The sequence below is a fragment of the Nomascus leucogenys genome, chromosome 9 (assembly GCF_006542625.1).
Source record: "Nomascus leucogenys isolate Asia chromosome 9, Asia_NLE_v1, whole genome shotgun sequence".
NCBI lineage: Eukaryota > Metazoa > Chordata > Mammalia > Primates > Hylobatidae > Nomascus > Nomascus leucogenys.
The window spans coordinates 8,589,833-8,661,921 of record NC_044389.1 but is presented as its reverse complement, the minus strand read 5'-3'; the positions used below and the strand labels follow the sequence as shown (position 1 = coordinate 8,661,921).

General features: G+C 41.7%; 2 pseudogenes; one reads left to right on the top strand and one right to left on the bottom strand.

Annotated features, from left to right (window-relative positions):
- Positions 1–28,733: 28,733 nt before the first annotated feature.
- On the bottom strand, positions 28,734–39,432 carry LOC100595418 (annotated as a pseudogene).
- A 3,072-nt stretch (positions 39,433–42,504) lies between these two features.
- On the top strand, positions 42,505–43,670 carry LOC100598699 (annotated as a pseudogene).
- Positions 43,671–72,089: the final 28,419 nt, after the last annotated feature.

Sequence of the window (72,089 nt, the reverse complement as noted above, 5' to 3'; positions counted from 1 at the left end):
AGAGAAAGCTAAGCCTTTCTGTAAAATTGCCTACTTGTCAATTTCACCTGTGTGTCCCATGGCCCTCCCAAATCCACAGGGTGGAAACCGAAACCCCCTGGAACCTGAACAACCATCTGCATCCCGTACTCTTCCTCCACCACCTCCTGCTCAGGCCCGGCACTGTAATTGACCTCATAGCCTCAGCCAGCTGTCTGCAAGCCCAGTACCAGTGGATAGACAGGACACATAATATATCCTCAACAAGTATTTGTTGTATGAGTGATTTTATGAGTGAATGAGTGAGTGGGGGTAGGCATCTTCGACTCTCCCTCACCCTTAACCAGAAGATTAATTGGTCATAAAATCCTGCTGTTTCTACATCATAAATCTCTCTCAAATCCTTTCCCCGTTTTTAATCCCCACCTTGCCTCCCTTGCTGGATTGTGTCAAAGCTAAAATGAGATTAATACACATAAAAGTGTTTTGCAAAGAATAAACCTCTGGGAAAAAAAGAAAGGATAAATCCCTCTGGAATCTGTTACTAAACTTACCAGCCCCAGTTTGCCTATTCCTTTCAAGCTATGATTTTTTTTTTTTCCGTCCTTCTGACCTTGTTGTTGTCTCTGCCATGGCTTCCAGAGGCTCATCACTCAGTTTGTACGAAAATACCACTGGTCTCTATGCTCTGGCGTAGCGGCACGGTTCCATTTCCTTTTATGTTGCTTGCTTCTGGTTATTTCTCAGAGTAAGATCTAACTCACGAGGAGGCTATGAAGTTCCTCATGAAAAGAAGCTGTTACATGGCTTTTGTAGCCTCCACAGCATCTCGCACAATCTTGAGGGATATAGTAAGTGCTTAATAAACACTTACTAATTGAGAGATCAATTCTCCTCCAGCCCACCTCAATCAGCCCAGTATCCTGAGTTTCTCTCCAAATTCTATTCTTTATTCTTCAAAATGTATTGTGTATATCAGGAACATCTCTTCCTAAGACGTTTGAGAAAAGAAGACAGTCTAGCCAATAGATGGTTTTTTACAAGTTGCTCATTCTTTTAAATGTACTAAGTGAACCAGAGTGGAGGAGCCAGACCTTATTACTCACCACACTGAAGTAATATGGTTTCATACATACACAGTGCTTATACACACACACCTAAAACCAAGTATAATGCTAATTAAAGATACCTGAAATGCTGCCAGTAATAATCACAGAACTAAAGAAAAACAGGGCGTCAATGTTTTCCTTTTTCCTTTTCGTTATCCACTACAGCCCATCAGTCACCAAATGATACGGTTTGGATATTGGTTCTCTCCAAATTTCATGTTGAAATGTCATCCCCAACGCTGGAGGCGGGGCCTGGTGGGAGGTGTTTGGGCCATGGGGGTGGATCCCTCATGAATGGTTTGGTGCCCTCCCTGAGGTAATGAGTGAGAGCTGGTTGTTTAAAGGAGCCTGGCACCTCCTCATCTCTCTCTTGCTCTATCTTGCCATGTGATGTGCCTGCTCCCTCTTCACCTTCTTCCATGAGTGAAAGCTTCCTGAGACTGAGCAGATGCTGGTGCCATGCTTTGCATACAGCCTGTGGAATTGTGAGCCAAATAAACCTCTTTTCTTTATAAATTACCAGCCTCAGGCATTCCTTTATGGCAATGGAGAACAGACTAATACACCAAGTCTTCTTGCTTCTCTCTGTGAAATATCTATTGAACGTAGTTTTTCCTTTTGGGATTTTGGCACCACCTTAGGCTGGGCCTTGCGTGTCCCATCTACCTTCCTTGCCCTGGCTTCTTATCTGGGCTCTCGGCCTTTGGTTTCTCCTTACTCTAGTGCAGTTTACCTGCAGGCCCCAAACATTGATTTCATCAAGCTGTCCCACTGCCCCAAACCCACACCTCTAGAGGTTCCCTACTATTCAGAGGACAAGGCATAATCTCCTTAGCTACATCTTCAAGGCCTTTTCAACCTCAGCCTACCCTCCCAGTCTAACCTCTCTGATTCTTCTTTGTGGGGGCAACTGTGGCCTACCCTTTAAGAGCTAAAGTTGTCACCTGAGATGCACCTGATTAAATCCACACACCATAGACATAATTGGGCCAGGCATGGTGACTCATGCCTGTAATCCTAGCACTTGGGGAGGCTGAGGCAGGAGGATCACTTGAGCTCGGGAGTTCGAGACCAGACTAGGCAACATAGTGAGAGCTTGTCTCTGAATATAAAAAAAAAAAGATTAATTGGCAAGAGTAAATCAAGAGGATGCCTGCTCTGTAAATGAGTGACTGAGGAGCTCAAGGTAACCCGAAACTCCAATCAAAATCTGGGAGTAATATCAGGGAAGTAGGATTTGAAAGTGATTGTAATTTAGGGAGCAGAGGCAAACACTGAACACGCTTAGGGGAGGAATGTGACTAGAAGGGTCAGAAAAGGGAGCCCAAGGAGTGAAAAGCAGGCAACACCCATCTGTTAAGTCAATGAGAATGTCTACCCATGTCTCCTGAAGAATGAATGTGACAGTTCAGGCTCTGATGCGTGAACACTGAAATCACCTAACAATGCCCTTCACTATTTTGATTCCACAGCAATCCTGAAGCAGCTTATTTTTCATGGCATGGGCCCTGATCAGACAGACAGGCTGCCAGTTGCAGATCCCCCTGCAGACCAAATGCATTGGCCTTCAGCTGCATACGTATGTGTGGATAATCAGTTTTGATGAGCTTGGCTAAAGTAAGGCCACTGCTGAGAAATGGAGCCGCTTCCACTCAGTAATAATAATGATAATTAACAAATAAATCACATGTCTGAGCCTGAGGAACAGCTCCAGGACCACGGTAAACTGACCAAGGTAAATGTGCTCTAAGGGGCCTCTGTGTGGACAGTCCATGCACCTTTTGAGCCAGTCTCCTGCATCCCTCAATACTGAGTGCACCATTATAAAACCACATGACTAGGGCCGGGCATGGTGGCTCACGCCTGTAATCCCAGCACTTTGGGAGGCCAAGGTAGGTGAATCATTTGAGGTCAGGAATTCAAGACCAGCCTGGCCAACATGGTGAAACCCCATCTCTAATACAAATACAAAAATTAGCCAGGTGTGATGGTGGGCACCTGTAGTCCCAGCTACTTAGGAGGCTGAGGCAGGAGAATTGCTTGAACCTGGGAGGCAGAGGTTGTAGTGAGCTGAGATCACACCACTGCACTGCACTCCAGCCTGGGCATCAGAGTGAGACTGCATCTCAAAAACAAAAACAAAAACAAAAACAAAAACCAAAAACCCAAAAAACCCCACATGACTGAATGACACGATTTTAACCTGGATTCCGTTTTCTCTCTGGCCACCCCAGCTTTTGGCTCTTTAGTCACTTTTCACGTGGTCTGTAGAAGGTCTCTTCAATTTTTCCCTCCTGGTTTTACTCTCATCTGCCTGGAGTTCTCTGCTTCAGGAAGTCACCCCACGTGAATGCTCTCATTGTATGCTAGGCATGTGCTCACTGTAACACCAAAACATCTGCACAGGTGTGAGTTTACATCTTCTCCATGGCACGATCTGTATCTTCATCTCTGTATTCCTAGGGCCTAACATAAGGTAGTGGGAACTTAAATACAACAGCGCTGAAATCATTCCAGAGCACTGAGATTCCAAAAATCTGCCTCTCAGGGCAGACTTCTCTGCTGAGCCTCAGGCCTGTATGTCCAAGTTTCTACTGGTCATCTCTACTTGGATGTAATACAGATAACTCAACCTTAATTTGGCCAATGCCAAGTTTTCTTGACCCACTCTCTTGATAACTAATCCACTCTCATGATAACCCATTAATCCATGTATGGATTAACCCATTCACAAGGCTTCTCATGATCCAATCACCTCCCAAAGGCCCCACTTCTCAATACTGTTACACTGGGGATCAAGTTTCAACATGAGTTTTGGAGGTGACAAACATTCAAACCATGGCAATACTACACATTTAGCGAGTCACCAGATTTCTTTTTTTCTTTGTAGAAATGGGGTCTATGGGGTCTCTCTATGTTGCCTAGGCTGGTCTCAAACTCCTGGCCTCAAGTGATCCTCTCGCCTTAGGCTCCCAAAGTGCTGGGATTACAGGTGTGAACCACTGCATCTGGCCTTCCCAAATTTCATCCATCCACTGTCTCTTCATATGGTCCACCTCTCACCTAAGGCCCTTGATAGCTCTCATCTGGACTGTTATGGAAGTCATCTAACTGGTTCTTATCTATAAAATGGGAGTAATTTTAGGATTTTTGTAATGATTGAATGAGGATGGACATTACCTCATGATAATAATAGCAATGGCTAGCATTGATTGAGTTATAAACCCCTAGTACTGAGCTGTACTGAGCTGTACTAGGGGTTCAGAGCTCAATCAATGCTAGCCATTGCTATTATTATCCCTCAGGGTCTAGTTCAATCTTTTTTTTTTTTTTTTTTAAGAGATAGGGTCTCACTATGTTACCCAGATTGGACTCAAACTCCTGGGCTCAAGTGATCCTCCCACCTCAGCCTCCCATGTAGTTAGGACTACAGGCATGTGCCACTGTACCTGGCAATTTTTAAAAACTCTATGTGTCCTTTCTAATCAATCTTTTTCCATTGATTATCACCTTTTTATAAACGACTGCAGCACTGATTGTAGTATTCGTTTTAAGTTGTACATTCTGGTCATATTTGTATATCTATTTCTCACTTTTTGTTTAGTTTTTTTTTTTGAGAGAGGGTCTGGCTATGTTGCTCAGGCTGGAGTACAGTAGCTATTCATCAGCACCATCATAGCTCACTGCAGCCTCAAACTCCTGGGCTCAAGCCATCCTCCCGCCTCAGACTCCCAAGTAGCTGGGACTATAGGTGTGTGTCACAATGCCTGACTATCATCTTTTAACTGTTAAACTTGGGAGTACTGGGATGTGTATTACACTTTGTGGTAGGCAGAACTCTAAGATGATCCTCGATGACCTCCCCTAAGCCTCATCTTTAGAGAATCCTTTCTCCTTTGAACACAGGCAGAATAAATGAGTATGAGTATGACGAGAGTTGACTCCCATGATTAGGGTGCATTAGATGGCACAGCTGAAGTTAATGCTACAGGAGATTACCCAGGTGGGCCTGACCCTCATCATACTAAATTGTTAAAAGCAGAGAGCTGGAGGCAGATGGGGGATCAGAGATTCAAAGCACAAGAAGACTAGGACCCGCCCTTGCTGGCTTGAAGGTGTTGGGGGTCACAGGAAAAGGACCTGAAAGCAGCTTTTAGAACCAGACAGCAGTGCCCTACTATGAATCAGCAAGAAAGTGGGACCTCAGTTATAGAGCCACAAGGAAGTGGATTCTGCCAACAGAACCTGAATGAGCTTGGAAGTGGATGTGAGCTCACTTTGGCCAACACCGTGATTTGGGCTTGTGTTCCCTCGAGCAGAGAACCTGACTATGCCAAACTGAACTTCTGACCTACAGAACTGTGTGCTAATACGTGGGTGCTGTTTGAAGCCTCTGTTTGTGATCATTTTTGTCATGCAACAATAGAAGACTAATAGTACTCTTCGGTGCCTTCACTATTGAACAAAACGTAATATAACATTACATTCAATAAATACTCGCTGAGAAAACATTAATAATTGAAATAACTTTATCTTATCGCCAGTAAGGTCATAATGCCAGCTGGCCTTTTCTGCCTATTATCAACATTAAAAACAATTTTAACAAAGATTTTAATTTGAACAATATCTGTCATGCTCATTTTATATTTATTGGATTGCTAAAAAAAAAAACCCACATTATTCTAGAAGGGATGTTTTTAGAAAACATGAAAGGAATTATTTAAACCAGAGATGTACCTCGAAACATTTAATACACCCAGGGGCTACATTGTAGTTTCAGGACACCAAAAACAAGCTAGTAGAATATTTTACAAACTAAGGTAATCATCAAAAGGGTTTACAGGTAAAATTTCTTTGCATGAATTACCATTACAAAGAAAGATTCTGTATAACAAATCTACTTCCGAGGTCCTTAGAAACAATGGTTTGTTGGTTTCTAAAAAGTTTTATTTAAAAAAGTCTGGCAAGTGCTATGTACAACACTCCGCCTTCCCCCCACGCCCCCAGAGATTTACAGTCCATATTACCGTATTAAAAACTCTATGGAGTCATGAAGTGAATCTACCCATTTAATTTTTTTAATACAGCATCTCCCAAACATACTTACAACAGAATCTTTCTTTGAGAAATAATTTTTGACCTCTTGCAGAAATGCAATTTGGGAAATGCTGGCCTGGACAAATTCCTCCCTCCTGACCAAGTATTAAATCAAAATAGCAGGACTACAAGGAATATTTCAGAAGTTAAATTGATTCAAGATATTCAAGAGCTGGTAAAGTGTCTTCCTTCTTGCCTTATGGACTATAGTAACTTTTCACTAATTTTTTTTTACTTGAGTCAATAAATTTGAAAAGTGATTTTTAACAACTGTATTAATTTTAACAAAATATCCATACAGCAAAGTAAATTTCCAAGGAATTTTCTAGAATAGTTTCAGCCATACCAGATATCTATTTGTGCATTATCACAGTGAATTTTTTTTTACATAAGAGTTTGTTTTGTCATCGAATACTTTATAATTTAATGCAGAAAACACTTAAAACTGACAAACTTTTAAATATATTTTTAGTCGATGTTAAGAAGGAGGTAGAAAAATAGGATCAGGGCTGGGCATAGTGCCTCATGCCTGTAATCCCAGAACTTTGGGAGGCCGAGGCAGGAGGATTGCCTGAGTCTATGAGTTTGAGACTAGCCTGACACCATAGTGAGACCCTGTCTATACAAAAGATAAAAAATTAGCCAGGAGTGGCGGTATACTCCTGTAGTCCCAGCTACTTGGAAGTCTAAGGTGAGAGGATCACTTGGGACTGGGAGATCAAGGCTGCAGTGAACTGTGATCACACCACTGCCCTCCAGCCTGGGTGACAGAACGAGACCCAGTCTCAAAATAATAATAATAAGGTTCAGAATTTTAGGCTAGGGTTCTTGTGCTTTTAAATACATAAATGCTAAAAAAAGTTCCAAGTATATAAAACATGAAAATAAGCATTTTGAATGTGGAGAAATTGAATTTGAAATAGAGCTGTGATGTACTTCCAAAAAGAAGGAATGACCTTAGAATCCTATCCAAATTCTTGGTCTAGTTCAGTGGTTCTCAAACTTTAGCAGGTTTTAGAACCTCCTGGAAGGCTTGGTAAAGCACAGGTTGCTGGGCCCTGCCACCAGAATTTCTGATCCAATGGTCTGGGGTGAGACCCCCAAGTTCCCAGGTGATGTGAAGCTGCTGTCCAGGAAGCCTATTTTGAGAACCACTGAGAATGTAGTTCTTATACCAACCTGCTCTGAGATTCTCATTCAACAGCTGTCTGGGAAAAGCTGCATAGGTGGTTTTAATGTGTACCAATTTCTCAGAGCCTTTTTGTTTGTGTTTTGAGATGGAGTCTCGCTCTGTCACCCAGACTGGAGTGCAGTGGCACAATCTCAGCTCACTGCAACCTCCACCTCCAGGGTTCAAGTGATTCTCCTGCCTCAGCCTCCAGAGTAGCTGGGACTACACCACGCCTGGCTAATTTTTGTATTTTTAGTAGAGATAGGGTCTCACCATGTTGGCCAGGCTCGAACTCCTGACCTCAAATGATCCGCCCGCCTTGGCCTCTCAAAGTATTGGGATTACAGGCATGAGCCACTGTGCCTGGCCTCTGCGAGCCTTCTGCTCTGAAGTTCTGTGATTTGGGATTTTGCTGTAGGTTATGCTTGTTCTGGTTCCGCATCTCAAATCCTCTGTAGTTCTCCCCATGGGTATTTCAGCATACAAAAACCAAAAATCAAAAAACAAAAAAACCCAGAATGGTGGGATAATAAATGTGAAAGAAACTTTATTTTATACCTCACCAGCAGAATTTACAGGAGAACACTGGAAACTATAACTGTAGATTCTCACTTGTGTTTGCTTTGACTTCCATCGAGTAACATGGAAAACCCAGAGCCGGCCAAGTTGACCGTTAGTGTAATCAGAGAAAGACCAGAAGTCTGCAACTCCCTTCTAACTCCTATATCTGGCTGGGTGTGGTGGCTCACGCCTGTAATCCCAACACTTATGGGAGGCTGAGGTAGGAGGATCGCCTTGAGCCTAGGAATTTAAGACCAGCCTGGGCAAGATAGCAAGACTTCATCTCTACTAAAAATAAAAAAAAAAAATAGCTGGGCATGGTGGCACATGCCCATAGTCCCAACTACTTGAGATGCCAGGGCAGGAAGGTTACTTGAGCCCAGGAATTCAAGGCTGCCGTGAGCCGTGTTCGTGCTACTGTACTCCAGCCTGGGCAGCTGAGACCTTGTCTGAAACAAGCAAAACAAGACACTTCTATATCCAACTGTCTTTTCCTATTTCCCTTTGTGTTGAATTGTCTGTGATTTTCAAGACCCAGTTTAGATCAGCCATAAAGGTGTCCTGGCAGAACATAAAGGCCATGATCTTTTGGAGTCAGACAGATCCAGGTCCTATCTCTGTCATGTAGTTGCTGAAGGACTCTGGGAAAGTTATTTAATATTCCTTAACCTCGGTTTCCTCTTCTGTAAAATAGGAGAAATTGTATTATACCTTCTACATATTATTATTGTTAGGTGCCAATGAAAAATGCATGAAGAGCATTTAGCACAGTGCCTGACACACAGGAAGGGAGCAATAGAGAGCACACAGCTCTTAACATTCACAGAAACCTTTTTTTTTTTTTTTTTTTTGATTCAGGGTCTCACTCTCTTGCCTAGGATGGAGCACAGTGTCCACAAGCATGGCTCACTGCAGCCTCAAGTTCCGAGGCTCAAGTGAGCCTCCCACCTCAGCCTCCCAAGTAGCTGGGACCACAAAAAAAAAAAAAAGGTACATGCCACCACACCCAGCTAATTTTTTATTTTATTTTATTTTATTTTTATGTTTATAGAGATGGGGGCTGGTCTTGAATTCCTGGGCTCAAATGATCCTCCTGCCTTGGCCTCCCAAAGGGTTGGGATTATGAGTGTGAGCCACTGCACCCAGCCCAAATAAACATTCTCTAGACAGTCCTGGAATAAGTGTCAACTAATTTCAATGCTTGAGTAGTGAGAATTATCCTATAATAATTTTCAGGCTGGATGCGGTGGCTCATGCCTGTAATCACAGCACTTTGGGAGGCCAAGGCGGGTGGATCATTTGAGGCTAGCAGTTCAAGACCAGCCTGGTCAACATGGTGAAACCCCGTCTCTATTAAAAATACGAAAATTAGGCAGACGTGGTGGCACACATCTGTAGTCCCAGCTACTCGGGAGGCTGAGGCAGGAGAATCACTTGAACCCAGGAGATGGAGGTTGCAGTGAGCCAAGATCACACCACTGCACTCTAGCCTGGGTGACAGAGTGAGACTCTGTCAAAAAAAAAAAAAAAAAAAAAAAAAAAAAGGCCAGGCGCAGTGGTTCATGCCTGTAATCCCAGCACTTTGGGAGGCCGAGGTGGGCAGATCACGAGGTCAGGAGATCGAGACCATCCTGGCTAACACAGTGAAACCCTGTCTCTACTAAAAATACAAAAAAAAAAAAAAAAAAAAAATTAGCCAGGTGTGGTGGCGGGTGCCTGTAGTCCCAGCTACTCGGGAGGCTGAGGCAGGAGAATGGTGTGAACCCAGGAGATGGAGCTTGCAGTGAGCCGAGATCACGCCACTGCACTCCAGCCTGGGCGACAGAGCAAGGCTCCGTCAAAAAAAAAAAAAAAAAAATCAACACAGCAGCTAGAGATGTCACATTGAACTCAGAAAACAGTTCCTGCCACCCTCAAGAACTATCTTTCATAATAAATACTAAATATGATCAAATGTAAGCCCATTGATGCAGCATTATATTATGCAGTCCTTTGAAAGGAAAAATGCTCCTTTAATTAAACTAAACTATGAGATGATGCTTCGTTATCACTTACCATTTTATACTTTTTGAAATTGCTCTTTTAGACTTAGATTTTTAAAATATTTAACACTCTTTTGCATACATAAAAAGGAAAATATAGGCAAAATAAATGGATTTAAAATATCCCTAAATTGTCTTCTTGGCCAGGCACAGTGGCTCATGCCCATAATCCCAGCACTTTGGGAGGGTGAGGCAGGAGGATCACTTGAGCCCAGAAGTTTGAGACCAGCCTGGCCAACATGGTGAAACCCGATCTCTACTAAAAATACAAAAACTAGCTGGGCGTGGTGGCACATGCCTGTAATCCCAGCTACTCTGGAGGCTGAGGCACAAGAATCACTTGAACCTGGGAGGTGGAGGTTGCAGTGAGCCGAGATCGGGCCACTACACTCCAGCCTGGGCAACAGGGTGAGACTCCGTCTCAAAAAAAAATAAAAATAGGCTGGGCACAGTGGTTCACACCTGTAATCCCAGAACATTGGGAGGCCAAGGCGGGCGGCTCACTTGAGGCCAGGAGTTTGGGACCAGCCTGGCCAACATGGTGAAACCCTGTTTCCACTAAAAATACAAAAATTAGTCGGGTGTGGTGGCGTATGCCTGTAATCCCAGCTACTTGGGTGGCTGAGGCACGAGAATCACTTGAACCTGGGAGGCAGAGGTTGCAGTGAGCTGTGATCAGGCCACTGCACTTCAGCCTGGGCCACAGAGTGAGACTCCATCTCAATAAAAAAAAAAAAAAAAATAAAATAAAATAAAATAAATAAAATAAAATAAAATTCCTAAATGGTCTTCTCATTCAGAATCTCAGCCTTGTGAATCACTTGTTTGACTCAGAGTCTGCTTCGCTGCTTATTCCCTCAGTATCGTCCTCTGTGCCACCAAGGGCACTGGTGATGCAGCATTTCTTAAGAGAATCCAACAGTACTAAAAGCTCTTGGGGCTGGGCTCTTTGCTTGCCTATTTTTGATTCCTGCTTCAAGATTATTGCCAAGCACGTGATGATTTATCATTCTCCCCACCTCTTTTCCCATAAACATTTGGTTCCCAGGAAGGAAAGGAGTGCTTCACTCTTCCTTCTGGGATTTTATTCCAGGCAACTGATACCCATTTTCTAAGTTTGGACACTAGTGCTTTTGATGTTCATGGACATGACGACAGTGGCCTGGCAAGCAGATTGTGAGACGTCTTCCATTATAAGATGTGTCCTGAATTTCAGACATGTTGGTAATAGGTTAATCAAGCCCAGAACTGATCTTTGCTGGAGTTCAGTTCCATTTGGTCATTTGCTGAAAACCCAGTATTATTATCAATGGCCTTTGTGTTGCCCTTATTTTTTCCCATAACAGCTTTATTGAAATGAAATTCACATACCATACAATCTACCCAGTTAAAATGAAAAATTAAATGGAGTTTAGTATGTTGAGAATATACTGATAAATCAATTTTAGTACAATTTCATTACCCCAAAAAGAAATCCTGGACCAATTAGTAGTTAGTACCCATTCTCCCCCTGACTCCAAGCCCTTGGCCACCATTAATATACTTTTCATCTCTATAGATTTGCCTATTCTGGATATTTTGTATAAGTGGAATTGCAATATGTGGCTTCCTTTCCTTAGCATAATGTTTTCAAGGTTCATCCATGTTGTAGTATACGAGCACTTCATACCCTTTTATTGTTGAATAATATCAGTTGCATGGATATACCACATTTTATTTATTCACTCATCAGTTGATGGACACATGAGTGGTTTCTGCTTTTGGCTATTAAGAATAATGCTGCCTATAAGCATTCATGTAAAAGGTTTTGTGTAGATACATGTTTTCATGTCTCTTGGGTACATCCCTAGAAGTAGAACTGCTGGATCACAGCGTAAGTCAATATTTACCTGTCTGAGGAACAGCCACCTTGTGTTCCAAAGCAGAAGAACCAATTTACAATCCTACCAGCAATACATGAGGGTTTCAATTTCTCTACATACTTGCCCAACACTTGTTATTATCTGTTTTTGTGATTAGAACCATCATAGTGGGTGTGAACTTATAACTCATTATGGCGTTGCACTTATTTTTAAAGCACTTTCACCTGCATTTTCTCATTTGATCCTCGCAACATCTATCAACATTCCTTATACACAGTCAATGAAACAACCTTTAAGAGTCATTCACTGACTTGCTCAAGATAGCTTAGTGACAGAATGTGAGTTAAAACATAATTATGATACTTTTTTTTTTTTTTTTTTTGGCAAGACAAGGTCTTGCTCTGTCGCCCAGGCTGAAGTGCAGTGGTATAATCATAGCTCACTGCAGTCTTGAACTCTTGGACTCAAGTGATCCTCTCACCTCAGCCTCTTGAGTAGCTGGGACCACAGGTACATGCCACCATGCCCAGCTAACTTCTTTATTTTTTGTAGAGACTGGGCCTTGACATGTTGGTCTCAAACTTTTGGGCTCAAGTGATCCTCCCACCTCAGCCTCTTAAAGTGTTGGGATTACAGGTGTGAGCCACTGTGCCTGGCCATAATCTTGCTTCTAGTTTCTGAGACCATTGCCCTCTTACCCCTCCAGGCTGTTCCAACCCCAGGATAGCTACCTAACCGTGATAGAGTAAGGTCAAGAGTGATGACGAATTAGAGGTAAACTGCGGAGGGGGAGGACTGGGTGCAGAAATGTTGTCAGGACATAGTATGACAACACCACCTTAGGTGATATGGCATGGCTGCTGGCATCTGCAAGACAGCAATAGCTAGTGAAACCATAATTTGGTTTGCAGCAGCTCAGTAAGATGGATCTGATATTGGGAAAAGGCTCAGTTACAGCTTGGGTTATGGAGGCAAACAAGTCTAAAAGTCTTCTTTTTTTTTTTTTTTTTGAGACAGGGTCTTGCTCTATTGCCCTGGCTTTAGTGCAGTGGTGCAACCTCCACTTCCCAGGCACAAGCATTCTTCCCAGCTCTGCCTCCTGAGTAGCTGGAACTACAAGCACGCACTGCCGTGCCTGGCTCATTTTTGTATTTTTAGTAGAGACAGGGTTTTGACATGTTGCCCAGGGTGGTCTAGAATTCCTGGGTTCAAGCGATCTGCCCACCTGGGCCTCCCAAAGTGTTGGGATTACCTGCGTGAGCCACTGCGCCTGGCCCAACTTGCAACAAAATCTATAGCCTTGCCTTCACAGCCTACAGGAAATGGCTGTACCATCCAGGCTGGTCTACTTTTGGTACTACAGTTCTTGTAGTTATAACATTGGGGAAGAATAATTTTCTAGCTCTGCCTATCTCCCAGTAGGTACAGTAGACATCAGCCTCAGTTGGTTACAGGATTCATTACTTTCTGTGTTATGAACTGAGAGAACTGAAAAAATTTTGCTTATGCTCACATTTTCTATTCATGAACTATCCTTTTTGTGTATAAAAATCAATATTTTATGAAATAATCTCCTTGGAGGTTAAGTGTTACAGCACCACTCCTTCCCAGTCAAAGAAACTCTGCACATTGCTCAACCCTGGCTGAGCAAGGGAAAGGGCCTCTAAATAAAGCTTTCCTGCTTCACTAGGAAAAGTCAGCTTCGAATCACTGGACCATAAAATCTTATTGGAGTTACAGAGTGAGATAGGTTAATCAGCATGTGGTATATCTACTGAAGCCAAGAATTTTTTTTTTTCAGGATTTGTCCGAAAGATGTTACCACTCTTTGTACAACAAAATGATATTAGGATAGGGCCCACTCTCTGCATATGCTGCTGTGGTTGAAAGAACCAGTGACCTTTTCACACGTAAGCCATGCTCAGGCTATCCCCTCATCTTGCTTGCAGCAGCTGCTACTTGTACCATCTGGTGCTGCATTTGGCATTTGTTTTGTTGGGCCCTTTTTTTTTTTTGCTTTGAGATGGGGCCTCACTCTATTGCCCAGGCTGGAGTGCAGTGGTGCCATCTTGGCTCACTGCAGCCCCAACCTCCCAGACTCAAGCAATCTTCCTGCTTCAGCTTCCCATGTAGTTGGGACTACAGGAGAGTGCCACCATTCCCCCGCTATTTTTTTTGTATCTTTTGTAGAGAGGGGGTGTATTAGTCCATTTTCACACTGCTACAAAGAACTGCTGGACACATATACACCATGGAATACTATGCAGCCATAAAAAGGGATGAGTTCACGTCCTTTGCAGGGATATGGATGAAGCTGCAAAGTAACACAGGAAACTAACACAGGAACAGAAAACCAAACACCACATATTCTCACTCATAAGGGGGAGTTGAACAATGAGAACACATGGACACAGGGAGGGGAACATCACACACCAGGGCCTGTCAGGGTGGGGAGCAAGGGGAGGGAGAGCATTAGGAGAAATACCTAATGTAGATGATTGGTTGATGGGTGCAGCAAACCACCATGGCACATGTATACCTATGTAATAAAACCTGCACGTTCTGCACATGTATCCCAGAGCTTAAAGTGTATTAAAACAAAGAAAAAGAAAAAGAAAAAAAAAAAAAGAACTGCCCAAAACTGGGTGGAAAGAGGTTTAATCGACTCACAGTTGAGCATGGCTGGGAAGACTTCAGGAAACTTACAATCATGGTGGACGGTGAAGGGGAAGCAAGGCACCTTCTTTACAAGGCAGCAGGAGAGGGAATGAATGCAAGAGGAACTACCAAACACTTACAAAACCACCATCAGGTGCCTGTAATCCCAGCTACTTGGGAGGCTGAGGCAGGAGAATCATTTGAACCCAAGAGGCAGAGGTTGCAGTGAACCAAGATCGTGCCATTGCACTCCAGCCTGGGTGACAAGAGCAAAACTCTGTCTCAAAAATAAAATAAATAACAGTAATAATAATAATAATTTGGTGAAATTCTTCAATAGACTTGGCTAACTGAAACTGGTATATCAAGTTACCAATATTTATGTCTGTAACCATCTGTAGTTTATACACTTGACAAGATATATAAAGATTTGGTCACATTGTATTTCACCATAGGCCCCTCCTAAGATTTATTTCTTAATTGGAACCTTGCCTGTGGTTATATATGCGTTGTTTTTTATCATGTAGTAGATAGATATCCAACAAATAAGTATTAAACAAACAAATGCATTCTTATTTGTAGGCCAGACAGAACAAATCAGCATAGTAAAATGGTTACAAATATGGCTTTGAAGTCTAACAGGATTGAGTTTAAATACGAACTCTGCTAACTATTAAAATAATAGAAGTTTCTTAATCTCTCTAAGCTCAGACTCCATGTATAAAATGGCAAAAATAAGAGTAGAAACCTCAGAAAGTAGGTGGAAGAATTGGATGATCATTGAAAGCATCTGATCATTTAAAGATAAATGATCATTCAGCACAGTGCTTTGACATTGTATGTTCCTGATAAATGACAGGTGTAATTTTGTTGTCATCACCATTGTTGTTATTTAGAAATGGCCTTTAGGGATGCACAAAATATTGCAGCAAAATGTCTCAGTATTCTTGTTCTTTGGCGTACTCCCAACCCCCACTGGTTTTTGTGACATCAGATCTGAACCACAGCAAAGGAAGAGGTGAAAGAATGAAGTATCTCTCAAGACAGACTCAAGGATCCTCAACAGTAGGGATCTGTCCTATGACTCTTCAGCCCAGTTGTTTTGCACATGTTTTTGATAACAAGAATATTGAGGTTCTTAATTATGTAAAAAAAATTCAACATATTTAAAAGCTACTAAATGGCAAACTAATAACTTTTTGCAAAAGGAAACTAATACTTTGTTGAAAATTCTTATAAAACAAGTTGTATTTCACAAGATTGCACAGAAACAAAATATTAAACTCCATTATTAGCATAAAAAAACCCAAAACCATCAGGTCTCACGGGAACTCACTCGCTACTATGAGAACTGCATGGGGAAAGGCCCCCTGTGATTCAATTACCTCCACCTGGTCTCTCCCTTGACAGGTGGGGATTACAATTCAAGATGAGATTTGGTTAGGGACACAAAGCCTAACCATATAATGGGGGTTTTGTCATGTTGCCCAGGCTGGTCTCGAGCCTCTGAGCTCAAGCCATCTGTCCGCTTTGGCCTCCCAAAGTGTTGGAATTATGGGCATGAGCCACTGTGCTCAGCCTGGCAATTTTTTTTTTTTAAATTGGAAGGCAATATGCAACATTAAATAACCCACATCTAACACTTTTATTTCTTTTTTTTGAGACGGGTCTTGCTCTGATGCCCAGGCTGGAAGGCAATAGTATGATATCAGCTCAATGCAACCAACTCCTTCCAGGTTCAAGCGATTCTCATGCCTCAGTCTCCTGAGTAGCTGGGATTACAGGCATACACCACCATGTCTGGCTTATTTTTCTATTTTTAGTAGAGACGGGGTTTCACCATGTTGGCCAGGCTGGTCTCAAACTCCTGAACTCAAGTGATCTGCCTGCCTCGGCCTCCCAAAGTGCTGGGTTTATAGGCGCGAGCCACTACAGCCGGCCCAAACACCTATTATATACCACAGACTTGTGAATTATTCATTATTTCTCTAACTCTATGAGATTGCATTTTTTATTCCCATTTTGCAGATGACAAATGAAGGCTGAGAGACATTAAGACAGAGAACAGTGAGACTGGTTCCGCCTGCATATCATTTTACCTTTGAGTCTGAGATTCTTCATTTAAACAGATGAAGAACCTCATGAGATAACCTAAAAAAAATTAAAATCAAAATAGGCATAATCACAGTACCTACCTCATAGGGCTATTGGGACATGATGTCTACAAGGAACCTGACAGTGCTTGGCACACAGCAAGACCTTGATATGGGGAGACAGCAAGACTGCCACCACGAGCCCTAGCTCCACCATCACTAAATGACCCGTCCCAAGACAACCAGAAAAGGGCCTCCGCCCTCTGTCGCCAAAGCTCCTGCTTCCCTCCATACCACAGAGCCTTCCTGTGGGAGAGTCTGTGTGTCTTTATTTCTCTTGCTGTTGTCCACAAGTGTTCTAATGATTTAGCAGCACTTAGCACTGTTTTGTCTCAGATCACAATCAGCCTGAGGTCCGCGCTCCATTAGGAATGTCTGCTCATTCTTAACCGCAGTGCTTTCCACACATCCTTCTGATGGCCTTTGGCTTTGCATCCTGCAGCTATGCAGGCTCCTTGGCCAGGAGGAGCCCGGAGGGGTCGAGCCTGCCTTTTAACAAGTAGCATGGGCCATTCCCCACTGGAGGCTCAAGAGTCCTCACACAGCAGGGGCCATAGCGGCTGTGCATGCCATGCTGAGCCTTCTCTCTCCAGGGAGGCAGGCGAGAAAGCTGAGAAGGACCAGTGATCTCAAAGACGGAACGGGACCTGCATGGGGAGGCCGTTGCTGGGCCTAGGACTTAGGTCCGTAGTCTGTTTGCCAGAACTGAAGCTTCAGTTGTAAGAAACTTCAGGGAGAATCTGGCCTGTCAGTTCACCAAGGAAGGAACCTCTCGGGATGGTGGGCCCCCTGACCTTTGTCCCCACCCTGAGATTGCCGTGTAGCTTGGTGAGTAACGCCCAAGCTGGGGTGGTAGCTCCTACCTCTGAGCCTCTTCCCACCTTTCTTAGATGTCGGTGGTCCACAGTGGCCGAGGACTTGCTTCTATGAATGACATATGATTGCCTGTGTCTATGCCATCACTTCCCCTGAGGAAGTGGGCTGTCACCTCCTCAGGGTCAGCATCACGACATCCAGCGCTGCCCTTAACTGCAGAAATAAAAGGTGCCGATACAGTGTGACATAAAAAGAGATGGAGAGGAGATGGGCAAGCTCACCTTTACTCAGCCCTGACTCCGCGCCCAGCCCTATGCTGTGCTGAAGTTATTATTCACAAATGTCCACAAGACTGCAAAGGAGTCTTATTCCTACTCCCAGAGAAGGGAATCTAAGCTTAAAAATAACCTTCCCAAGGTCATATAGCCAAATGTTTAGTGAAGTCAGGGTTCAAAGCCAACTCTGAAAGACATGTGCTCTTCCTCCCATAGTAGAATGCCTTCCATAGCCCCCCAATCTATACCCTCCTGCTGCCCTTTTTTAAAATTGAAATTTTAAAAAGGCAAACCAGGTGTTATTTCAAAATTTTATTTAAAGTTGAGATCAACTGTTTGAAGACAGCTGTCCGTGGGCTTATGCACTGTGGTGAACCTAAATTGGAGAAAGCAGGCACTTTTACAGCAGCGCATCCTCAGGCAGTCTTAACAACCTGACCCAGAGCAGGGAACTCGGTGTGCTGCAGCGCCGGTGACCAGGTAACCCGTCTCCTGGGCTGTTTTCTACATACAGGTTTTGACTCAGGGCTCCCATCACCAGCAAAATGTGAATGTGAAATTTTTTCAGGTGGGGGGTAAGGTGTGTGATCTTGAGCCATTTACCTTCTTTCATGGCCAACCACAACCAACTGGGACCATCAGAGGGATGGGATGAAGGAGATTTGCATCACTCAGAAGGGATAACGGAAGGGGTTCCCAGCCCGGGGCCCTTCCCTTTTTAGGAACAGAAAGATCACTATTGTGGTGGGGGAAGGGTGAGATCATATTAACCCATAAAAGGACTACCGTATTGCGTTCCCTTGCTTTTGACTGAGTTTACACAAACTTGGTGAGGTCACGTTTGTTGCCTCTGGTTGACCAGACGCCCGCATATGCAGTTATATACATATTTGCTTAATTTTCTAAAAAGAGAAACAATGAGTTAGTTGTGTATGCTGTGTGTTTGGGAGATAACATCTCAAGGCATGACATCCATAGAGAACAGCTGATAGGTTAAACACGGAGAACTACTGGGATGTGGAAGCTGCGAAAGAATCAGGGGAAACGTCCTCAACTGAAGTTTGCATAAGATTGAATTTTGGATGTCTTGGGTAGTCAGAAAGAATCACATCCTTTATAATTTGGTATTTCTGGATGGTGAAATGAAGAAACCAGTAAAGACATCCTAAATGATGGAAAAGGCAATGGGGTCTGTGAGTTTCTTCACCCACATCTCCATCACAATGTGACCCTGCACAGTCTGTCTGCGTGTCCCCTTTAGTGACATTCCCTGCTTAGAGAGGTTTCACATCTGCCAAGGCCACTCATTCTGAAAGGGAGAAATAATGTGTATTGGAACAAACTTTATCATTGACTTACGCTGGGTCACGGATGTCCTATTCACCAAGGACAACCAATGAAGCAAGAAGTAACTGAGCTATCACCAAAAAGCTGTTTGCAAAGTTATCTGAACATTCTTTCTAAATTTAAGGTCCTGTCTACATTTTGCCACATTTTAAAGTTTCTTCATAGGTGTTTGAAACATGACCATTTCAAACTATGATTTTGAAATGAAGTTCCACGAAATCCCTTAGGCATACGAGGCACTGCTGGGTGATGAACGTAAACTTGATTCACTTGTATTGGCTCCTCCAGATGCTGAGTCATTATGATGGCAGACTTCAGTGAGAAAAAGCACATAGAGAATATTGGACACAATTTCTATCGTTGTGAACAAAGGTGAATAGATAGACAGCGCATTTCAGCCAGGCGAGGGATTCAGGGATGCTGAAACAGCAGCCATACAGCTAACAGATTTCTATGCAAAAAAGTATGCCACTATCCAACTTATCTCCCACACACATCTTCTCTCTCTACTTTTCCTCAACATTCTATCCAGGACCACGTTTCTAAGCATATTATTTCTCCGCCACCATCTAACCAAACTCTAGGCCAGCCTTCCAATAGGATTTGCAGAACATGCAGAACATTTCCAAACGGATGGTGGCAATAAAGAAATGATGTCTTCAGTCATGATGAAAAAAATTCAAATTCAACAATGACACCCACTTTTTCACATACTGAATTGCCAAATATTTAAAAATAATAACAAATAAAAGCAATAATAAGACAATAATATATAATACACAATACAGTTGAGCATCCCTCATCTGAAAACCCAAAATCCAAAATTTTCTAAAATTTCTAAAACACCTGACTTCTTGTGATGGGTCACAAAAATTACTAAGAATATTGCATAAAATTACCTTCAGGCTACCTGTATAGTGTATATGAAACATAAATGAATTTCATGTTTAGATTTGGGTCCCATGCCCACGACATCTCATTATGTATATGCAAATATTCCAAAATCCTAAAAAATCTGAAGTCTGAAACATATCTGGTCCTAAGCATTTTGTGTAAAGAATACTCAACTTGCGCAGGTGAAAGTGTGTAGGGGAAAAGGAACTCATACATGTGCTGCTGAGAATGTAAGTCAGTGCAACATGATAACAATTATCCACATGGATACCCTTTGACCAATACTAGTTCCCCTGTAGGAATTTATCTTACAGATCTGCTCACTGAAGTGTGCAAAGACATAGGTAAAAGAATATTTTTGTGGCTCTGCTAACAATAGTGAAAATTATGTCAATAAGGGAATGGTGAAATAAATTACATCTACAAAGTAAAATATTATGCAGTTCTTAAAAAAGACGTAGTATATATAAATCTCTGTTGTGGAAAGAAATTTTTTTATATGCTTCATGATCATATTTGTGCAACAAGAACACAAGTGCAAGCTGGGCATGGTGGCTCATGCCTATAATCCTAGCACTTTGGGAGGTGGTGGCAGGCAGATTGCTTGAGCCCAGGAGTTCAAGACCAGCCTCGCCAACATAACAAAATCCTGTCTCTACAAAAAATACAAAAATTAGCTGGGTGTTGTGGCACACGTTTGTAGTCCCAGCTACTCAGAAGGCTGAGGTGAGAGGGTGACCTGAGGCCAGAAGGTTGAGGCTGCAGTGAGCTGATATTGTGCCACTGCACTCCAGACCGGGCAAGAGTGAGACCCTGTCTCAAAAGACAAAAAAAACAAGTGCACACACACATTTGCATATGCATAGAAGCTGTGAAGACCATACACTGAACCACTGCCATCTTTGGGTAGTGGGACTGAAAGGCATGGTGAAATTGGTGACTTTAAGGTTTTACTTTACTAACTGCAGATTTGTTTTTCATGTTTAGGATGAGCTTAAATTGCTACTATAATTTTAAAAATTAAAATGAATGGTGGCATCCCCTGTGACAGGTGCTCCGAGACTGCTGATTAAAGCTAATGAAGGAAAGGAGAACAAGGCCTCAACTAAAATAATGAATCTATCAAGAATAAAAAAAAGGAGGGTATGTATTCACGCAGAAACCCTAGGCACAGTGGCTATTCATTGCTACAGGAATATTTAAAGATGTAGCACACCCACACTGGAAGTGGAACTCTCACAGCAACCACTAACTACTCGGAACTGCTATGCTAGGTAACGTGTGTGTGTGTGTGTGTGTGTGTGTGTGTGTGTGTGTGTGTGTGTGTGTGTGTTTTCAGCGAAATTTTTTTCCTTAATATGAAAGTCACACATGCTCATTGTAAAATATTTTACAGCTGGTGCGGTGGCTCACACCTGTAATCCCAGCACTTTGGGAGGCCGAGGTGGGCGGATCACCTGAGGTCAGGAGTTCAAGACCAGCCTGACCAACCTGGTGAAACTCTACTACTAAAAATACAAAAATTAGCTGGGCGTGGTGGTGGGCACCTGTAATCTCAACTACTCGGGAGGCTGAAGCAGGAGAATGGCTTGAACCCGGGAGGTGGAGTTTGCAGTGAGCCGAGATCTCACCATTGCACTCCAGCCTGGGCAATAGGGCAAGACTCTGTCTCAAATAAATAAATAAATAAATAATAAATAAAACATTTTACAAAACAGAAATCTAAAGTCCTTCATAATTCTACTTCGCAAAGATAGCCATGTTTATGGTATTATAGCATTTCTTTATACATGTCCAATAATCTATATATTTTTTAAAAATCAGGCCAGGCGCAGTGGCTCACACCTGTAATCCCAGCACTTTGGGAGGCCGAGGCGAGCAGATCACAAGGTCAGGAGTTCGAGACCAGCCTGATCAACATGGTGAAACCCGTCTCTACTAAAAGTACAAAAATTAGCTGGCATGGTGGTGTGCACCTGTAATTCCAGCTACTCAGGAGGCTGAGGTAGGAGAATCGCTTGAACCCGGGAGGCGGAGGTTGCCGTGAGCCGAGATCTCACTACTGCACTCCAGCCTGGGTGACAGACTCCGTCTCAAAAAAAAAAAATGGGGTCAGGATTTTGCAACTTGTTTTTTTTCCACTAAGTAGTGAGGCAGATATCTTTCCATATAAGTAGACCTAGGTATACTTCATTCTTTTAAATAGCTCCATAGTATTCCATTATATTGCTATGTCATAATTAAAAATAAATCAATCCTTTATTTTTTATATATATTTTTTGAGACGGAGTCTCACTCTGTTGCCCAGGGTGGAGTGCAGCGACGCAATCTCAGCTCACTGCAACCTCTGCCTCCCAGGTTCAAGTGATTCTCCTGCCTCAACCTCCCAAGTAGCTGGGACTACAGGCATGAACCACCATGCCCAGCTAATTTTTATATTTTTAGTAGAGATGGGGTTTTGCCATGTTAGCCAGGCTGGTCTCAAACTCCTGACCTCAAGTGATCCACCTGCCTCAGCTGGGATTACAGGGGTGAGCCACCATGCCTGCCCCTTATTCGATTTTTAATCTCCTTCCAGATGTTTGGTTTTATAAGACTGCAATCAACCATCCAAGTATGTGAATCTGTGCACATGAGTACCTCCACAGATGGGCTCCTAGAAGTAGAATACAGCTTGATTGGAGGTGACATATATTCTTTACATCATCATTATAACCCTATGAAATAGGTATTATTTCCCCCACTTTTACAGAAGAGGCAACAGAGCATCACAATGGCTTCATAACTTCACCTGTAAAGTAAGGGGCTGAACTAAGCTTCAGATCCAGGTCCAGCTGAGCCCAAAGCACATATTTTTTTCCACCATGAGACCCAGATTCACATGCAGCAGGGGAGACAGAAGGATTCAGCAGCAGTGGGCAGTGAGGCCAAGCAAAGGGCCCTCAAGCCGATGTACCATGCAGGGAGGCACTGGGATTGGAGCCTGGGGACATTTGTGCAACCACAGCCCAGAGACTTCACAGTCTGGTGCTGTTCTCCAATGTGGCTCAGTTAGGGCTTCTGGGGTTCTCATCTATAACAGAACCATAAAGCTTCCCCTATATCAGTGTCTTTCAAACTTTGTTTTTTGTTATTTTTGAGACAGAGTCTCACTCTGTCACCCAGGCTGGAGTGCAAAGGTGTGATCTCAAGTCATTGCAACCTTCACCTCCTAGGTTCAAGCGATTCTCCTGCCTTAGCCTCCCGAGTAGCTGGGATTACAGGTGTGTGCCACCAGGCCCGGCTAACTTTTGTATTTTTAGTGGAGACGGGATTTCACCATGTTAGCCAGGCTGATCTCAAACTCCTGACCTCGAGTGATCCACCGGCCTTGGCCTCCTAAAGTTCTAGGATTACAGGTGTGAGTCACTGTGCCCGGCCCAAATTTTGGATTACATGACTCTCAGTAAGACCAATATTTGCCTTGTGACACAGGTATACACATGTATAAAACTGAAACAGAAGTGTCATAAAATAATAATTCTATTAGCTAATTGCAATGTATTGTAAGTTTTTCCCTTACATAATTAAAAAAAAAAATCCCCAATTTGAAAATTCTATAGTAAATCCTGGTAAAGACTATCTTTTTTTTTTTAAGACAGAGTTTCACTGTTGTTGCCCAGGCTGGAGTGCAATGGTGTGATCTCGGCTCACCGCAACCTCCACCTCCAAGGTTCAAGCAATTCACCTGCCTCAGCCTCCCATTACAGGCATGCACCATCACACCCAGCTAATTTTGTATTTTTAGTGGAGACAGGGTTTCTCCATGTTGGTAAGGCTGGTCTTGAACTCCTGACCTCAGGTGATCCGCCTGCCTCCCAAAGTGCTGGGATTATAGGCGTGAGCCACCACGCCTGGCCCTAAGACTATCTTTATCTCCCCAGGTTGGTGAACATGTGAAAAAGATGACCGTCCAAATTCCTCATTCTGATTCAAGTTCCTTCCTGAGCTGGTCCCATTTCTCCTGCTCACTCAGCCAGTTCAGTCACACTCCATGGCCCAGGCCAAACTCAGTCTCGTCTCTCACTTTAGCCTCCCATGGCTCCCTTCTTTGGGGGAAAGCTCTGTTCTACAAAAATGGATGCTAGCACAATATAATACCCTTCATGTTGGACTTGTATAGCTTGATCATTAAAATGGTCATATTTTTTTCCCTACACATATTTAATGACGCTTGTCAATTTTCCAAGGGCTGCCCTTAAATTTTTAAATATTTTTGTCATTCTTTTTGGAAGCACCTATTATGTTATTGTTCTTATCTTAATCTTTTTTTCTATGTTGTTTATTAGTCTATCTCTAGCCTATGGTTCAAGCTGTTTTTTTTTTTTGACACCATCTTGGCTCATTGCAATCTCCGCCTCCAGGTTCAAACTATTCTCCTGCCTCAGCCTCCTGAGCAGCTGGGATTATGGGCATGCACCACCACACCAGTTAACTTTTGTATTTTTAGTAGAGACGGGGTTTCACCATGTTGGCCAGGCTGGTCTTGAACTCCTGGCCTCAGGTGATCCGCCCGCCCTGGCCTCCCAAAGTGCTAGGATTACAGGTTTGAGCCATCATGCCCAGCCAGTTCAAGCTGTTTTCTAACATCACTTTCATAGGCTCCGTGACATTTTCCACCTTCTAGATTAGCATTTTCACTGTGCTATCCATTTGCTTTGCTTTAATGTTTACAGTACTGGAAAGACTGTTCAATGACTTACAGATGCTAAGAGGAGACAGATGTTTGAATGAGGACTAATTTCACAAGTCGGTATTAGATTATTTGTTAATCTTTTCTGCAGGGACTCTCATAATGAATCTTTGGATAAGGAGGGTCCTCTGTACAACCTTCCCCACTCAGCCTTTCTCTTTCTGCCCTATCATAGAATCGTAGCCTCTGTCTTGACAAGCCAGCCAGCAACACTTGATGGAGTTCGTCCAAAGCTGTGCTTTGCCAGCACTTTGAAAAGGAGGGAACTTCAGTGTTTGCTTAGTTCATTCTCAAGTTTCTTGTCAAGATTTGGAAACAACAAAAATAGTTATCATGAGAATAACTGAGAACTTCTGAAATTCAATATTTTGGGGAAAACCTGTGCGTTTGCATATGTATGTATTGCTACTTTCTCTAAGCTGGAAAGATGATTGATACTAGTAACTCGCAAAAAAGGTAAACATCTTTTCCTCCATGCTTCTCTTTACCATTTGAAATTCTGGAAGTTTCTAGGATTAATTGCTTCAGTAGGAAAACTGCAAAGATACCATGCTTATTGTATCTTACCATTCCACTTATTTGAATTAATGTGCACTTTTTAAAAACCTGCAGGGCACAGTGGCTCACGCCTGTAATCCCAGCACTTTGGGAAGCTGAGGAGGGCAGATCACCTAAGGTCAGGAGTTTGAGACCAGCCTGGCCAACATGGCGAAACCACATCTCTACTAAAAATACAAAAATTAGCCAGGCATGGTGCCACACGCCTGTAATCCCAGCTACTTGGGAGGCTGAGGCAGGAGAATCATTTGAACCTAGGAGGCGGAGGTTGCAGGGAGTTGAGATTGTGCCACTGCACTCCAGCCTGGGCGACAAGAGCAAAACTCTGTCTCAAAACAAAAACTGAAACAAAAATAAACCTATTTTCTGCTCACAATTAAGACAGGAATATAGGCAAAAGCTAAGCAACACACTCAAATAATCTAAGTCCATTTTTGTAATTATTACCAATAACGTAATTCAGAAAATGGAAGCAGGTTTTAAATTTGATTTTCTTACCTTGTACACTACAGAACTAGATAAAAAATTAAAGTGTACTTAAAGGTTTCCTTCAGAAGGGATAGAAAAATGTTTTATTTTCTCAAATTAAATAGAAGTTACGGCAATAAATAATTCTCACTTTGTTGCAGATGAACCAATTATTTTTCTCCTCATACTGTTTTTAAAATTATCAAAATAACATACGCATGGTATATAAAACATAATATTGACTTCCTATGATAGTGTATTAGGATTCAGACTTTTTTTTAACTTTTTCCTCACAATGCAATGTACTTTCCCCCTTCTCCTCCTCCTAATTTCCCAATATGTATATTTTTAAAAACTAATTTTGTTTTTGAACTGGAGTGCAGAGGTGCGATCTCGGCTCACTGCAAGCTCTGTCTCCTGGGTTCAAGTGATTCTCCTGCTTCAGCCTCCAGAGTAGCTGGGACTACAGGCACATGCCACCACACCCGGCTAATTTTTGTATTTTTAGTGGAGACAGGCTTCCACCATGTTGGCCAGGCTGGTCTCGAACTCCTGACCTCAGGTGATCTGCCCACCTCAGCCTCCCAAAGTGCTGGGATTACAGGCGTGAGCCACCGTGCCCGGCCTAAAAATTAAATGAACATTCATATTATTCAACAACTGTGTAAATATTGTTCACTGTAGTGGACCCTCATTGCATTTCCTTTCTTGGACATCTTTTTGTTTTCTGGTAGCTAGTAATTATCTTTTTTGTTTCCATTTGCTTAGCTTTCTAGGTTCCTATCACTATTTGTCACCCTGCTCTCCAACAGAACTTTAAAACTCCTCTCATACCACTTGGGCTACTGACTTCTTGGCAGCATCCTCGATCCTGCTCCACAGGACCCGGATTCATCTCCAAGCCCGCAGGTCTACAGCTGCTTCCAACCATCATTCTGGAAATTCTCTTCCCTTCTTCTCTGTTCCCTGGGTCCTCTGTCTTCCCTGTTCTTATATTTGTGATGTCCTCTAGAAACTTCTTGAGAAACGATGCACAGGCAGAAAATTTTTTGAGACTGCGTTTTATGAAATGTCTTTATTTTACCTTCTCACTTGATTGACAGTTTGGACATAATTTCCCCTTAGAATGTTACAGGCATTTCTCCATTGTTGTTTAGTTCCCAGTAATACTTTTAAGAAGTCTTAAGTTATTCTGTCTTGATCCTTTTATCTCCCCACCATCACCCAGCCACAACCAAAGCTTTTTGCATCTCCTCTTTATCCCCATAAATTTCACTATGGTGTGTTTTGATATGGAACTTAGAAAAACATGGTTTTTACTGAAGTATAACCTACAGAAGAGCACAGTCATTTTACAAAATGAACAAACATTTTGTGTAACTAATACCTAGATTAAGAAACAGTGCTACCAAGAGCCACTACCTGCCCCTCGTGAGAACTGCTATTGTAATTTCCAGTACCGCAGATCAGTTTGCCTGTTTTTGAATTTTTATAGAAATGAAATCATTATAAAATGTGTATTTTTTAAAAAAATGTGCTCTTTTGCTCCTGGTCTCTTTCATTCACCATTAATTTTGTCTGATTCACCCACGTCGCTGCATGTGGTGGCAATTCATTCATTCTTGTTCCAATATATATATAATTGATGTATCCAATTTTAATAAGGATGGACTTGTGACTATTTCCGTTCTGGGGATACTAGAGATAGGGCTGTCATAAACACTTTTGTACATGCCCTCTGCTGAACAGTTGTAGTTCTGTTGGATGGCATAGGACATTTTTCATTTTCAATCTGAATTCTTTCTTCAGTTTGGTGAAAATTGCTGGAATTAATTCTTTCATGATTTCTCCCTTCTTCTCTTTTTTAAAATTTATTTTTTAACACAACATCAAGTTTCCTTTATCATCTATAATACAGTTATACCCAAACTTTCTAAGACCAAACAGACAGTCCCCTGCCCAGAGCAGGAAATTCCAATCAGCCCCTGAAGACACACAAAGGTGAATGTGGAAGATCATAGTTCCAGCTGCAGGTCACAAGTCTTCCATTCAAACACTCCATGTTCTTCATTTCTGTTTGTTAAAGAAAGCGTCTTACAGGACATTGTTGAAAATAATTTCATCCCAGACACCAGGTTTCTTCAGTAATACACAGCTCCATGAAATTTGTGTTTCCATCCGACTGATAGGAATACAAAGTAATTTTTAGTTTTTAATTTTTTTCGGTGGTATAGAGAAGTAAAACTATCAGTCAGATTCCTTTAGTAATAAAGAAAAGGAGAGGAAAGAAAGCATTTGGGCTTTGCTGGATGCTGGTTTCTACTTGTCTGAGGGTGTGACTTCAAAAGAATTAAATCACCCTGACACCACTGCAGTGATTAGTACTAGCAATTCTTTCTTTCTTCCTTCCTTTCTTTCTCTCTTTCTTTCTTTCCTTCTTTCTTTTTCTTTCTTTCTCCCTTTCTTCTTTCTTTCTTCCTTCCTTCCTTCCCTTTTTCTTTCTCTTTCTTTTTCTTTCTTTTCTTTCTCTCTTTCTTTCCTTCTTTTTCTTTCTCCCTTTCTTCTTTCTTTCTTTCTTCCTTCCTTCCCTTTTTCTTTCTCTTTCTTTCTTTTTCTTTCTTCCTTCCTTCTTTTTCTTTCTCTCTCTTTTTCTTTCTTCCTTTCCTTTCCTTTCCTTTCCTCCTTCCTTCCTTCCTTTTTTTCTTTCTCTTTCTTTCTTTTCTTTCAAGATGATACAAAGAAAAATACCTCCATGGACATAAAAATGGCCCAAAGGTGTTTTGTTTTGTTTTGTTTGAGATACTGTCTCGCTCTGTCACCCAGGCTGGAGTGCAACGGCATGATCTTGGCTCACTGCAACCTCCACCTCCTGGGTTCAAGAGATTCTCCTGCCTCAGCCTCCCTAGTAGCTGGGATTACAGGCGCCTGCCACCATGCGCAGCTAATTTTTGTATTTTTAGTAGAGATGCGGTTTCACCATGTTGGCCTGGCTGGCCTCGAATTCCTGACCTTAAGTGATCCATCCGCCTCAGCCTCCCAAAGTGCTGGGATTACAGGCGCGAGCCACCGCGCCCAGTCGGCCCAAAAGTTTTTTACTGAAGATCAATTCTCCCCCTGCCCACCCCTACCAAAATGTACAAAATGAACACGTAATTGAGATGGCAGCTCCATTGGGCATTCCAATTCACCCAGCCACTTATTCCCACAGAGGTGAGGGGATCAGGCATTAGGTTTTATTAGTCATGTTGTATTTGTAACCAGATGTGTCCTCAGCAGCTTATTTGAAGGCTATTGATCCTTTGAACATGTGTAGAGAAGCATGGCTGTCATTCACCGACTGTCCATATCTGAGCATATTCAGCTACCATGGAAACTACAAAGGAAGGAAAAATATATTTACTCCAAAATTCATTTACTGGGAGTTTTAAGTGCCCTTTCTTCCACAGAGCCCCAGAGTAGTGCTAATGTGCTGGGAGCTGCTGTATTTTCCAGCATGGGCTCCCATCCTTTGAGGGTCCTGAAAAGGATTGGTCCTGGAGTCTTCATGGAAGGAATGAGGTGGAACATGTGTGGCCCCAAACCTGATGGTACGGGGAGTGGTGGGGGTGGCAGGGCAATGTTCACCACAGTGGTGGAGGATCACTTAGGGGTAGGCTGAAGTAGCTGGCCGCTGCATTCTCTGCTGCAACAGGAGGAAGAGCTCATGGCAGTCCTGGAAAAGGCTCTAGCTTCATCTCAGAGTACGTGGTTCCGTCCTTCTTTTTCTTTTCCTCTGGCTGCTTGAGATCTTCTTGATTTCACATTGAGTCTGTGGCGATCACAATCAACTTATTAAAGGACCTCTCAGCAGCCATGTCTGTAGCTTGCCTTGTGGAAAACTGGGTGAAAGCACCTTGCTGCCTCTGCATCAGAGTGATGGTCAATTTCTCCAAACTGGTAGAAATGATTTCTCTGATCTGTTTCACCCAGACCATCCACCTCTAATGTGGTGAGAGTCTTGTCCTCTGGTGGGTCCAGATGAGGCATGGTTGAAGTCTGCTTTAGAAGCTTATCTGCTACAGGGTCATTGATTCCATAATATGAGTCTTCAACATTTTGATAAGCAAGGGGATCATCCAGATCTGTAGGCCTCTTGTGTCTGTAGGGACGCTCCTCTTTTCTCTGACACTCTCCTTTCACCTAGCAGGAGCAAATGTGAGGCTGATTCCTTTGATAGTAGGGCCAGGCCAGTTTGAGCAGCACGACACTGGGGGATGTGCCTTTCCCCAGCATGCTAATTGGATGTGTTCCATCAGAGTTACAGATCTCTCTCCATATTCTGTGTGTAGAACCCTTGGTTGACATCTGACTTTGGCACATTACTTTCAAAAGACAATGTTGTGTCATGAACCTGGATGTGCAGGCCACACTCTAGGTCTAAGAGGCAGGTCTGACATTCTCCAATTTACTGCAGATTTGGCACACTTTAGACTTTTTTTTTTTTTTTTTTGAGATGGAGTTTCATTCTTGTTGCCCAAGCTGGAGTGCAATGGCGCGATCTTGGCTCATCACAACCTCTGCCTCCCGGGTTCAAGCGATTCTCCTGCCTCAGCCTCCTGAGTAGCTGGGATTACAGGGGCCTGCCATCACGCCCAGCTAATTTTGTATTTTTAGTAGAGATGGGGTTTCTCCATGTTGGTCAGGCTGGTCTCAAACTCCCGACCTCAGATGATCTGCCCGCCTCGGCCTCCCAAAGTGCTGGGATTACAGGCGTGAGCCACTGCACCCAGCCTAGTCTTCTTTAAAAAAGCATGTGGACCCCAGGGCACCAGTGAAATACGGGGAATGGCCTGGCACAGAGACTGCATTCCTTCTTGTATGTTTTTTTCTCTTTTGGGTGTGTATGTGTGTGTATTTCTTTTATTTCTTGACACAAACACATAAATGGATCAAAAAGTATGTTCATCTAGAAAAATGGACTTCATCCAAAAATGAAAAACAAGTTTCAATGAATTTAGATTTCCTGGCATTTTACTTCTAACTCTAAGGGTTAAATTTATTGTCCACTTACACACCCGTGTTTCTGACCCAAGCTAAGGGGCTGGAAAACGAAACTCAGAGCTAGGTGTGGTGGCACATGCCTGTAATCCCAGCTACTTGGGAGGCTGAGGCAGGAGGATCACTTGAGCCCAGGAGTTCAAATCCAACATGGGCAACATAGCAAGACTCCATCTCTAAAATTAAAAATCAGAACAATCTCATGTAAATATGGGAAGTCTTAGCATTGATAAAACCTAAGATTTCCTGGAAATAAGTGGGAAGCCTCTAATCCTACCTGGATAGTGCTTTTCTGGGAGATTTTTCAGCACAAGTCTAAATCTCACAAAGCACCTTCAAAAACTGGGCTATGCAGTATCACAGGCATGGCAGTAGGTCCAAAGGCTGGATTCAGGGGCCACGTAAATAACAGGAAAAGCAAATCAAGGACCAGATGCTGAGACTTCCCCTTGAGTTCCACATTTGGGAGAACAAGGAGTTGACCCCTACGCAGTCTTCTGCTTCTTGGTAAATGGTTGCTCAACTACATCTTGTGCTTCAGCTGCCTTTTGTTTGAAGAGCTTTGTGTTCTGGGTACTCTCTTGGCCCCATGTTGGGTAGAAGGAGGTGGTGTCTCAATCCCCACCATGGGTGTATTTGGTATAACCAGAGTGCCCAAAGTTCTTGCATGACTTTAGGAAGCATGGCTTTGTTGAAATGATCCTCCAGGGTGGGGGCACTGAAATCTCTTTTGTATATTTCTCATATTTGCTCTGAATGGCTTTGCTGGTAATGACCTTGCCAAATGCCTGAAGCTCAGCTTGCTGCTCTTCCTCAGCCAGATTCTGCAGGTGCTCAATTTCTGCTTCCTCCTTCTCAAGCTCTTCTTCCTCGTCCCTGCCCCCTTGTTTGTTTTAGCTTCTGAACTTTCCATGCCTCCTGCTCCTCCTGACTCTCCTCTTGTTGTTGAGCGCATCCAGAGTAGTGCGGTCGCTTGCGCTTGCTTCATGAGTGCCCTTGGGACTGACAAGTTGATGGGTGGCGACTCCCAAAACTGACTGATTCCAAACTGAACACCTACAATGTCAATGGACAGAAAAATTCCTTTCTGCCAAGGTGCACGGGGCACTGCTAGGTGGCTGATCCCTTCCCGTGCTTGAACAGGTGGGAAGTACACATGCATCCTCCAGGCGTTTTTTTTTTTTTTTTTTTTTTTTTTTTTAAAGACAGAATCTCACTCTGTTGCCCAGGCTACAGTGCAGTGGTGCGATCTCAGCTCACTGCAACCTCCGCCTCCCAGGTTCAAGCGATTTTCATGCCTCATTCTCCAGAGTAGCTGGGATTATTATAGGCGTGCACCACCAAGCCCAGCTAATTTTTGTATTTTTAGTAGAGATGGGGTTTCACCATGTTGGCCAGGCTGGTCTCAAACTCCCAACCTCAGCTGATCCAACCATCTCTGCCTCCTGAAGTGCTGGGATGGACAGGCATGAGCCACTGCACCCGGCCTGTTCCAGGTGTTAAAACCCAGAGAGGTCACCATCCTGAGAGCGTCTGAGGTGGGAAGTGGGACTCTCCGAGTCCTGGTGTCTTCCCCTGTGAAGGAGGAGAACTTACATATCACCCACCTGATCAAATCAGGCCCATCCAGGAAGTACTCCTGTTGATTAATTTAAGGACTTGGGACTTCACATCAATCAAATCCCTTCAGGACAGCACCTGAACTAGCTTTGTTTGGATACCAGGGAGAGGGTGTGTCTGATTTCAACTAGGGCAGGGATGCTAAAAGATTCTGAGCCCTGAAGCCCCAGCTGCAAAATAAGTCTGTCAAGGTCTCTAAAAACGCACACCGATGATTTCTGATTTATTTCCCTACCTTATTGAGAGTTTACAGTCAAACAGGAATGCCTAAAACTCCAGCCTCTATAAAACTAACTGAAATTAGCAGTTTTTCCTTCAATCTGGAATCAAAATAATTCAGGCATAAAGGGTCTTTCCCATGGACAACAGCAATAGCATCCTTAAAGCAACTCTGCTTATATTGTCCTTGGTATTCAGACCAAACCTCCATTCAGAGCTTTACTGGTCTGAGATTTTCTTTCTGGGGATGGGCATCTGGAATGGTAGCACTCAACTCTCAGCTAGGTGTGTCTGCACCCACACCTGGAGGTGACTGCCATGTGGGCAGATTACCCACCCCGGCAGGTCCTAGCGATGTCTCTCTGCCTGGAATTGAACATGCAAGTCAGAGGTTCTGAACCAACCACTCCCCACCTCAGAATGTCCACTTCTGCCCCAAAAGTGAGATAGTGGGAGCCCTCCAGTGATCCACTGGCCTTCATCTCTGTTTCCTAGTCACAGCTCCTCAAGCCCTAGGAATGGCCAGACCAATAAGGGTATCTTGCTTTGCTAATGAGACGACTAATGGGTGGGGATCCCTAGGTAGCTTCAGGATGGAGGCTGGCACCAGAAAGACCAAGGCAAGATTGGAGAGTTAGAATTTCAGCCTCACTCCCCCAACCTCCGGGGAGGGAAGAGGGGCTGAAGGTTGAGTTGATCGGCAATAGGCAATGATGTAGTCAATCATGCCTATGTAATGACACTTCCATACAGTCCTCAAAGGACTGGGTTCGCAGAGCTTCCAGACAGCTGAAAATGTGGAGGTTCCTGGAACGTGGTGCCCCTGAAAAGGGCATGGAAGCTCTGCACCCTTCCCCCACGCCCGGTCCGATGCATCTTTCCCATCTGTTCCTCTGTATCCACTATAATAAATAGGTCAACATAAGTAAAATGTTTCCCTGAGCTCTGTAAGCTGCTCTGTCAAATCAATTGAACCTGAGGAGAAGGTGGTGGGAACGTCTGATTTGTAGCCGGTGGGTCAGAAGACTAGGTAATCACGTAAAGATTTACCTCCATTTTTATTCCTGAGCTTTCTCTGCAACTGCAGGGCCCAATCCAGGGCAGGCGGAGAACTGGCGCTTACTGTGCTCTGTTGGAATTCAGGTGAGTCAGGAGGTGCCTGGATGTAGAAATGTGTTCCTCTGCACTCCTGGCCTCCAATCTTTTATATAGCCTCTGATCTTGTTTTAGGTTGCAATATCTTCTCTCTTAAAAAACTATGTCTTTTCTTATGTTCCCTGTCATGTCTCGTTTCAGTTCATTTTCTTCTGTTTGCATTGATTTCTATTTCAGCTGGGCAGCTTTCCCTAAATGCATGGTGATCCTTGGCTACCTAGTCACATTTGAGAGTAAGGCATTTAAAATGCTGATGGATGTGAGGCTGAGGATGGAGGATTGCTTGAGCCAGGAGTTCAAGGCCAGCCTGGGTAATACAGTGAGACCCTATCTCAAAACAAAACGATGACAATAACAAATGCTGACTGTGTGAGGGTGCTGTCACTGGGTGATGAATTAGAGTGCCAGCTGCTCTACTGGGAATAACTGAATATTATTATTATTAATATATTAATAATATTAATATTATTCTGTTATTCATATAAATTTGGCAGCATAGTTTTGTCAGAAAGGAATCCTCCAACCTGGACCCCATGTAATAGAAGAGGTTGACAGATCTCAGCAGTCACTTGAAGAATTCTACTCACTTCCTGTTTTTCTGCAAGAGAATCCATCCCATTCTCAGCAGTGCCCAGTATTCCTGAGTCTAGAGCTTCACTGTCCAATATGTCAGCCACTAGCCATATGTGGCTATTTGAATCAAAATTAAAACTAAACTTCATTTCCTCAGTCACACTGGCCATATTTCGTGTATTTTTGTTTGTTTGTGGGTTTTTCTTGAGACAAGGTCTCTGTATCCCAGGCTGGAGTGCAGTGGTGCAATCATGGATCACTGTAGCCTCAACCTCCTGGGCTCAAGAGATCCTCCTGCCTCAGCTTCAACTTCCTGAGTAGCTAGGACTGCAAGTGTGTGGCACCATGCCCAGCAAATTTTTGTGTTTTTTATAGAGATGGGTTTTCACCATGTTGCCCAGGCTGGTCTTGAACTCCTGGGCTCAAGTGAACCACCCACCTCGGCCTCCCAAAGTGTTGGGATGACAGGTATGAGCCACCACGTGCAGCCACACTGGCTACATTTCAGGTTGGCTATTGAGCCACTAGTTGTTGGACAATGTAGATATAAAGCACTTCCATCATCACAGAAAAGTTCTATGGCACACTGCTGGAGACTAAACCTCACGTTTTGTTTGTTTGTTTGTTTTGAGATGGACTCTTGCTCTGTTGCCAGGCTGGAGTGCAGTAGCGCGATCTCAGCCCACTGTAATCTCTGCCTCCCGGGTTCAAGCGATTCCCCTGCATCAGCCTCCGAGTAGCTGGGACTACAGGTGTGCACCACGCCTGGCTAACTTTTTGTATTTTAGTAGAGACGGGGTTTCACCATGTTGGCCAGGATGGTGTCGGTCTCCTGACCTCGTGATCTGCCTGCCTTGGCCTCCCAAAATGCTGGGATTACAGGTGTGAGCCACTGCGCCCGGCCAACCTCACGTTTTATACTTGGGGAGAAGTGGTTTCCTAACTACACTCTTGAGGAGGGAATCTGGAAGTCTGATTTTCCTTTTTTTTTAGAGACTGGGTCTTGCCCTGTTGTCCAAGCTATAGTTCAGTGGAACAATTAAAGCTCACTGCTATCTTAACTTACTGGGCTCAAGTGGTGCTCCCAGTTCAGCCTTCTAAGTAACTGGAACTACAGGCAGGTGCCACCATGCCCAGCTAATTTTTGTATTTCTTCTTAGAGATGGGGTCTTGCTATGTTGTCCAGGCTTGTCTTGGATCAGGCCCCAACTGATCCTCCTACCTCACCCTTTCAAAGCGCTGGGATTACAGGCATAAGCCACCATGCCCAGTCTGGTTTAATTATTCTTTATACAATATTTCATTAATTACTGAATTTTTAATCCTACTGTGAATCCAGCTTTAGGGGTACCTGAAGGCTCCCCTTTCTTGAAACTTGACTCTTAACTAACCCCCCACAACACACACATTTGTAGGTGTAGGTTTCATGCTGTTAATTACCACTGGTCCATGTGTCTCCCATCTTTCAAAACATTCTTTATCCCTATCCTACTCCTTCAGCATTACTAATGGGTTTTCAGCAAGGAGCAGAGATAATGTGTGTGGCCCATGCCAAGCCTGAAGTCCTCTTGAGATGTTATTCACATAAGTGATGACAAAGGCAATGGGGAAAAAGCGTTCTGCTGCTTAGCTTTGTCAGGTTTTGTCCAAGGTTTGCTTAGTTACAGTTTTAAGAAATTTTATCATCTCTGATTTCTTTATATTCCAGTGTTTTATTCTTTTCCCAAATATTATTTGAGAACTTACTACAGGTAAGGCACTGCTCCAGTTGTAAGTTTTCTCACTTTACCCTCCCATTTCATAAAAAATATTGTTGCTAAACATTTTCAGTGAAAGTTTAATAATTACATATGTTGGCAAAACCTCATGAACCAAACACAGGGCAAGCTTATTTTCAACTGACTAAAGATTGGTTTCCTCTACCCACAGCCTTAAGCAGAGTCAAGAGCTGAGCCCATTCCATAGATGCTAAACCTCAGCCAACCTTAAGACCTGTGTATGAGAACAGATACGTGTTGATACAAACCACTGAGTTTGGGGTGGTTTGCTATAGAGCATTATGCTGTCTGTCTAACACCATGGGAAAAGAGTCCTTACAAACAGGACTTTAGATTTTTTTTTTTTTTAATATAAAGATATGGCTAGGCATAGTGGCTCACTTTGGGAGGCCAAGGCTGGTGGATCACTTGAAGTCAGGAGTTTGAGACCAGCCTGGCCAATGTGGTGAAACCCCGTCTCTACTAAAAATACAAAAATTAGCCAGGCATGGTGGCACACACTTGTAATCTCAGCTACTTGGGAGGCTGAAGCAGGAGGATTGCTTGAACCCAGGAGGCAGAGGCTGCAGTGAGCCAAGATTGTGCCACTGGACTCCAGCCTGAACAACAGAGTGAGTGAGACTGTCTCATAAAAAGATATGGGTTAGTCAATATGTTTAGGAGAAAATAAAAGTTATCATTCTACAATATAAAATGCTATTTTATTGCTTGTTGCATTTTATCTAATGGTGTTTTTCTAAGAAAATTTGCAATAGGAATACCACTGTTTCAGGTTTTAAAATGGTCATAAGCACCTGATAGAGTTTGGCTGTGTCCTCACCCAAATCTCATCTTGAATTGTAGTTCCCATAATCCCCATGTGTTGTGGGAGGGACCCAGTGGGAGGTAATTGAATCATGGGGGTGGTTACCCTCATGCTGTTCTTGTGATACTGAGTGAATTCTCATGAGATCTGATGGTTTTATAAGGGGCTTTCCCGCTTTTGCTCGGCACTTCTCCTTCCTGTCGCCATGTAAAGAAAGACCTGTTTGGTTCCCCTTCCACCATGATTGTAAGTTTCCTGAGGCCTCCCCAGCCATGCTGAACTGTGAGTCAGTTAAACCTCTTTCCTTTATAAATTACCCAGTCTTGGGTATGTCTTTATTAGCAGCATGAGAATGGACTAATACACCACCTGATGTAGGAAACTAATATTTTCCTTTCATTTGAAAAGGATATTTCATTAGTGAACAGTGTCTATTACACAAGTTACATCAAGATCTGTGTGCCTCTTTCCAAAAGATAAATTACAAGCATTGTTACAAAATAAAAGAGTATGCAGTTTGCAAAATTCTTATGATGGGAGCCCTTCTCTGCCCAGAATTATGCTTGCTTGCCTCTTAATGCTTCCACTAATTATGATGAGATGTCACTCAGAACCTACAGTTTCTGCCTTGGGGGACATATAAGAATGTCAGAAAACCTCTCCATGGTATCAGGTGTCTACAGAGCTTTGCTGTGGATTATGGACCAACTCCTCAGTATCTGTTCCTAAGACCAAATGAACCATACTATCTTGGAAGTGCTGGTCTTGGACAGTAAAGGGCATTGTGCAGACAGCTGGAAGCGGTCCCTATTAACATTGTCCCTGATAGTGAATAAAGGGACACTGTGATTTCCTTTGGGCTGCTTTCTTTCTTGATGTACTGAAACTTTAGTTTCAATGGAATCAAAAGAATCAGAGACGCTGGGTGCAATGGCTCACACCTGTAATCTCAACACTTTGGGAGGCCAAGTAGGAGGATCTCTTGTGCCCAGGAGTTCAACACCAGCCTGGGCAACAGAGTGAGACCCCATCTCTACAAAAAATAAGAAAAGTAGCTGGTCATGCTAGCATACACCTGTGGTCCCAGCTACTCAGGTGCTCACTTGGGTCACAGGAGGTCAAGGCTGCAGTGAGCCGTAATTGTGCCACTGAACTCCAGTCTAGATGACAGAGTGAGATACTGTCTGAATGAATAAATAAATAAATAAATAAATAAATAAATAAATAAATCAGAAATGTCTGACTAGATTGGGGCAGCATCTCTGTATTTGACAGATCCTAAAACAACAACTTAGTAATAAACTCTATCACTCTTATAGTAACAGTGATAGTATTTAGAGTAATAAACAGATTCCCACGCTGTTTCCTAGGCTGACAGCAGTATACAATCACAGCTCACTGCAGCTCTTGGACTCAAGTGGTCTTCCTGCGTCAGCCTCCTGAGTAGCTGGGACTACAGGTGCAGGCCACCATGTTTGAGTAATTTTTGTACTTTTTTTTTTTTTTTGTAGAGACAGGGCTTCACTATGTTGCCCAGGCTAGTCTTGAACTCCTGGCCTCAAAAGACCCTCCTGCTTCGGCCTCCCAAAGTACTGGGATTACAGGCATGAGCCACTGTGCCTGGCACAAACACTAATTTTTTTTTTTTTTGAGATGGAGTCTTGCTCCATCTCAGCCTGCACGCCAGGCTGGAATGCAGTGGCGTGATCTCGACTCACTGCAACCTCCGCCTCCCGGGTTCAAGCAATTCTCCTGCCTCAGCTTCCCGAGTAGCTGGGATTAGAGGTGCCCGCCACCATGCCCGGCTAATTTTTGTATTTTTAGTAGAGATGGGGTTTTGCCACGTTGGCCAGGCTGGTCTCGAACTCCTGACCCCAGGTAATCCGCCTGCCTCGGCCTCCCAAAGTGCTAGGGTTACAGGCATGAGCCACCACACCTGGCCACAAACACTATTTTTTAAAGCATGTGATGTTAGATTCTTTTATAAATTAATATTCAAACTCACTAGAAAGACTCTGGAATATGTGTGTGTGTGTGTACTAGTTTTTAAAATCCTATATTTTCCTTAACAACATTAAATTGAAACTCATTACAAAACAAAGGTTAATACTAGTGCTGTCATGACTATCAAGAGCTATGACATCCTTTTAGGAAGTCATGTATGTTCATTTGTCCATTTGTTCATTCATGTTTGTAAAAGTTACAGAACACTGACATTGTACTAGGGACCAATCTAAACACTGGGAACACAAAGGTGGGTGGGGTTACCTAAAGTCCAGAGGAAAGCAGACAATGAAAAGCTATTACCAGTGTGAGCAGTGCTAACGACTGAATGGAATGAGAGTACATAGCCTCCCTGACATGGTGGGGAGGGATGTCAAAGGAAGGCTCTTAGACATAGAATCTAAATCGAGTCCTCGTGTTTGTCATATTTCCTTAATGTAGGGATTCTCTCTCTGTAACTATCTATCATTCATTCGCCTCTTTGCTCAGTTCACCAACCGCCAAAGGAACTGCTCCCATGTCGAGGGACCCTCAGATGACACACTCGGGCCACCCCCTCTTTTGCCTGTGTGTTTGCAATATCTAGGTGAGCTTGGCTTTGGTACCATATCTGTTCTGTCATTCCTGCTCCAAAGCATAAGACTCACTCCCAAGAGGAAATTTTTGCATTTGAAAATTCAAGTTGTATGAAATATAAATGTTTCCTACTTTGTACGTTCTTTAAATTCACGTGTCATATATTACATTTACTAAGAAGTAGAAATACATGTACTTTCTAAACTGAGAAAACTAGCTGGTGGAAGACAAAACTGATTCTAAACACATCTGATAGATTCTAAAAATTGAAGGTATTTTAAGTGGCACTACCCTGGCACATGTTCACTTTAGACTGCCAGGTAAACCAGTCCAACAGGTGTTAGGAGACAGATGTTCACCAAATGCTTAGCCCTCAGGGAGAAAACATTAACAAAATATACAACATATTTCCCCCGAGTATCAGCAACTGAAGTAAGCATTTTACCATCTACTATCATGATTTCTAAACACAGTTTAAAAAGTTTTATCGAATACCTACTATACTGCAAGCAGTACTAGTTATGGTGATAAAAGATAAATAAACCCATGATGTATAAACTAAGCACCTTAATTCATTATTTCATGGTTAAATACATTCTAAAACTAAATTTTTTCCTCCGTAAGTCTTCCTTCTCTTTGGGGTTTAAAAGACTCATCACCGAACTGAACCAAGTCCATCTTAGGAACTCACTGAGTGTAGGGGATTGCCAAGTCCTGTTGACTCTTCTGCCCTCTGCAGTTTCAAAGCTGTCTTCACTTTATCTTGGCATCATTTTCCTGTAGGCCTACAGAATCTGTAACCTTAAATACCATAATAACATAAAAACTAATCTTCTTGCCACAGTTTTGGCCTTTTCTAATCCATTCTTGTTCAACTGCTGCTAAAGTGACCATCTGAAGCACAAAAGATGCATGAAATTATTCAATGTCACCCAGGCCTTCAGGATGCAGCCCAACACTCTAGCACAGATCACTCCCTTTTCTTGTCTCATTTTTGTTGTTTCTCTATCATGAGCATTTATGTCCCATGGTGTCCCACTAACCACTACAATTTATTTATTTTTCTTAGAGACAGGGTCTTGCTCTGTTGCCCAGGCTGGAGTGCAGTGGTGCCGATCATAGCTCATTGCAGCCTCGAACTCCTGGGCTTAAGCAATCCTCCCACTTCAGCCTCCTGAGTAGCTGTGACCACAGGCATGTGCCACCATGCCTGGCTATTTAATATTGTATTTTTTGTAGAGATGGGGTCTTGCTCTGTTGCCCAGGCTGGTCTCAAAAGATCCTCCTGCCTTGGCCTCCAAAGTGCTGAGATTCCAGGTGTGAGCCACTGCACCTGGCCAACCGCTGCAATTTTAAAAATGCCCCAAGTGTCTCAGATATTGGTGTCCCTCTCACAAGCCCATCCCAGACTGCTCCTCCCCAACCCCTGCCCACGGTCCTCAATTAATTAACTTTCTCCCCTCCTTTATTTCAGAAAATTTAAAAAAGTTGTAAGATCAGTGCAATAAACACACATATATCCTTTACGTGTATTCACCAGTTATTAACATTTTGCTACATTTGTGTTCACTGGCTTTTCCCCATCCCCAAATATTTACTTTGCTGAATCATTTGAGAGTAAGTTGCAGACATTATGACACTTTACTCTTAAATTTTTCAGCAAGTATCTCCTAAAAATAGGACACTCTCTTACATAACCACAATGATCATACTTAGGAAATTTAATATTGAAATACTAAAATTTAATTTGAATATAGAGTCGATGCTCATATTTCTCCTCAGTTGGCTGACTTGTATTTATCTTTCAAGACTAAGCTCTAGGAAAATGACCTCCCTTCTCCCCACACCCCCTCTCTGTCCACACACAGAATACATTGGGTATCTCTCTTCTATACTTTTACTACCTTTTTGTATACTTCTATTGAAGCACTTAGCACACACTATCACATCGTCTATTTTCTTTTCTGTCGTACCTGAAACTCAGCAAGACTCATTTTAATTCTTCTATCTCTTCATATACTACCCAGGATTTGTTGGTGACTGAATGGATAAATGAATGAATGAATGCATGATGAGACACTGAAGATTCTCATTCCACTCTCTCACTGTAACTGGTCATGTGTCTCTAAACATTCTGGGCAATATATCATGTGTTCTCAATTTCACCTCTTATTTCAAACACTGCTATGGTGCCCAGGGCTGTGTGGGCTTCTTCTACCTTGTGCAGATGCAACCTCGCAGCACCTGCTTTTGGCCTCTGCCCCTGGTTTCCGGCCCCAGGGCTATGTTGGAGCTGTGACACAGGAGTCCCATGGGAACCACTTGGCACTTGGATATGGACAATCTGGAAACGGGGGACAGTTAAGGCCTGTAAGCTTGCCCTTGACCACTGAGGGACAGGAGCTCATAGAAAAATACTTGTCTCATTTTTAGCCCAGGGTGGCCAATTCTGAGATGCATGTTAAAAGGTTCCTCAGAAGCTCCCACAGGATCAAGTAGCAGATATTTATAATGGTTGCCAATTTGAAAGGGACCCTTAGGTTGGCTTTCTCTCCTTCTGGGGGGGTCATTCTTCTGTCTTATCACAGTCTATTCCTGGGTGTCACATTCCCAAATAAACTCATTACCTACCTCCAAGTTGTTTGTACAGGCTTTGCTTTAGGGAGAGCCCAGACTAAGACAATGTGGTAACGTAAAAGACCAGCAGCTTGGGAGCCAGACAGACTTGACTTTGAAACCAAGGTTTGCTCATTCACTAGCCATGACCTTGGGCACATAATTTAACTTCTCTTAGCCTCACTTTCTTCACTTTATAATGAAGATAATATTTTATAGGAGTATGGTAATTACTTTATAGGAGTATGGTAATTAGAAATTTACCATATATATATGAATAGAATATATACAACTTCCTTGAGTAATGATTGACTATAATAAACCACATTGGGTGTCTGTCCAGCTTAGGAGCCATCCTTACTCTTCCATTTCTCTTAAGATTTACTATTTGTCCCAGCCATGCTCACCATCATTGAGCGGGAGTTCAAGGAATTGGATGCTCAGCATCGCTGGCAGCCGCCGTACTTGGAAATTCGAAATGAGTCCCATGACTATCTTCATAGAGTGGCCAAGTTTCCAGAAAACAGAAATCGAAATAGATACAGAGATGTAAGCCCATATGATCACAGTCGTGTTAAACTGCAAAATGCTGAGAATGATTATATTAATGCCAGCTTAGTTGACACAGAAGAGGCACAAAGGAGTTACATCTTAACACAGGGTCCACTTCCTAACATGTGCTGCCATTTCTGGCTTACGGTTTGGCAGCAGAAGACCAAAGCAGTTGTTGTGCTGAACCGCACTGTGGAGAAAGAATCGGTTAAATGTGCACAGTACTGGCCAACAGATGACCAAAAGATGCTGTTTAAAGACACAGGATTCAGTGTGAAGCTCTTTCAGAAGATGTGAAGTCATATTACACAGTACATCTACTACGATTAGAAAATATCAACAGTGGTGAAACCAGAACAATATCTCACTTTCATTATACTACCTGGCCAGATTTTGGAGCCCCTGAATCACCAGCTTCATTTCTCAATTTCTTGTTTAAAGTGAGAGAATCTGGCTCCTTGAACCCTGACCATGGGCCTGCAGTGATCCATTGTAGTGAAGGCACTGGGTGCTCGGGCACCTTCTCTCTGGTAGACACTTGTCTTGTTTTGATGGGAAAAGGAGATTATATTAACATTAAACAAGTGTTACTGAACATGAGAAAATACCGAATGGGTCTTATTCAGACCCCAGATCAACTGAGATTCTCATATATGGCTATAATAGCATGTATAATATGCAATATATGGCTATAATAGCAAAATGTATAAAGGTAGATTCTAGTATACAGAAATGGTGGAAAGAATTTTCTAAGGAAAACTTAGCTCCTGCTTTTGATCATTCGCCAAACAAAATAATGACTGAAAAATACAATGGGAACAGAATTGGTCTAGAAGAAGAAAAACTGACAGATGACCGATGTACAGTAAACGCAAGATACAATGGAAGAGAACAGTGAGAATGCTCTACGGAAACATATTCTAGAGGACAGAAAGTCCACCACAGCTCAGAAGGTGCAGCAGATGAAACAGAGGCTAAATGAGAACGAACGAAAAAGAAAAAGGCCAAGATAGACACCTAATATTCATGACTTCTGGAGCTATAAATTTTGAACCATTGATGTGCAAAACAAGACCTGAATCCCACTCTGGAAACTAAAGTGAGGCTTGCTAACCTTCTAGATTGCCTCACAGTTGTTTGTTTACAAAGTAAACTTTACATACAGGGTATGAGGAGCACCCACCAGCAGAAGACTTTGCAGAACCTTACATTGGATGTGCTGTTGTGGTTTGCTTTTTTTTTTTTTTTTTTTGAGACGGAGTCTCGCTCTGTTGCCCAGGCTGGAGTGCAGTGGTGCGATCTCGGCTCACTGCAAGCTCCACCTCCCGGGTTCACGCCATTCTCCTGCCTCAGCCTCCCGAGTAGCTGGGAATACAGGTGCCTGCCACCACACCTGGCTAATTTTTTGTATTTTTAGTAGAGATGGGGTTTCACCGTGTTCGCCAGGATGGTCTTGATCTCCTGACCTCGTGATCCGCCCGCCTCGGCCTCCCAAAGTGCTGGGATTACAGGCGTGAGCCACTGCGCCTGGCCTGTTAAATGTTTTTAATGGGTGTATGAAATGTAGAAATATGTAAAAGAAATAAATTAGGAGAGATTAATTTGTATTGTACTGCCATTCCTACTGTATTTTTACACTTTTTGGCAGCATTAAATATTTTTGTTAAAGAGTCAAAAAAAATTTATTACTCGTTCCATCAGTTTCCTGGGGATAGGTCCATGTACTCACAATTTTACTAGATTTTGTGACTATTAGCAACCACAATTCTAGCTACTGCATTGCCTATTACACTAATATACAGAATAAACAATGCCTATAATTATTTTTTAAAATAACCATCCTAAATTTACAAAAAGACAAACCGCATTTCCATAATATATTGTCGAAATTTCAGGAAGAAATTCTCAACCTTTGAATGACAGATTTAAGAAAACTAGTTTAGATATCAATGTCTCATTGGAATATGTTGTTTTGTTTATACCTCAGATTTTCAAAGCTTTGGGACCTCAAAAGTAGTCCTTATTTAAAAACTTCTACTCGTAACCATAGTCTCCATCATCAAAAAGGAATGTATAAGGCTTATTATGCTTGAAATATTAATCTGTATGGATCTTACAAGATACTCCAGGTTGCTTATATGCTTAGTGGGAAATGAGAATTATTCAAAAGAAAAATTCTATTTTCCCAGTGGGAGAAGTGTCCAAAAGTTTCAAAGACCTCAGAAAAATCAGCTTTTGGAAGCTGCTGCCACAGTTATCAATAAGCAGGAGATACCAGTATGTCTTCAAAGAGAGAATTCATTAACAAGTCATTGAGGCTGGGCATGGTGGCTCACGCCTGTAATCCCAACACTTTGGGAGGCCGAGATGTGCAGATCACCTGAGGCTGGGAGTTTGAGACCAGCCTGACCAACACAGTGAAACGTTGTCTCTACTAAAAACACAAAAATTAGTCACGTGTGGAGGCGAGCAACTGTAATCCCAGCTACTCGAGAGCTGAGGCAGGAGAACTGCTTGAGCCCAAGAGGTGGAGGTTGCAGTGAGCCGAGATCCTGCCATTGCACTCTAGCCTGGGCAACAAGAGAGAAACTCTGTCTCAAAAAACAAAACAAAACCAGCCATTGATAGTATAATGAAGAGACATCTGCATCCCATGTCTATTGCAGCACTATTCTCAACAGCCAAGATATGGAGTCAACCTAGGTGTCCAACAACAGGTGAATGAATGAAGAAGATGTGATATATACACACTATGGAGTATTATTCAGCCATAAAAAAGAGTGAAATCCCATCGTTGATGGAATATAGATGAAACTGGAGGACATTATTTTAAGTGAAAAAAGCCAGGAACAGAAAGTTAAACGGTGCATGTTCTCACTCACATGTGAAAGCTAAAAAAAGCTGATCTCGTCGAAGTAAAAAGTAGGACGGAGGATACTAGAGGCTGGGACGGGAGAGTGACAGAGAGATTTGTTAAAAGACACAAAGTTATCGCTAGATAGGAGAAATAAGTTCTAGTGTTCTACAGCACTGTAGAATTACTATAGTTAATAATAATACAATATGTAGTTTCAAATAGCTAGAAGGATATTGCACATTCTCAACACAAAGAAATGATAAACATATGAGATGGTGGATGTGCTAATTACCCTGATCTGATAACTATAAATTATATCTATGGAAATATAATTATGTACTCTCAAGAATATGTACAATTGGTATTTGTCAATTTAAAAAATAAATTTAAAAACTGTATCACTGAATCCTTAAGGTGCTAAAGTTCATTTACTTATATAACAAATTAAAAAAATTATTTCTTATGCTAATGTTTTTCAAAAACCATAGCTTGTATGACTTTATATAAGTATATCTAAAATAATAATTGTATGATATGTTTTTGTAGTCTAATAAAATTTGCACTGAATTCCAGTTTTTTAAGGGTATCTTTTTCCACGTTTTCATCTTTATTTTTATATGGGAAGTTCTAACTGAAATAAGTTGCTCCTCAGTTCTAGGAGTTAACCCTAAAAGTAATCAATGTGATCCTCAACGCGAGTTCCAGAGCAAAAGAATGCCTAGTCTATGTTCCTTTGCATTTTTGTTTTATTTTATTTAAATGTCTGTCTACCTGGTCCCCTTGATTAGGGAGCAAGCCTCTGAGGGTCAAGACCATGTTTCACGTCTTTGCGGCCCAGTGCCTAGCACAGAGCTCTGTCCATATCTGCACTCCAATAAATGTTGACCTAAGACTCTTAGACTTATAGATTCACCTTGTAGATAAAACGGCTTTGGAGGTCATCTAACCCATTCCCTTAACTCTCCATCCTACTTCACCAACAACCAGCTTTTGCAAGACACTTCAAGGGGAAGAGTCTATGCCGAGACAAATGATTTCATTAACCATCACAAAGCTAATTGTTACCTGATTCTTAAACTTGGTCCAACCTTCCCTCTTTTTAGTCTTTGACTGAATAGCTCTAGTTCTCACCTAAAGAGTTATATGAAATACAGTTCCAGAAAGAGAAGGGGACGTTGAGGAGAGAGCGAAACAGGGCACAGAATAGACTTGAACCTCATGTCTATCAATTCGGTATGTGTTCATGTGGTTTCTGACTCTAGAACAGTTATGCCAGTGTCCCTGAGGTTCCTGTGCTTGGCTCCCTCCTTTTTTCACATGTCTGGCATCTCTTGTGTATGCCTGAGAAGGATCCATGCTAAAATTGTAATGACATATATACCTAAATTAGCAGCATACAACTTCCAAAAACCGAGCCTATGCAAGAGCTATTAAAAAAAAGGATAATGAAGAGAAGAGGATTTGAGTTGCTGCTTCTTGTGTTTCCCTTGGAGCCTTCCCAGGCAAATATGGATCAGAAAGCTTTTCTTGTCAATTCTAATTTGTGGTAGTCTAGAAATTTAACCCTTGCTACTTCGATCGCCTGATTTCATCTTTCAATGGAAAGGTAAAAATGATAAAAGAAAACAATATTCTAGATACTCTGTTCTCTGTAATTTGATGCAATTCAGTTTATATTCACTTGGCAAAAGTGAACAGTGCTGAATTTTAAGAACTAGTGTCTATATCTTACATCTCATTCTTAGCCAAAAGTGTGGAGTTTAAAACCATTTGCTCACCAAGACCTCAGCAGAAAATTTTTAAAAAAATAATTGAAATGAAAACATAAGTCATGTAAAAAAGATTTTTTTTTTTTAAGATGAAAAAATGTTCAACCTTGCTGGCTTTAGAGAAATACGCATTAAAATGTCTGGGCTTTTTAGCAATAATCCTAGTTGTTAGTGAAACACCAAGTCTGTCTCTAACAGCCATGGGCTATGAAACCTTCCTTTTTCCAAAGACATTCTGACAGATACAATCAAACCATTCAAGTGTCCCACAGACACTGCAAGTGTTGATTCTTAAAACCCCAGGAGCTTTCTTTCCTTATTCCCCTAGAGCAATGGTTTTCAAGTGTGATCCTGAACTTGTTAGAAATGCAAATTCTTGGGCCCCACCCCAGACCCACTGAATCAGAAACTCTGGGAGTAGGGCCCAGAAATGAGTTTTTCACAAGCCTCCAAGGATTCTGACGCACGGTAAGATTTGAGGACCACCAATGCAGATGGATTATAATCTCCTTGAGGGCAAGGACCAAACTTGTTGAAGGTTAACCCTGGCTCGTGACTCATAGTAGGTGTTCAGAATGTGTTGAATGAATAAATGATCTGTACACTTTTCCAGAAAACTCTGAATCTATAGTTACTTTTAATTTTTAAAAATATCTTTTGAGGACTTCTCTAGAAATGGGTGAGTCTGTTTCTTACATTGCCAAATGTACCTGGGGTGGGGGATGGGGGTGGAGGAAAAATTGCCCCTGTTGAGAAGCACTGCCTTAGATCATTCCTTACCAAGGTAGGTTAGGCACTGGCCTCACTCCAAGGCCAGTGCTTCCTGTGCTTCTAGAGTGGCTAGGGAAGCAGGCTGTGGGAGAACCTTTCCTCATCATTGACAATGGTCATTTATAAGACCATGGCTTATTTTACAGGGTGAACTCCCAATCCCGGTAAGATGGCCCGAGTTTCAATGCTGGTTTACTAGTTTTGCTTCCTTGGGCAGTGAATTTAAATAACCTGTCAAAAGAATGAAGTGATGGAGGCCAGACTCAAACCAACTGTGTACTCTGTCCACACCTCTTCAGCAATATGGCATATGGCAAAGTAGTGTTCAGAGATGTGCGTGTAGTAGGCTGCCTGCTCTAACACATGAGATTAAATTTAGATAGCCACATAGGGAAATCAGTTTTTAAGAAAGCGGATGGAATTCAGCTGCAAATAGATGGACACCTGGAATTCTGGGAAGTTCTAGCTGCTGCTGCTCAACTAAGGCATAACTGAACTCAAGATTTACAAAAATGTATTTCAGCCCAAGTCTCTCCATAACTACTAACAAGGGACTGAGGAGGAGAATTTATATTAAAAGGATAAAAATATCTACACTTGGAAACAGCAGATTGTGAAAGGGTATGTGACTGACAATTATTAAATAATTAAGAGTATGACTAAGATGAATATGCATTCATTCACCAAAATCTCATATTCCCAAAAAGCAGGAAAGGTAGTACAGTGAGATAGATGATGCCTTCACATGACTCAGATGTCATGTGTTTCTCACCATTGAGACCCCCAAGGCACCCCCTCCCAGCATTTACCAGAATGTGTGTGTATAACTATTTACAGTGATTTGTGTAATTATTTGATTGTTTCTCTTGTATCCTGTAGCAATGAGGGTAGAGATTATATCCCACCTACCACTGCAGCTCCAGGATCCAGCTTCATAAACATTTGTTGAATGAATGAATAAGAAAAGAGGACACCCCCAAAGAGGCTGCAAGGGAAAAAGCTAGAAAGACAGAAGCACCAGGAAAAAGTAGGGTCATGTAAGTCAAAGGAGCCAAAAAAGTTCCATGGCGGGGTGGCCAGCAGTGTCTAATACCACGAAGGCATGAAGTAGGATAAAGGTTAAAAATTAGCCTTTGGTTTTGGCAAATATGAAGCTTATTGGTAACCTCAGCAAGAACAATTCCATCAGGGAACAGAAGCTAATTGCAGTGGGTTGAGTCATCAAGCAGGCATAAGGAAGTAGGGATACCCAATTACAAGCTACTCTTTCAAGAAGCTCAAATCTGAAGGTTAGGAGAATTAGGTCGTAGCTAGAAGGAAATATGGAGTCGAGGGGCTGTTTTTCCTCCCAAGGAGTATAGAGGTGTAACATTGGATGAAACCACTTCAGACAAAGGCCAATATCAATAAAGAAGTTAAAACGCATGCCTCAAGATTTGGGAAGGGATGGGGTTGGGCTTAAAGAGGTAGGAGCATATGTCCTACCTTAGGACAGAGAATAAAGAAGGATAGGTTCCCATGGAGATAAATTTCTAAGTGTTAAAGAAGAGGCTCAGAAAATTCTAGTATGATAGGCTCACTTTTTTCTTTTTCCATGAAGGAGATGGCAAAGTCAACTGACATGAGAAAGGTGACAATACTGATGGGTTGAAGAGCGATGGACATTTGAAATAACTTCTTAGACCAGTAGAGGCTGGAGTTCATAAATCAGAACTGGCTTCAGGTTATATACGTTTTTTTTCTCCAACAGCATAAGATAACGGAGCGAAGTCTGCAGAAATGAAGGAAGGGTCAGATGAGGATAGCTGGAGCTAGTGCAAGGAGGGAAGTAGAACGGTGGGAGCCAGGTACCCCCTGGATTTATAATTCATACTGAATTCCAACAACAGAAAGGCTCTAAGCAGGAGAATGACAGATTTCAGAAGACTGAGACACATTTGGTAAAAAAGTAGGAGGAAAACCTGATTCTGGAATTAGGGCAGCCAATAGACGGCAGTATTTTCAGAAAGGAAGGAATGGTCAACAGTGACTTTCTAGTCTGGAGCCCAGGAGGAAGAGGCAACTCTACCTGATGGTATTAAGATCATGGAGGTAGCTGAGATCACCTAGCCTGTGTGTGTCAAATGAGAAGAGAAGAAAGACTCGGAGAAGTTCCCCAGGAGCACAGACATTAAGTGGGGCTGTGGTGACAACACAAGAAGAGAGGCTTGCAAAGGAGACTGAGCAGCTGTCATGAGAGAGGTAGGATGGTGGACTCGGAGAAGAGGCAGAAGATGTTCTTAAAGGAAGGACACTGCTGCCAAGTAGTCAGCCAATTGGTGACAAAGAAAGACCTTGCTGCGAGAAAAAAAGTCAGTGAAGTAGTAGGAACGATGACAGATGACACTGGGTTGAAGACTGAGGAGAGAGAAGTGTAAGAGTGGAAGCAGAGGGCAGACCACTCTTCTGAGACACTGAAGAGGCACAGTTAGAAATAAAGGGGAGTCTCCAGAAAGGAATTTGTGGCTAAGCAAGAGGTTTTCTTTAAGATTGAAATACATAAGCATGATTTAAATGCTGCTGGGATGGAGTTCACAGACCTGGAAGACAGAAGACAAAGCGGATCATCAAGATAGTGGAATTTACTGAAATGAGAGAGGAAAATCCCATCCACAGGAAATGCAGACATGTGGGAGGGGCCAGAAGGACAGTGAAACATCAGCAACTGGTCCCCCAACTTCTGAATGAATGTGGAGATATAATCAGGTAAAGGACTGCATCATCTCCCTGGTTAATGATGGAGTCAGATAAAAGAGTGTCCTATACAGAAGTTGTGATATACTTGGCCGGGCGCAATGGCTCACGCCTGTAATCTAAGCACTTTGGGAGACCAAGGCAGGTGGATCACCTGAGGTCAGGAGTTAATGACTGGCCTGGTCAACATGGCAAAATCCCACCTCTATTAAAAATAAAAGCCTCTAATTCCAGCAACTAGGGAGGCTGAGGCAGGAGAATCGCTTGAACCCAGGAGGCAGAGGTTGCAGTGAGCCAAGATCGCACCACTGCACTCCAGCCTGGGCAACAGAGCTAGACTCAGTCTCAAAAAAAAAAAAAAAAAGATGTATTTATTGTCACTGTATAAATTTCTGTATAAGAAATACTCTCTAATATAGAAGTAACTTTATATATAAAATTATATAGAACCACTATAAAATACTCAGGTTTATAAAATTTATATATAAACTTACGTTTACATACAAAATTCCATGTAAATGACTATAAAATACTCTTATATGAAAAGTATATGAATTATATATCAACTTACTTTTATATTACAGTATTTTTGTTATACAGAAGTTTATATAGTGACAATAAATATTTCTCAAGAGCGATTTCACATAATAGAAGTATAAGTTATCCATTTCCAATAGTGAAAAAGAAAAGCAGTCCCACACCAGTGACAGAGCTATGAATCTGACAGGTACAAAGACTTCATTCTTAGAGACACTGAGGTCAGGGTATGGCCAACACATCTAAAGTTGATAGAATTGGCACTGGGTTGGTTGGAGGAGGTACGGTATTACTATTACAATGGCAGACGCTTGGCCTTGATAACTAGCAAATCAGGGGGAAAGATTCTGGTTTCCTCTGTTACTATCTGAATTAGTGTGTTCCCAAAGGGCTGTGGTTAAGATGGTTTATGGAGGGCACAAGATCAGTAAACCATAAAGGATTAGCTCTAAGAAGGAAGGAAGTAGACCAAGTGTTAATGGCGATGCCATGTAAGAGCCAGGTCTGGGATGTATGTTCTATATGGTTTGGGGGGTAAAAAAAATGTCAGCCTCCAGAGCCCAGGGCTTTAAGCCTCAAGTACTGTTAACGGTAGAGTTTACTAGTCTACAGCAGGAATTACAACTAGTAATTCTAAGGACAATTATTCAGGCAAGTTTTACTAGAACAAGGAAGCTCTGCTTCAAGGCCAAATCGATTTCTGCATTTATAGAAGCATCTAGATGTTCTCTGTTCAAACAATGGGGTAAAATCCCCACATATTTTATTTCTGATAGAGTGTTCCCTATATTGCCTGGCCAGGAGTGATAATATTGCTTGGCTATTATTAATAAAACATTGCTGTGGCTCGGCACAGTGGCTCACACCTGTAATCCTGGCACTTTGGGAGGCTGAGGCAGGAGGATCCCTTAACTCCAGGAGTTTGACAGCAGCCTGGGCAACATAGCAAGATCCCATCTCTCTAAAAAATTTTAAAATTAGCTGGGTGTGGTGGCAGACACCTGTCACCCCATCTCCTCAGGAAGCTGAGGTGGGAGGATCACTTGAGCCCAAGCAGGTTGAGGCTGCAGTGTGCCATGACTGTGCCACTGCACTCCAGCCTGCGCAACACAGTGAGAGAGACTCTGTCTCAAAAAAATACATAAAATAAAAATTAAAAGCCCATTTCTTTCTTTTGGTACATTATAGCCATGCACTTCAAAGGCTAGCACAATTATTTTTCTGCAGTTCTATATTTAGATTCTAGTTAAAAGTAACCTAGGACCTTCATGTTAGAGGTGTCTTTGGCAAAACTGTTATGTGAGTGAAACGTTTAATCAATTGAGGATAAAGATGCCTCACTGCTAATGAAGATGTGGTTTAAGGATTTTATGCACCCAGTTCATTTATTAACAACTTGTTTAAGCTTTATTAGCTGGGTCTCTACTTTATAACTATGTTCTTTAATTTACAAGACTATAAAAATTAAAATGGTAAATGGAAAACCTATCTTGCTTTTCAATAAATAATTTATTTTAATAACTTCATGGGCATGGTGGCCAAAACATTTTAGCTATGAAAATAATTTCAATTCATATTTTTTTGGAATCAATGTTAAAAGGTGATATATTCTCAGAAGAAAAGTGGACAAATGATCAGTTATAGGACATGATTAAGAAACTAACCACGGGCCAGGTGCAGTGGCTCATGCCTGTAATCCCAGCACTTTGGGAGGCCACGGTGAGCGGACTGCTTGAGCCCAGGAGTTCAAGACCAGGCTGGGCAACATGGCAAAAACCCGGCTCTACTAAAAATGCAAAAAATAAATAAATAAATAAATAAATAAATTAGCTAGGTGTTGGTGGCTCATTCCTGCAGTCCCAGCTACTCGGGAGGCTGACTCGGGAGGCTGAGGCACAAGAATCATTTGAACCCAGGAGGCAGAGGTTGCAATGAGCTGAGATCACACCACTGCACTCCAGCTTGGGCAACAGAGAGAGAGACTCAGTCTCAAAAAACAAACAAACAAACAAAAGAAACCAACCACTGCCCTGTGCTTGGAGAGATCTGTTTATCTTTACCACTAAAGACTGTTGGAAGTAAATTTTAGAAGGTTTATAATACCTAAAAGTAATCACTTCTGTCTTATGAAAGGTTCTGCTGAGATTTTTCTATTGTGGCCAGTAGTGGCAATATTCCAGAAGTCATATTTAAAGAATATCTTTAGTGGATTCAGCAGTTTTTCAAATATATACTTTTATCTCTCCAACATTTCTGATTGCAATTTTTCAAATTGACCTCATGATATAAACAACTGTACTCTATGATGCCTCATAGTACAGAAACTGGAGGCACAAAGAGAAGTTGAATGTCTAAGAATCTGTAATTCCAAAACTCAACATAGACCTTTCAGCATTAGTGGTTCTAGCAATCCCACTGCAAAATGAGTTGATAATGTGTAACACTTTAGGGAACTAAAGCATAAAGAACCGTGGTCTCCTAATGCAGCAAATTAAAACACATGATAGCTACAATTAATGAAGTACATAGTCCTGGCTGGGCACTATGGTATGTCCTTTACATAGATTATCTCTTAAATCATTAACCCCATTTTAGAGGTGAGAACATTTGGGCTCAGGAAGGTTATGTAAGTTATATAAAAATCACAAAATAAGAGACAGAACAAAGATTTGAATCCAAGTGTGACCAGGTTCATATTAAGCTTCCAGTTTTGAATTTATATTAGAGGTCAATAATTCACCTTTGTCCTTTTAAAATAATTGTTGGCTCTGCGACCTACACAGGCAAGCTGTTATTTACAAACAACCCACACATCTAGATGGCCACTGTCTCAGCGTCCACTTTTACCATCAGGACTCCTAGTGAGCTGTCAAGGGGAATGCTATAATTTTGGAGGTTCTAAATCTGAGGGCTTAAGAAAGAAAGAAATTGTAAAAAGCAGGCATTACTCAGGGGCATAGATTGCCAGGCAGATCTGTCATGCTTATAGGTAACCTCCCAGGGCCAAAAATATATGTGCCCAAACTGCCTAAATATTTCCTTTCACTTCATAATACTGCCTGAAATCCTGCCAAATTAGAACTTCATTTGCGTTGCTTGTCAGTTTTTAACGCATAAGCAAATCACCTGGAGATCTTGTTAAAATGCAAATTCTGATTAGGTTAGGTCTGGGTCTGCATGTCTGATATGCTTCCAGAGGGCACTGATGCTGCTGGTCCATGGACCACACTTAGAGAAGCAAAAAAGATGTCTGGTATTTACTCTCCGGCTGCCTAGCAGGGCTTCTCATTTAGGTGAGATCTCTTTGTGCATCATAATGGGAGGGATGAGCTGAAAAGCAGCAAATTAAGAGTGAGTTAAGTGTCTACCTCACTTCTCTACTATCTGTAACAAGTAGGTTTGGGCACTGTGGTCAACCAGAAAATTCTTTCCAGGACCATGACCCTTGAGATTATGTTGCAAAGATGCAAGGACAACTTAGAAATAATTTCCAGCACTGGTGGCACTGGATGTCTGTCAGTGGTGCTGGTGGCAGGGTCCTATTCAGACTGTGGCTTACCTGCCTGGCCCGTTTGGTTATGGGCCATTTTCTGAGTACCATGGAGCATTGCCCAGCTGACAAGGGCTTGTACTCCACCCTTGGTGCACAGAAGGGAAGCTTGGCCGCTAGTAAGTTTGGTGCAAAGTAACTGTGGTTTTGCCATTAATATTTGACACAGTGAGTCCCTACTTTCCTCAGGTGAAACTAGAACTTGAGAGGACACACTCAAGTTCTCATTATACAGTACTAAGTTTCAAAAATCAACAATTTTATCAAACACATGCTCTACAGCAGTGGTCAGCAAACTTTTTCTGTAAGGGGCCAGAGGGTAAATGTTTTAGAGTTTCTGGGCCACATATGGTTTCTGTTCCAGCTATAAACTCTGCCACTGTAGGGCAAAAGCAACCCTCCACAATACATACATGAATAGGTGTGTTCCAATAAAACTTTATTTGTGGACCCTGAAATTTGAATTTCATAAACTTTTCATGTGTCATGAAGAAATGTTCTTTTGATTTTTTCCCAACCTTTTAAAGATGTAACAACCATTTTTTAGCCTGTAGGCCATATAGGAACAGGCAGTGGGCTGGGTTTGCTGACCCTTGCTCTGAAGCAATGATATCTCGATCCAATTTATACCCACAAATTTTTCTCCTTGAAACCATGCATTTAATTCTCATCTCTTCTTACCATGACAATAAGAAGTTATTCTATATAACAAAGGGATTGTACCCACCCAAGCCAGCATTTAGATCATGTCATTTGCTTCCTCAAAATTTTGATCTTTATAAAAATCAAGTAAAGCACCTTAAAAGGTAAGCAGGGATGAAATATTTGAAATAACTGGCTAATTAAACATCACCTAAATAGAAACTGTGATAAGAACCACAGATGTGAAAAGGAATCACGTAGTAACTAATGTGGAGGATATCTTGGTTTAGAGATTTGATGAACACGAGTTTTGATTTCAAAAAATTTGTGCAATACTCACTGCTTTGGTGGGCAGCTTGCTATGCAAGTTGGTAGAAAAATTTATCCTAAAGTCACAGTTCTCTACCACTCTGGATTTTCTTGAACTAACTACCATTCCAAACCATTTTAGGTAGAGTTACTAGTTTCATGTCTCAGGCAAATTGCCCTGGTATTAGCACTGTTCTTTCTGTGGTCACAAGTCAAACTACTGTGGTGAATAAAATTAGATGATTTCTTTAGTCTTTCCTTTTTCAGCCCCTGTAGTCAATTTCCAGTGCTCCATTCAAAGAAAAACCAAAAATGTCCAGAACATAACCTTATTTCAAAACTTGTTAACCACTGATTTCACTTGTTAACCAAATTTTTTTTTTTTTTTTTTTTTTTGAGACTGAGTCTCACTCTGTCACCAGGCTGGAGTGCAGTGGCATGATCTTGGTTCACTGCAACCTCTGCCTCCTGGGTACTGGTTCAAGCAATTCTCCTGCCTCAGTCTCCCGAGTAGCTGGGATTACAGGTGTGCACCCCCACACCCAGCTAATTTTTTTGTACTTTTAGTAGAGATGGGGTTTCACCATGTTGGCCAGGCTAGTCTTAAACTCCTGACCTTGTGATCTGCCCGCCTCGGCCTCCCAAAGTGCTGGGATTACAGGCATGAACCACTGCGCCCAGCCTGTTAACCAAATTTTTTTTTTTTTTTTTTTTTTTGAGACAGAGTCTTGTTCTGTCTCCCAGGCTGGAGTGCAGTGGCGCCATCTCAGATCACTGCAAGCTCTGCCTCCCAGGTTCACGCCATTCTCCTGCCTCAGCCTCCTGAGCAGCTGGGACTACAGGCACCCGCCACCAGGCCCGGCTAATTTTTTGTATTTTTAGTAGAGATGGGGTTTCACCGTGTTAGCCAGGATGGTCTCGATCTCCTGACCTTGTGATCCGCCCGCCTCGGCCTCCCAAAGTGCTGGGATTACAGGCTTGAGCCACCACGCCCGGCAGTTAACCAAATTTCTAATCACACACACTGAGGCCCAGTAAATGCCTGCTGAAAAGAGGGTGCTGGTGGTGAGGCAACTGAGGGGCTAACATACTGATAGCTGTTGAAATCTTCTACAGCTCTTTCTTGTTAGAACACTCCATCATGGCTCCCAGGCCTACACCACATGAAGGTACTTCTAGCTCCCTTGTTTGCTCTTTACCCAAATGTAGTTAGCAAGCCCTGGGAACTAAACAGCATTGACACACTTGAAAAAGACAGTTGGGCAAATGTTAACTGCTGTGCTCCTGCAGCTAAAGATGAAGACTTGTCCATTGGGCAGGTGCTTAATTGTACCTAGAAAATTAATTTCAATGGTCCCATGACAACATATGGGCAGTGAAGCTCTAGTGTTCCCCCTGGGTGGAATCTTCCAGGATGTATAGTCTCCCATACCAGCTCATCCTCCCATTCTTCCAGATTCTGGTTCTTCTCTCTTACCTGGTGTGTAGTGGGCCAAATGGTGGCCCCCCAAAAAGATATGCCCATGTGTTAACCCTGGAAACTGTGGATGTAACCTTATTTGGAAAAATGGGGCCAGGTGCAGTGGTGTACACCTGTAGTCCCAGAACTTTGAGAGGCCAAGGTGGGAGAATCGTTGGAGCCCAGGAGTTCAAGAACAGCCCAGGCAACATACTGAGACCCCCGTCTCTATAAACAGTAAAAAATTAGTGAGGTGTGGTGGCATGCACCTGAAGTTCCAGCTACTTGAGAGGCTGAGGCAGAAGGACTGCTCAAACCCAAGGAGTTCAAGGCTGCAGTGAGCTATGATCATGTCACCACACTCCAGCCTGGGTGACGGAGTGAGACTCTCTCTCTCGGGAGAAAAGAAAAAAAGGTCTTTGCAAATGTAATAAAGAATCTTGAGATAAGATCATCCTGATTTAGGATGGGCCCTAAATCCAATGACATTTGTCCTTACAAAAGAAAAGTAGAGGAAACTGAGACAGACACAGAGGGGAGGGCCTTCTGAAGCAGGAAGCATAGATGCAGTTACAAGTCAAGGAATGCCAAGGACTGTCTACAACTAGAAGCCAGGAGAGATGCATGGGATGATTTCTCCCTCACAGCCTCCAGAACTTCTGGCCTCCAGGACTGTGAAGAATCAATTTCTGTTGTTTTAAGCTACCAAGTTTGTGTGTCATTTGCTATGGCAATGGCGGTATTAGGACTCTAATACACAGTATAAAAAAATAAAAACAGGGCCAGGCATGGTGGCTCACGCCTGTAACCCCAGCACTTTGGGAGGCCAAGGCGGGCAGATCACTTGAGGTCAGGAGTTTGAGACCAACCAGGCCAACATGGTGAAACCCCATCTCTATTAAAAATAAAAATTAGTTGGGCATGGTGGTGTGCACCTGTAATCCCAGCTACTCAGGAGGCTGAGGCAGAAGAATCGCTTGAACCCGGGAAGTGGAGGTTGTAGTGAATGCCACTGCACTCCAGCCTGGGCAACAGAGCTAGACTCCTTCATCCTAGGACATAGCCAAGTCTTAAGTAGCAAAAAGAAGTTGTTAAAGGTCTGTAGTTCTGCATTAAGCAACACAGGCATGTACCTATAAGGTATATGATTATAAAAGTGCTCGGACAGGCCCATTTCAAACATGGCCTCTTTCCACCAACTGTGTACTATTTCTCATTCCATAACTAGAGATTATGTCTTTATATCCTGTCAAAAAAGTGGGATAAGACATTATCCTTGTGTTAAATGCACCAGTCTTAGTGTAAACAAGCCTAGTTCCTTTTTCATTTTGGCTGTCTAGTATGCATTTGTATATGCTAGGCAGTGTACTCGGCACCTTAAATACATGACCTTGTTTAATCTCTACAGGATTCTGGGAGGTAGGCATTATCCCCATTTTATAGATAAGAACACTGAGAAGACAATGTTCATAAGTGCCTCACTTGTCTGAGATGACATATTTACTAAGTGGCAGAACCAGGCCTTGAGCTACTCTGAGTCTGACTTCCAAAGCCCCTGCTCTTAATCACATCAACTTCTTTCCTATATCACCTTTCCCAGAGTGCGCTCTCATAGATAAAGAGCAGAAAGTATAAGTTACTAGGCAGCAGAAAACTGTAGAGGCGGGAAGATTAGATAAAAAATGTAAATAAGAAGGCTTTAAGACACCAAAATCAAATGTAAATACTTTACAACCTGAATCAGTGCTTGTGTTCATGAGGCTAGAGGTCATGCATTTTATCTCTAGGTCTGGTGATGCCAATCCTGATCTACAGCCAGCAGCAACAGTTCCCTAGCCTGCCTAGAAGTTTGTAAATGCATGGGCTTTGGTAGGAGGAAGACGAGAGAAAGCAGAACAGATTATTACAAACCCAGTGCATTCCCCCTTGATGGGTCAACAGCGATTTCTTTGTAAGTGAAGGACAGCACACTGGTTTTGATGACTCACGAGAGAGTAGGAAGGAAAAAAAAGTCTGAGGCATTGCCTGGAAGCCTCGCTCTGCTTAAACAAGTACACTAATGGCTCATGCCTGTTACTCCCAGCACTTTGGAAGGCCAAGATGGGTGGATCACTTGAGGCCAGGAGTTTAAGCCCAGCCTGGTCAACATAGTGAGACCTTTTCTCTATTAAAAATAAAGAAGCAAGTAATAATGATTCAAGTTCTCATTCTCTACAAAATTCACTTATGAATTTCCAAACGCTAGTGAAAACTTTTAGGCATTGCAAAACTGCCTTAATGCATAACTGGATTCTCATTTTACTTAGTCTAAGATGACTTTTTCACTTTGAACTTCTGCATCTTTATGATCACTTAGCTTTCTGACAAGCAATTTCAGTAAGTGTTTATCAATTTGCATCCACACGCTGACACATAGGAGTCTACTTACATAACCTTCATGTAATTGAGCTTTTGTAAATCATCTTTCTACATGGTACACTTCTGATTTTGTGTGCAGCTTTCTTGTTTAAGCACTGTATTAAATGCTCTGCTTCTTACACCCTTAGGAACAATGAGAATAAAAGCACAATGTTGGTTACTTCTTCATATCAAAGGAAGTTCATCTCCTGGTTATTAAAAGCTATTATTAAATGGCCATCTTTTTGTGCCCCCATGTTAAGCACTCTACCAAGACACCATTAAATAGATAAGGGCCACACTCCACAGAGATGATGGTTCTATATTCTGTATTTTCTGGGGGAGTTCTAATTTCATGCAATTCCTTCTTCTTAAATAAAGGCAATTCTCTAAATATATTACCTAATGTGCTTTCATTTTCATATTCTTGTAAGATTTTTCACATAAATCAATTCTCAAAAAATAGTATCATAGGCCTTTTAAAAATAGTCATGTTCAAAAGTCAGGCTCATGAATAAATGTGTGCATTCGTTATATATATTTTCATAAATTCAAATTTAAAAGAATAAGAGTAGCTAGAAGGTGGAAGAAAAATCTTATTCTGATTAGGAATGCACAATCACAAGAAAATTTTTGATATATATAGTTATTTTATTCTGTATTGTTTTATTTTGATTTTGGTAAGACAAGAAACAAAGTAGAAAGTTTGACAACTTAAAAAAGTAATACGAGTGTGAGATAGCCCTCTTCCAGGATTAGCAAAAAAAAAGGCCTTTTTTTTTTTTTTTTGAGATAGAGTCTCGCTCTGTCCCCCAGGCTGGGGTGCAGTGGTGCAATCTTGGCTCACTGCAACCTCTGCCTCCCGGGTTCAAGTGAGTCTCTTGCCTCAGCCTCCCAAGTAGCTGTGACTACAGGCATGCGCCACCATGCCTGGCTAATTTTTTTATTTTTAGTAGAGATGCGGTTTCACCATGCTGGCCAGGCTGGTCTCGAACTCCTGACCTTGTGATCCGCCAGCCTCAGCCTCCCAAAGTACTGGGATTACAGGCGTGAGCCGCCACACCCGGCCTAAATGGCCAAGTTTTATTATGGACAATTAAGCTGTAGAATAAAAATCTGCTTTTAATAGCTGGCATAGTGCCTAGTGGTTTTGAAGCCACAAGCAAGTTTACAAAAAACATTTAAATCTATCTGAATCTACAGAAAACTAAGATTACCTAAGCAGAAAATGAAAATAGTTCAGGATTAAGGAAGATTAACAAATGAAGAGTATATGTATTTTAGAAGTATTACTTTATATTTTTATAGTATCATAATAATATTTACATTCCTACACCTTTAATGAGTTTTGTATATATATTAAAATAATTTAATGGATTAGTATGTTTATATTTGCTTTTAGTAAATTTAGTGTATGATAAACTCAGCTGTCTACATGGTGAGACTACACCTGAGGCAATTTCTGGGTTGATATATACCTGAATAGCAGATATTACTTGGGAGGAAATAAAATAGCTTCAGGCCTAATTTTGCAAGTTTATGATGGGAGAGTAAGCATGACTTCAAAGAACTGACTTTGAGTTAGAACTTGAAGAATGAATGTGACGACAGCAAGTATAAAACAATGCCAGGCAGAGGTGGGACTGTTCATGGGTATTAGGGTAAGTGTGTTGATAAATGCTCAAAGTAGGAAATACCTTTCTTCCCCCACACATGTCAGAAAATAACTGCAATAGAATGCAAGGACATCTCAGAGATAAAGTGTTCAACTTAGCTCTTAGAGACCGTTGAGTTACATTTTGTAATGACATCGGAATTGATTGCATTTTGAAGGCAATTCTAAATGCAAAGTCTTCATTTTGTTGATAGAAGCTGGGTTATTTATTATGAAATTTCAAAAATTAAGTAAAATATCTAATTAGGATTATACCAGCAAAGGCAAATTTAGAATTCAAGACTTCATGATCATGGTAGGATTATTTTAATGCAACTCTGCTAATTAACTGAAATTTCCTTTAACTCTCACATCTGCCTTTTACTTCTTAAGACATTTTTCTAGTATTTCACCAGAGCAAGACATCAGAAGGGTAAAATCTCTTACCAATGAACTTTGCTAATTCTTAGTGACTCCGTTGACCCTGGCGTAAGGATCAGGAACAAAGTGAATGAAATACATTTTAATACATTTCTGCTTTCTCTAATTCCAAAGAGCACTCTAAAGAGTAAGTTATTTGTGGGTATTATTTAAAACTTGGGATTAAAAGAGACCGTGATTACCCTTCATGGATTTTGGCAAAACTTAAGCCATTTCATTTGAAGAGCAAAGCAAGCCTCCTACACTCTTGGCTTATTCTCACAATTATCTAGATATCTAGCAACAAAACTCTTGAGTAGTTTGTTAACTACAGATGCCAAGGGCTGACAGTTTCACTTTCAGTTTTCAGAATATCTTTTGTTTCAGTGGTGTAAGCACACCATCAGAATCTCTACAAAATAATTAAGTTATAATTGTAACTTCCATTAGATGTAGTACTTAAAGGAATCTAGAAGACACAATTCATTAATTATAGGAATTTGACTGCAAATTCTTCTGGGGGGTCTGAATTTCAAAGGAGGCATCTTTGTAAGTCAGGCTCAACTCATTACTCTGTGATGCAGGCTCCTCCAAACGGCAGCAGAAACGTATTACTCTCTAGAAATACTACAGTAGTGCTACAATTTCAGGGTTCTGTAGAGATAAGGACAAATTAACAGAAATACATTCTTAGAAGGACAGTATAATTTAAAATAAAAATACTGTCATAATTGTACACCAGGATAGCTTCTCCGTAATAAATTCTTTATGATTTTCTGATTTTTAGAAATCAGAATTGAACTTTTTAATGTGAAAAAAATGAGTGAATTGTTTCAAAATAGGACTACATTTCTGTGTATAATTTTAAAATTTTAAAAATATTTGATTAGTAGACTGATAAACTGAAACATTTTTGATAAGCTTTTCATTACGTACAAACCATATAAATTGTAAAAAATTGGAAATTATTCAAAACTTCACATAACTATAGTGACCAAATAAATACTGGAGGGGAAAGAAAAGGAGTCAAATGAATCTAGCATTTTCTTTTTTTTTTTTTTCTTTCTTTCTTTTTTGTTTTTTTTGGAGAAAGGGTCTCACTGTGCCACCCAGGTGGGGGTGCAATGGCACGATCACGGCTTACTGCAGCCTCAACCTTATGGGTTCAGGTGATCCTCCCACCTCGGCCTCCCAAGCAGCAGGGACTACAGGTACGCGCCAACACGTCCAGCTAATTTTTTTGGTATTTTTTGTAGAGACGAGGTTTCACCACGTTGCCAGGGCTGATCTGGGATTCCTGGTCTCAAGTGATCTACCCAGCTCAGCCTCCCAAAGTGCTGGGATTATAGGCGTGAGCCACTACACCCAGCCTAATCTAGCATTTTCTAAAAGGAAGGACCCAGCAGTGAACGGCAATATCAGTAATCATGTTCAAGACTATCAGACATGCAAGCTGGGGATGAATGGGTGGAAGGGGAAAATGATGAATAAATGATGAATACAAGTATGGACCCAGTGAATTTGAGATGCCCAAGATGCCAGTGAGATATTCAAAGTTTAACTCAAAAGCCACTTCCCATATGAAATCTTGACAAACACTCCTACCTCCAACTGGAATTAATTTCTCTTCTGGGCTCCCACAGCACTCTGTATTTTTCTAATAGCATGACACTATTTTGTTTGTAGACATTTCTCTGATAGCATTACTGTCTTTCCTCTTTATCACAGCTGTTTGAAGTTCTTTTGCCTCTTCCATCCACTGTTGCCCAATCCCACTGCTTGAAGGCTCATCTTATTAAGTTTTGTATTCCTAGTGCTAACACACTGTCTACATATAGATGATGTTCAATAAATGGTTGCTAAATGAATTCTCTTGTGATAATAGCACTCTGGTAACATAATCGACAGTCAAAATTTCTTCTCAATGTTTACTTTTAGCAGAATGCATTCATTTATAAACTTTCATTGAGAATATGCTAATTTCCATGACCCTGCTAGGAAATAGGAAAATAAAGATGAATGTAATAAGGTGCTCATTCTACTGAAAGTCTTGACTAGTGGAGAATTATGGATCAAACTTTTCATGAAATGCCTTCAGTGGTAAGAATTCTCATATTTGGAATAAAAAATGTTATGGGTTGTGCCAAGATACCTGCATACTTCATAATTTTGTAGAGGGCTGTCCTTAATGCAGAAATGTATACTACTATAGTCATACGTGGAAATTCTTTTTATGATGCTAACTGTATGCTAACCAGACTTTTTTATTTAATACTTGCATTAAATAAACCATGCTAGGAATCCAGGAATCTAGCTTGGTTTATTTTCCATATAATGTACTCTTTGTAATATGCATATACTACATAAAAATTCTATTAATGGCCTCGTACTAAAGATGTGTCTGTTGGGGAATCAGTTATTCTGTATAATTTTATCTTAATTGATACATTAAAATCTACCAAAAATATAAACTGAGTAAAAGTATCTGCATGGTGTGCATATGTTTATTATTTTAAGTGTCAGCATATACATTTTCATGCCATAAAGTTATAAAATGAAAAAATAGTAGCCTTTTATATTAAGTTCATGCTTTAGTTAGTAAAAACAAGAAAGCAATTAACATACAAACCATGATGGTGGTTAAACTTGCTTCAGTTTGTGTTTTTTAAAATTTGAAAGTGAGAAATATAGCTCGAAGTCAGCTCATATTTTCAGTAAGTACTGACGAGGATGTACTGGCCCTATTGACTATGCTGACCCCATTAAAATATTTGTGAGTCTAAAGGTTCACATGACGCTGTTCCTTCACTCTAGCAACAGGCCATACATGTCTCACATAGGGACTCTGTTCAATTCATTAATACCCCCTGAAGTGCTTAACATCGTGGTTCATTTATAGTAGATACTCAATATATACTCCATTAACTGAATTCTAAGATAAACTGTCTGTTACTGACAGAAATTTTTACTTAAGGGAGTCTCTGTGGCTGAAGGCAATTTTGAAATCCTGTAAAAGAACCCACTCCTCTCCCCCAAGTAATGAAGTTTGTCAGTTTCAAGCCTGTAATAAGGTACTGACTTAAAATTAATTTTCTAATAATACAGTACTGCTATATATTGAATGTGGGGTTAGTCAATGATAGGAAAAAAACATAAGATGGAGTCACATTTAAAAATGTGTGCTTAGGTGCATGGTGACACCTGCCTGTAGTCCAGCTATTCCAGGGGCTGAGGCAGGAGGATCCCTTGAGCTCAGGAGTTTGAGGCTGCAGTAAGCCACTGCATTCAGCCTGGGCAACAGAGTGAGACCCTGTCTCTAAAAAAAATTCGTTTTAAGTATGCTCAGGACATAACAGGAGCCACTGGTAACATGCCATTTCCACTGTGAATATGGTAAGGACAGAATCCCTATCTCTAGGCCCTCTTCCACTAGTCAGTCTCATCATCACCATCAAGGCCAACATTGGCATTCTCTCCTGTTAGACAGTCTTTGACATTTTCTATACTATACTATGTCTTCCTCTCCCCAAATGCATATACAAACAAAATTTGAACGCTTCTTTCTCCATTTAGTGTAACTTTTTTTTATAACATACACCCAATTTTCAAACTCCACAATGGTGGATTTTATTTGATGTATTGTAAAAAGCACTGGATTGAAGTTAAATGGCTTGGGAGACCTAAATTCTAGTCCTGTCTCTACCATGAAAGAGACAAATCCCAAGGCTTTGCAGGGCTTCAGCTTCCTTGTTTATAGAATAAAGAATTATAAAATCATCTCTTTGGTCCTATTGGGCAATAAAAAGCTATGATTCTAAGCCTGTTCCCTTTTCTCACCTAAGAATACAAATCTGACATAAAGAGGCTGCAGAATGTGTCAAACACTCCCTATTGCCTGGAATTCTCTCTTCCTTTGGGTTCAGGGATAAAGGTATGTTATTTCTTAAGTCTCCCTTTGCTTTATTCTGCTTGCCTCGTAAATATTTTTGCATCTTGGCATTCCTACATGTCTTTTCACTCTACATGTTTTCCCTAGGTGATGTGACCCAGCCTGTGGTTTCCACTGCCATCCACACACGTCACTGCCTCTCTTCACATCAGCATCGCAACTATCTCCTGGAAGCTTTCCAAGTGCTGAACTACAGTAACCTCAACTGAACTGCTGTTCATTCACCCCACAGGCTTGCCCCTCCTCTGCATCTTTGTGAGAAACCTGAGAGTCGTCCTAAACTCCTCCTTCCACCTCACTCCCCACATCAAATTGATTACCAACTTGTGCTGATTTTATCTCCAAATATTCTCCAGAATTGTTGCTGTCATGGACTGAATATTTGTGTCCCCCCAAATTCGTATGTCCTAATCCCTGATGTGACTGTATTTAGAGACGTGACCTCTAAGGAGTAATTAAGGTTCAGTGAGGTCAAAGGTGGAGCCCTGATCTGATAGGATCAGTGTCCTTATAAGAGACTAGAGCTGGGCACAAGGGCTCACACCTGTAATCCCAGTATTTTGGGAGGCTGAGGTGGGAGGATCACTTGAGGACAGGAGTCTGAGACCAGCCTTGGCAACAGAGTGAGACCCCATCTCTATAAGAAAATAAAATAGTCAGACACAATAGTACACACCTGTGGTCCCAGCTCCTCAGGAGGCTAAGGCAGGAGGATGGCTTGAGCCCAGGAATTTGAGGCTGCAGCAAGCTATGATCACACCGCTGCACTCCAGCCTGGGTGACAGCACGAGACCCAGTCTCTTAAAAAAAAAAAAGGCCATATATAGCCCAGAAGAGCGTCCTCACCAGAACCCAATCCTGATAGCACCTGGAGGACTTTCAGCCTCCAGAGCTGTGAGAAAATTTCTGTTGCTTGCACCGCCCAGTCTGTGGTATTTTGCTGTGGCAGCGCAAGCTGACTCATCAGTGACCTTCTCTCTGTTACCGCAGGGTAGCTCATCGTCGTCTCTTCCCTAGAGTCCAGCCACTCTCTCACATCTATCTATCTAGCAGTATCACTGTGGGTTAGAGTCAGATCACTGGGGATTAAGTCCTCATTCTGCCACTGCCTGTGTAAATTTGAGCAAGTTACTTAATCTCTCTGTGTGTCAGTAACCTCCCTGTGAAATGAGGCTAATAATAGCAGGGTTGTTTCAACAAGGCAATACATATATAATGCTTACAACACAGCTTGGCACATTATAAGCATTCAACGAAAAGTGAGCTACTATTATCTCATCCATTATCGGAATAAACCACCTAAGCCACAAGGCTGCCCACATCATCCTCATGTTTTAAAACACTTCAGTGGGCTCCCCACCATCAACAGGATAAAGTCCAAGCTTCCTTAGCATTTCTTAGAGGCTCCATATGAATCCACAAGTTCCACTACGGGAACACAGGTGAACTTTCCACTCCAACTTCAGGCTCCTTCATGTCACTCCTCATCCACATGGAGGTAAGCAGCAAGAGACTCCGTGCAGTTCCTGGTGGTTCCCTGACCCTCAGGCAGACTCTCCCCAGCCCTCTGCCTGCAACGTCCTTGCCCTTTGCTTCCCTTGGCCAGCTCCCATTCATTCTCCTCGATTCTGCTTGGAAGTTCCCCTCCTAGGAAGTCTTTATGAACCTTAGTGTGGGTTATGAACCCATCTTTGCTCCTTTCACACCTTTTGCAAGCCTTTATTATGACCCTTAACGATTATCATATTGAAGTGACCTGTTGGTGTGTCTTTGTTCCCCACTAGACAGAAAACTCAAGATCAGAGACCAGTTCTTGTTCTTTTTTTTTTTGTATCACAGTGTTTAGCAGCCTGCTATACGGTAAATGTCAGTAAATGTTTCACAAACTGAATGGAGTTGAGCTCTGGAATCTAGACCATCTTTTCCATACCCATCACTCCGGTCTTAGTTGAAGTCCTTATTTCCCATTTGAAGCAATGCAAAGGATTTCCTAACTCTAATCTCTCTTTTCTTCATACCATCCTTTAAACGGCCAACAGAATGGTCATCCTAAAGCACATATGTCCTATCTTACATATTCTAGATTTGGAACCTCTCTAGGCTTCTCACCGTATAAGAAGAAAGTCTAACCTCCTTAGCAAGGTGCATAGGTCTTCAATGGGTTCCACCTCCTTCTCTATATACACCTATACTCTTGCTACACTCAACTTCTTTCTGTTGCTGGAACAAGTTTAACGCTTTCAAACCTCCCTGACTTTGCATATGCAGTTCGTTCTGTCAGGAATGCCCTTTTGTCTTATGCCTGGGACATTCTCATTCATTCCATATGACGTATTTCATAAGTCACTCCTTAATGAAGCCTTTCTTAGATATCCACTGGGGCGATCACCTGCTTGCTCCTCTCTGTTTCCACAGCACATTGTTCACACAGACAGCACAGGACTTACCACAAGTTATTATAATTTTATCTGTCTTGCCCATTTGAATCCAAGGGCAAGGACGGAATCATTCTCATCTTTGTATGTCCTGGGAACTAGAACTGTATCTGAGACACAATAAACACTCGATATGTTTGTAGTTTTTAAATAAGTTAATGAACAGAATGGCTAGAAAATGTGAGAAGAAACTCTGGCTTACTGTATATCATACTGTCATACTAAGAATATATACTGAGGACAAAATCACATTATATCATCACTTTTCACACTATAGGCCATGATCCATTATGAAAAAGAGAATAGTAAAAAAATCACAGGGCACAATTTTTGTTTCTGTCACACACATGTGTACATGTATATTGGACTGAAATGTAAAACGCATGTTCCGTTGTAGAACATCGTTTTAAAAGAGGCTTGGAAAACACTGCATATGGTCATTTCTTAGTTTAGTACAATTTATTATTTTCGTAATAACCTCAACTATAATAAAGTCTACCATGGAGCATTTTGGGAAGATTAAACGAGATGTGAAAAGTAAATGTGTTAGATAGACTGAATTCATATCATAGCTTGCTCTGATACTTTACAAAATATTTAACCTTACCCACAAGTTTTAGTTTCCTCACTGAAGTCACCCTGAGGATAGTAACGGGATCTTCCTCACAGAGTATTGTGAGGAATATATAAGAGAACGTATGTAAATGCCTGGCGCTTAGTATTTATTCAATAAATCTTAGCAATGATGATGATAACAACATGGTACCTGGCACAAAAGAGAGTTAAAAATTAGTTTCTTCAGTCAAATGTGCTTACATTGATAGTTGATACTAACTGGGGTTAAAAGGTCATTGCTGGCATCTTAGAAAGATAGATTACAGTGAAATAAAAAATGACTACTGTTTATAATGAATGAAGACTTATTTACAAAGTCACGTTCATCTGGTACAATGGTGAAGTGGCTCAATTGGGAGAAAATGACAAATAACACAAGTGAATATACAATCTTACTTAAGACAAAAGAAATAGGATACCAGACTAACTATCAGTCTCCTAAACCACAACTTTATTTCTGATACAAAGAGATAGTGAGACAATCAGGGCTTCCCTCAAATAAATTACTTAATCTCTCTTCAAATCAGTTCTGCGTCTGTAAATATAAATAAGTACAATTTCACAGTATTTCCATTTAAAAAGTTCTAGTGCAACATCAGAAACAAGAACTTAGTAGGTGTTCAAAAAGAAATATAAGTTCTGCTTTGTTAGCCAGCAAATAGTTGCCTGTTTCTAGCCCTCAAATTAGCCCTGACCTCTTTTCTCCTAAATCCCTATATTGCATTTATTTAACTTAAAGTGCTGGATGTGGCACTATGAGAAAGAAAAAGATATTTGGTAATCTTGTTAAAATCATTAGACATCCCAGGCTATATGGAATCACCTTGGGCTCACAGTTAGACATCAGCTATGGCTTGTTTTATTGATAAATTCATCCACTGATGCATGATAATGGAATTCACAAGAGAGCAATTTACCAAAAAAAAGAAATTTATTGATTTATAATGTGAGATATTAATTTAGCCACAAATATTTATTGAGCATCTCCTACATGCCAGGGAATGGACTATATATGGCAGGAAAACAGATACCAATCATTTATATCAGGCATTTTTTTCTAATAGAAGCATATTCTCAGGAGACAATGCATAGCACCATGCCTTGCACGTAACAGACGTTTAATAACTATTAGTTGAATAAAATTAGAGACTAGAATGACACATAAAGAGGCAAGAAAGAGCAAAGATAAGCCTTTCTGAGAATTTCTACCATGTTTTGCTCAATAGCTTGTCTTTATCCACTGCTTGTATTTTTCCATGTAGCTAATCCTCATTGGCCGTTAGAATTGAGACACCCTTTCCTTGAAATCAGGAGCTATAGGAGGCCATTCTTCCTACTGGTCATTTTCTTTCTGGGACAGGGTCTCACACTGTCACCTAGGCTGGAGTGCATCATAGCTCACTATAACCTTGAAGTCCTGGGCTCAAGGAATCCTCTTGCCAAAGAGGTGGGATTACAGGCATGAGCCACCATGCCAGCCTATTTGGCATTTCTACTGTAGACAAAGCAGACTTGCAGCAGTAGGTCTACCTGCCTAATACAAAAAGAAAAAAAGAATTTTAACAAACAAACGAGGGAATCAGATCCAGAAAGTGATTCTTATAACTTAGATTACTTAGAGGAGTAGATCTATAATCTGCTCTAGATCCACTGCATACAGTGGGCCCTTCTTATCATATTCCATAAATAGCACTTTTCTCAGCCCAGCTTTTGATGATAGCTGAACAGACTAACAGTTTGTCTAACAAAGGCTAGAGAAGGGGATGGCAAACAATGGCCCACAGGCTGAATCCTGCCTGCTGCTCATTTTTGTCAAGTTTTATTAGAATACAGTCATTTCCACTCATTTTCACACTGCCAATGGCTGCTTTTGCGCTACAGCAGCAGAGCTGGGTGGTTGGAGCAGGGGTCATATGGCTAACAAAGACTAAAATACTTATCATCTGACCTTTTACAGAAAGTTTGCTGATCCTTGGAGTGTACAAGTATTCTACATTGCTGATTAAGAACAGAACCAGAAGTATTAGAAGTTAGACCAGCAGGTGGTAAAGCTGATCATCTATTAATATAATGGAAATTGGGGCTCCCAATCAGGACTCTTGCTTTGATAGAAGGCCATCTTAACGAGGAGGGAGACACCTGCAGGCAAAGTCAGAATTTTCTGCAGGAAAAGTTTTGAGTCCATTTCACCTTGTGAACAAGTGCTCAGCTATGTATTTCATCTTTAGTAACCATGCTTCTATACCTGGTTCTCCTTGGTAAAGATTGCTTTCTTCAGTAAGTCTCAAGACTTTCTGGGAAGGTAGGGAGATGTGGGGGTAAAAGTGTCCCGGGACTTACTGAAGGAAGTGTTTTATGATTATGTGACAGAATCACTGTATCATGGTAGAGAAGGCAAACAGAATATAATCTGAAAATAGAGGTGAGGGTGAACAAATGGGCACTAAAACTGAACTCAGCATCAGGAAGGTAGCAAAACAAGACATCAGTCAAAGAAATGGGGTGATTCAGACCTAAGGAAGCTTTAATGTGAGATGTTTCCGTGTGCCAGGAGCTGGACACTTAAGCAAGAGGAGATATCCAGGCATGTTGCTAAAACCATGGCCTCCATACTTTATTGGAATTAGTACAACTTATCCTTGTTTCTTTCATTTTGCAATCAAAATCTCTAAAAATACATTATTTAAAAACACATTATTTTAAAAGCAAGAATGAAAATTATGATATAATTTAGGTGGTTTAAAAAGCATCCACCGGCCAGGCGTGGTGGCTCATGCCTGTAATCCCAGCACTTTGGGGGGCTGAGGCGGGCGGATCACGAGGTCAGGAGATCGAGACTATCCTGGCTGACACGGTGAAACCCCGTTTCACTAAAAATACAAAAACTTAGCCAGGCGTGGTGGCGGGCACCTGTGGTCCCAGCTACTCGGGAGGCTGAGGCAGGAAAATGGCGTGAACCCGGGAGGTGGAGGTTACAGTGAGCTGAGATTGTGCCACTGCACTCCAGCCTGGGTGACAGAGCGAGACTCCAAAAAAAAAAAAAAAAAAAAAAACCATCTACCAAAATGGGAAGAAGTGTTGAAAAATTACAGTCCAAGAAGAAGGGGCATAGCTGTTTAAATCAATTGGTATATTTGTTATCTAATATAACCCCACATAAGGACAGGTATTTAACAAATGTTTCTGCTGAATTTGACGATTCTATTTCCCTTACATCCCATATGCAATCTATCAGCACCCCACATCCAACCCATCAGTACATCCTCTCAGCATTGGCTCCCAAATATAACCTGAATCTAACACATATCCTACTATCTCTGCTGCTACAACTTTAG